General features: G+C 32.8%; 5 protein-coding genes and 3 long non-coding RNA genes across 18 annotated transcripts; 5 read left to right on the forward strand and 3 right to left on the reverse strand.

Moving 5' to 3' along the window:
- Positions 1-1623: 1623 nt before the first annotated feature.
- On the forward strand, positions 1624-6913 carry LOC146887945 (uncharacterized). 10 transcript variants are annotated; one of them, XR_014993549.1, is made up of 6 exons: positions 1624-1843; positions 2610-2636; positions 2734-2842; positions 3115-3186; positions 4308-4440; positions 6507-6913. It is a non-coding gene; the product is annotated as an uncharacterized LOC146887945 (long non-coding RNA). The 10 variants fall into 10 exon arrangements; XR_014993550.1 differs by lacking the exon at positions 6507-6913 and adding an exon at positions 4757-5516; XR_014993555.1 differs by lacking the exon at positions 6507-6913 and having other exon boundaries at positions 2569-2636; positions 2729-2842; positions 4308-4650.
- A 3213-nt stretch (positions 6914-10126) lies between these two features.
- Positions 10127-11020, reverse strand: LOC114175701 (uncharacterized). Its single transcript, XM_028060486.2, has one exon. It carries the CDS (start codon positions 10888-10890, stop codon positions 10516-10518), a length of 375 nt encoding a protein of 124 aa, XP_027916287.1. The 5' UTR covers positions 10891-11020; the 3' UTR covers positions 10127-10515.
- A 1555-nt stretch (positions 11021-12575) lies between these two features.
- On the forward strand, positions 12576-13478 carry LOC114175501 (uncharacterized). The gene has a single exon (XM_028060257.2). The coding sequence runs from the start codon at positions 12576-12578 to the stop codon at positions 13476-13478; it is 903 nt and encodes a 300-aa protein (XP_027916058.2).
- Positions 13479-25083: 11605 nt separating this feature from the next.
- LOC114178856 (AT-hook motif nuclear-localized protein 8-like) lies at positions 25084-30353 on the reverse strand. The gene is made up of 5 exons (XM_028064979.2): positions 29632-30353; positions 29498-29550; positions 27955-28086; positions 25845-26006; positions 25084-25726 (listed from the first exon to the last, which is right to left on the reverse strand). The coding sequence occupies exons 1-5, from the start codon at positions 30095-30097 to the stop codon at positions 25433-25435; spliced, it is 1107 nt and encodes a 368-aa protein (XP_027920780.1). The 5' UTR covers positions 30098-30353; the 3' UTR covers positions 25084-25432.
- Positions 28455-29490, reverse strand: LOC146887946 (uncharacterized). The gene is made up of 2 exons (XR_014994027.1): positions 28967-29490; positions 28455-28860 (listed from the first exon to the last, which is right to left on the reverse strand). It is a non-coding gene; the product is annotated as an uncharacterized LOC146887946 (long non-coding RNA).
- A 7337-nt stretch (positions 30354-37690) lies between the features above and the next one.
- LOC114179101 (AP-2 complex subunit mu-like) lies at positions 37691-43988 on the forward strand. The gene is made up of 13 exons (XM_028065320.2): positions 37691-37969; positions 38149-38326; positions 39596-39686; positions 40403-40497; positions 41549-41638; positions 41713-41761; positions 41838-41976; positions 42174-42290; positions 42437-42527; positions 42617-42759; positions 42959-43073; positions 43473-43517; positions 43602-43988. Exons 1-13 carry the CDS (start codon positions 37887-37889, stop codon positions 43680-43682), a joined length of 1317 nt encoding a protein of 438 aa, XP_027921121.1. The 5' UTR covers positions 37691-37886; the 3' UTR covers positions 43683-43988.
- A 6353-nt stretch (positions 43989-50341) lies between these two features.
- Positions 50342-56134, forward strand: LOC114177498 (uncharacterized). Of its 2 annotated transcripts, none has more exons than XR_014993663.1 (5): positions 50342-50804; positions 51538-51692; positions 51777-51932; positions 52054-52571; positions 52656-56134. It is a non-coding gene; the product is annotated as an uncharacterized LOC114177498 (long non-coding RNA). The 2 variants fall into 2 exon arrangements; XR_003603137.2 differs by having other exon boundaries at positions 52444-52571.
- Positions 56135-66978: 10844 nt separating this feature from the next.
- Positions 66979-67568, forward strand: LOC114179379 (late embryogenesis abundant protein 18-like). Its single transcript, XM_028065707.2, has 2 exons — positions 66979-67155; positions 67243-67568. The coding sequence occupies exons 1-2, from the start codon at positions 67069-67071 to the stop codon at positions 67504-67506; spliced, it is 351 nt and encodes a 116-aa protein (XP_027921508.2). The 5' UTR covers positions 66979-67068; the 3' UTR covers positions 67507-67568.
- Positions 67569-72089: the final 4521 nt, after the last annotated feature.

The following is a 72089-nucleotide window of genomic DNA, read 5'->3' on the forward strand; positions in this document are numbered from 1 at the left end:
TTGTTAAAGTCCATTCCGAACACACTTGGCTTTGATATCATCAAATGTTTGCATTAATTGTTTTACCCCTTAGAACCATTGGCACAAGTGTAATGTAATATAAAATGCAAGAGCACAAAAAAATAATAGCTAGAAAGAAAAGGTGAGTGTTGAACTTTATTATTCGGTTTTAGAGGAAGTTTGGGAGTGAATATGTCAATAGATTTTTTAGCTCTTTTAGGGATTTAGACTTTTTTTTTTTGAGTTTATGAAAACTATTTATGATTTGAAACAAGTTTGGAAAAAGTGATGTCGATCAAAAAGTATTCTATTCTAATTTTTTACGATTTTCTAGATAAATTAATGATTTATTAGAGTTTTAAAGAAAAATGTCAAGGAGAATTATTCTGCTTGACAAATTAAATAATTTGACTTTTATTTATATAAAATACTATAAGCGGTTTAATATTTTATCTTCGTATATTTATTTAAATTTCTTTTATAATAAATATAATTTATTTATATTTCGTGGAATGAAATTTTTTATCATAAGTTTGGTATATTACCACATACTTTACATTTATTTTTATTTTAATAAATTTTCATATATTAACAAATGATTAATAAAGTTTAAAGTGTAAGTATAATTAAAATGTCAAAATTTATAATGATGTGTAACATTAACTTATTTGAAAATATAAACCTAATTAAAAGAATAACAAAAAATTCAAAATTTCAAGTAAATCAAGAACTCAAGTCATCAAATTTGTGCAAACTAATCCAAAACATAAAAAAAGTAATACAATTTATCTATACATAAGCATAAGAGTCCAACTTGCATAAAAACTGAGTTAATTTAAGTTAAAGTAGAATTTGACCGAATTATAAATAAAACTCACTTGAATTTAGATTGTGTTGAATTTGGTTGGGTCATAAGATAACCCAAATCAACTACAACTCTTAGTTGACCGATCATTCTCAACATTTTATCTTCCTTGTTGTGAAGTAATAATATATTTTTTCCTTTTTTAAATATTTTTATATAAATATAATTTTTTTGGTATTTAATTTTACTTTACTAAAAAAATATCGTAGTTCTTCTTATTATCAAATTTTATGTTTTTTTTTTATATAAAATTACATTATTTAATGACCATTTAAAATTTTGATAAACATTACAATTTGATCACTTGTTAAATTTTATCTTTTTCCAACTTTATGGAATTTTTACAATATTAACGTTTAGTGTGTTATTTTTCTATAAATCTCTAAACTTTTTTATTTACTTTAAATATTACTTCTCTAATTTAAACGCTTATATGGACAGTTTTCCATTACCGCTAATTTTCTCCGTTTTGAAATATAACTTTCGCTGTGTTATGTTTGGTCATAATTGTTTGTTAAATATTTTGTATATTTTAATATTCTATTTGATTTTATATGAATAATAATTATTTTTAATCTTTTTTCTTTTTTTAACATTTACACAAATATATATATATATAACTTTTTTATCTTTTAAATATTATTAGAAGTTATTTAACTAGTTTTATATAAAATTCATTTTTAACACCCGTACCATCTTCCTTGACTGACTATAAAAGAATTTCTTTTGTAAGAGTTAAACATTTCTCTTTGAAACTCTTGGGATCCTCATACATTCTATTTCGTCTATTTTTCTCCCTCTCGCCTCATCTTCTCTCACTCTCACAAGCTGCTATCGTTGCAGTCATGTCAAATATGGTTGGAGATCAACCGAGATGGTGATAAAAAAAAAAGTTACGTCAGGGACGAAGGATCCTCTTGATACGCCAACGAGTATAATTGATTGACATATGCTAGTGATGGTTTCACAATTGATGAGGTTCTGCTTTATTTTATTTAATTTATCGTTTGTATATAATTATTGGTTTTCAAGTTTCTTGAAATTGAAGTTAAGTGTTCTGTTTTCAAGATTAGTCTTTGTTAATTACCTGGAATTAAATTCAAAGAAACTCAGGATATATCTTTTCCAGTTATTGTCCTTTTTCAAGATTTTATAAACTCTTCCATTTTTTCTTTACCCTCTCTTCGTTTTATAAACTTCAAATTTTTTTGTTAAAAGGCAAGATCAGCTTCTTGATTTGATCTTGATGGTTCTACTGTTCGGTCTGCACTATTTGCTATCCTTTCCTCTCTCAATTGTACTTTTCTGGTTCCCGATTGCTTGATTTCATAGGATTTTACGATGTTCATACCTAGGTTTATCAACGTAGGAATGTGACATTTTATAAACCGTGCATTCTGTATGATTTTGTAATGTCTTGTCTGCTGAAATACATGTGTCTTAGCATTTATTTTTCTCTGATAAAAGTGATAAAATAGCCCATGCATCGATAGTGTATTCAATCACGAACTACCATATATATAAATTTGATGAATTTTACATTAAAAGGTACATTAATGACTAATTCTAATTGAGAATATAAAGTACACAAGACTTTATACTGATGAATTATAATTGCCAGTTTAAATAAAAGATTTCTTGCATGACCACTAAACTCAATATTATATTAAATGTGATCGCATTTGTTTTGTGAGATGTATTAGGAGTACTCAGAACTGATCTAACCTAACAGTTACTTGAACAGAGGACTTAATCATATGAAATTTGGAAGGTACTTGGACACTCTCCGTTTATTTTGCTTCCATTTCAGCCTTCTTGTTATTATCTGTACATTGTTATACTGTCCTTGTTGTTATTATGCAGTTCAGGTACTGTCAAGTAGTACTAAAATCCTTGAAAACTGGTCCTGCACCAGAAGCAGAACCATGGAAGCAGTTGGTATTATCCCTTGAAGGTAGGATTAGAACGCACCAACAGGTACTCCCTTGTCTTTGACTTTGAGTCTTCATTATTTTAATGATTTTGTTATTTATACTATTAATTAACAATGTGTTGTTGCTGTTGATGCTACTGATGCAGCTCGTAGTTCTGATAACAGAACCTAGCCTTAGTGTTATTGTTAATGCTTAACACATTCTTTTCTATTTAAATTTTAGTAATTTTAAAGTTGATATGATATAAGTTTTTGAATTCTCTATGCTTTAAAATGAGTGTTATGACTGATTGACTTGCTGCACAATGGAAAACAGTTCCAGAGGCTGTTGAAGTTAATGTGTTCTGATGAGGATGGAGATCTAATGATAGATTCTGATGTGAAAAATGTGAGCAAAGTTTTTGTTGTATCAAGCAATGATGTTTGCACATCTTCTTAATCTTGTGATAATAATAATAATAACAATCTTGTCTGAATATGATTATTAGTGATCTTTCAGGCTTTAATCAGTGCAACATCTTCACTTCTTTTCCTAATTTAAATTTTAAATGTTATTTGAATACTATTGTTATATTTATTTCAGCAAACACTCTGTCCCAAAACCATGTCTGACATGTTTTGAGGGAAATTTCTATGTTTGCAACATTAATGAATTTCAATAATCGTCCATGGCTTTGGAAAGTCTGCCCACGAGATATGTTGTGCTTATCTTCTTGGGTGCATGATTGGATTACAATAACGATTATGTCATTCTTGAATGGAAATGAACATTTGATTTCGTATAGATTGAAAATTCGGATTATGCATTTGCAATTTAGTTAATGATTGTTCATCTTGTGTTCACTCTGTAATATTGATTTGGACCATCCAAACTTAATATTATAAATGCATCTAGATGGATTTTGTTATTCGGATTTGAAAATTGAGATGGATTTGCAGTTTGTTTTTTATGTGCAATGTATGTTGGATATTTGTACGAATCCTGTATCTTTGATTTGGACCCTGCAAAATTAATATTTAATGATTGTTTGGAAACATGTCTGGTAGTTTGGCACTGTTGTAAACTTTTGCCTTGATAAAATATGAAAATCCCAACTATTGCATGAAATTTTATTCCTTAATTCGAATGTTTCCACTATTGAAGTATAACTGCAGTGATAGACTTTGTCTACTATGAAACCAAACTGCAATGGAATAGATCTAAATACCCCAATCTGAAATCATGACAGTTGTCCATTTCTTTTGCTTTTTGGTCATTTCACATTTGTTTGATTATCCCGCCTCTGATTCATTTTCTCAAATCACAAATTGGCTACGCTACCCTTTTTTATTCACCTTTTCCATTTTCTCCACTGGTTATCTAGTCTTTCTCCCCTTCCCGGCATATTCTCCTCTTTCAATTTTATTCTCTTCATTTATTCAATCTCGGTGTCTTCTTTCTAGCCACCCTTGTCCTAAGATTTTTCTTCTTTTTTTCCTTTTAATTTTTTATGCGCTCTGTGTTGAAAGGTTGAAAGCATCGTCGGACATGGAAAGGAGAGGGCGATTGAAGATGATTTTGACGATTGAAGGTTGGAAGGTTCAAGCTTTGATCAAAAAATGATTCCTTCATCGAAGGTCTTATTCTTCATCATCATCAAAGGTTTTTCCTTTACATCTTCTTTATCAAATTAGGTTTTCTTGATTTGGTTTTCGTCTTTTCATTTTAAAAGAATTTTTTTTTTCTGTATGTGTGTAATAATGACATCAAATTAATTCTTCTTCTGCTTTGTTCTGAACTATACTCATCTATGCCATTCTTAGTTTTTGGCTTAATTCTTAATTTAGATTCTATGTATTTTTAGTTTTTGGATTGAGTTTCTTCTTCTTTCTTAGTTTTTGGCTTAATTCTTCATTTAGATTCTATGTATTTTTAGTTTTTGGATTGAGTTTCTTCTTCTTCTTCTTTGTTCTGGCAGATACCTATCCTTGACGTTCTTAGTTTTTTATTGGGTTGAGTTTCTTATGGGTTTGTGAACATAAGCATCAAATATATTTGTTGGGTTTTTTTTTTTTGGATTTGTAATGTCACTCTTAATTCAAGTTGGTATAATTTTACTTATTTAATCATCATGTATTTTATGTTTTTTTTCTAAACTTAGGGTTTGCTATATTTTGGTCATAAAAGCTTTGGTTTGTGCTTGGTATGAATTTTGTGGGTGAAAGTTTGAAACTTGTATGCAAGTTGCAAACGAGGTAGCATAGTGCCAAATTATAATTGGAGTTTGTGACATCTTATGCTAGAAAAAAAAATAGGTTATTTTTTATATTTTCCATGTATATTATGGTTTCTAGATTAGTTGTGATTTATGGTATTTTGGTTGTTACATCTTTTCTATTTTTTGCATTGTGTCATTTGGTATTTCTTTCATAAGTTAGGGTTAGTTACCATTGAAGGGTTTAGAGATGAAGAATTGAAATTAATGGGTTAGATGTTCCTTAACATCATTCCTTGAACATTTTGGTTATTTGTGCTTTGTGGTTGTATGTTTAATGAAAGTTTTTCTTTTGTATATAAATTTTGGTTCTTACTTAATGAGTTGTATATTAAAAACCAAAAACAAGTTAGATCATTTTTTATAATGTTTGCTATTTTGTCATTATTTGTTGGGATTCTATTTGAGATTTTGTTAAGTTGTGGCAAGAACCATACATCATTAAACTATTTTTGATTGAGAAATTATTTTATCTATAACAATATATAAAGAAAAGAGATACTATCTTTTGTGTCCATATTTCATATTTTTACTTTTACCCTTAATTATTATTTTAAAAATTAATTATTTTTTAAAAAATTAATTATTTTATAAATAGTTTACCGTTATTCTAACCATCTCTTCTTAATTGTTATTTTAAAAACCTCTTTTGTATGTATATTTTATTTTGCTAACTAACATCTAACAATTATTTTAAAAATTAATTATATATTCTTTATTGATTTTAACTCAAATTTTTATAAAAATTTAAAAATGTGACCGCATGTGTGTTTGCTAATTTGTTTAAGAATCATTTGTTTTTTCATTAAAAAATGTCTTTATTTTTTTTTTCTGATTATCAACTATATGTGTTTTATTATAACTTAATATTCTTGCATTATTTTGCATTTGGATGATTCTAGATTTTTTAAAATAGGTTTATTTTATTTTAAATATATGTCAATCAAATAAATCAAATAGTTACAATGTTGTTGTTACCTTTATTATGACTTTTGTGGTGACATATTAATCAAATTCCTATCATTCAAAGACATAATAATATCCATATTATTAAGTGATATAGCAAGATTGTTATTATTCATATATATATATATATATATATATAATAAAGATTGGTCTTATTTAGGGATATAATCATATTTATATTACTCAAGAATATAATTAGATTTCAATGATTTAGAAATATTTTCGTTACACAATAATGATAATCTACAAAATGTGAAATAATAAGTTTGTGTTCTATACTAAGTTTTAGAGATTGATAACATTTTGTATTTTGGAAACTATTATTATTATTATTATTATTATTATTATTATTATTATGTATTAGATATTGTAATATGTTTACAGGTTGTGTAGGTACAGTGCAGTATGTTGTTCTGTTATTATATTCATAATATTTGGGTAATTTGCTATGTTTATTGATTATTTATGTTTATCATTTTACATGTAGCCAATGGCGGATCTTCAGATCAAGGGATGCCAAAATAAAATGTTAAATATGTTTTTAGTCTATGAATTTTGACGCAAAATTAAAATTCGTCACTATTTGAAATTTTGATACATTCTAGTCTTTAAACTTTAAAAATAAATGGATATAGTCCTTTTACCCAATTACGTTAACTTTTTTTATGTGTCAAACGTGTTTTTCAGTAGATATTCAGACAGTATAAACAACTTAAATGCTAGCATGAAATGCGTCTGTACTTTAAAAGAAATTTAAAGTAATTGGATTAAAAGAACTATATCAATTCATTTCTAACATTTAGAGACCAAACTATATTAAAGTTTCAGCTAAGGACGAATTTTAATTTCATATCAAAACTCAGAAAATAAAAACAAATTTAACACAAGAAATGTATAAAATTTTTAAAAATATCAAATGCATTACAATTTAAAAAATAAAAAAAAATACATATATATATATATATATATATATATATATATATATATATATATATATATATATATATATATATATATATATATATATATATATTACCGCGACATAGAAAAGAAAATGGGGGAGGGGAGGGGAAAGGGCCCTAAACCTATACTAAGATCTGCCCCTTCATATAGCCTACAAGATAGGATAAGATGTTTGTATTTCGAAAACCAATATTACAGGTTGGATATTCTAATGTGTTTATGAATTTTTTAAGTTTTTCGTTTAAATTTGTTTTTTCTAATTATCTTTGAGCAATATAACATTTGTCCTCTACTCTATTTTTTTTTGTTTATTTTTCTTAAATGTTTTTAGATTCTTTGAATTTTTTTGTATAACTTTCAAATTATTAGGTATGTTTAAGCCGAAGGATAAATTTTATCTTTAATTTTAAATAAATGGAGCATAATAAATAAATAAGTAGAGAGCTGCGTATTACTTTTCGTACAATGGAATGTATTATAAGTTACAAAAATGAATCCTTAATTCTATTCTTGCACTAGTGGCTGACTTGAAAAAAAAAAGGTCAAATCAGATAGGCAAATAAGTGGGGCACAAAGAACAAATAAGTGGGGAGGTGCATATTACTTTGCACCATTTTTTAAAATTTATTGATCAACCTTTTTTTTTATGATCCAAAGGGATGCACTTCTTATGTACACAAATTTTATTATAAGTTATAAAAATCAATCTTTATTACTTGCTGGCTTGAGAAAAAAAAGGTCAGACCAGATAGTCAAATAAGTGGGGAGCTGCGTATTACTTTTTGTACAATTTTTTAAAATTTATTACTCAATCTTTTCTTATTATTCAATGGGACCACTGGGATGTACTTTTTATGTAACATGAATTTGATTATAAGATATAAGAATCAATCTTTATAGTTTGCACTAGCTGGTTGGCTTGAAATAAAAAATAGACCAAACTAGATAGGAAAAAGAGTAATTAAATATAGTAATTGGACTTTTAAATAGATTCCCCCTATGAGGTGATTTTTTTATTTCATATTTCTTCTTATTTTATTCTTATTTCTTTTTAATACTGACTCGCTCTTTATTTTTTTCAGTTATTAATTCTAGTTATTTGATTTATATACTTTTTTTTGATAGTAAATAAATGAGATAGAATATTCAAAATGGAATATTTCTATTATTTGATTTAATAAGTGGGTCATAATAGACAAATAAGTGGGAAGCTGAGTATTACTTCTCGTAAAAAATTTTAAAATTTACTAATAAATCTTGTAGGTCAAACTAGATACGCAAATAAGTGTGGTGGCACAAAGAACAAATACTTAATATTACTTTTCGTTTTTTAAAATTTATTAATCAATGTTTTTTTCATCCAATGGGATGTTCCTCTTATGTACTCTGAATTTATTATAAATTAAAAAAATCAATCCTGATTGCTTGCACTAGGTGGTTGGCTTGAAAAAAAAGAATTTTTCGTATTATTTTTCGTACAATTTTTTAGAATTTACTAATCAATATTTTTTTCTATCCAAATGGATGTACGTCTTATGTACCCGATTTTGATTATAAGTTACAAAAACTAACCCTTATTGCTTGTAGTAGATGGCTGACTTTAATAAAAAAATAGGTAAAACTAGTTAGACAAATAAGTGGGACACAAAGAACAAATATGTGAAAAACAAATATGTGGAGAGCGGTTAAAAAATAATCCTTATGGGAGAGCGGTTAAAAAACAATCCTTATGGCTTGCACTAGGTGGCTAGTTTGAATAAAAAAATAGGCCAAACTAGATAGACAAATAAGTGAGGCATAATAAACAAATAAGTGGGAAACTACATATTATTTTTAGTAAAATTTATTAAAATTTGCTAATCAATCTTTTTGTATCATCCAATGGAATGTACGCCTTATGTACCCCGAATTTGATTATAAGTTAAAAAAATCAAATCTGATTGTTTGCACTAGGTGGCTGGCTTGAAAAATAAAATAGGCCAAACTAGACAGACAAATGCACAAAGAACAAATAATTGGGGAACTGCGTATTACTTTTCGTACAATGTTTTAAAATTTCGTACAATGTTTTAAAATTTACTAATCAATCTTTTTTATAATCCAATGGGATGTACCTCTTATGTACCCCGATTTTGATTATAAGTTACAAAAACTAACCCTTATTGCTTGTAGTAGGTGGCTAACTTTAATAAAAAAATAGGTAAAACCAGTTAGGCAAATAAGTGGGGCACAAAGAACAAATATGTGGAGAGCGTTAAAAAAAACAATCCTTATGGCTTGCACTAGGTGGCTAGTTTGAATAAAAAAATAGACCAAACTAGATAGGCAAATAAGTGAGGCATAATAAACAAATAAGTGGGAAGCTACATATTATTTTTAGTAAAATTTATTAAAATTTGCTAATCAATCTTTTTTTATCCTCCAATGGGATGTACGCCTTATGTACCCCGAATTTGATTATAAGTTAAAAAAATCAAATCTGATTGTTTGCACTAGGTGGCTGGCTTGAAAAATAAAATAGGCCAAACCAGATAGACAAATGCACAAAGAACAAATAATTGGAGAACTGCGTATTACTTTTCGTACAATGTTTTAAAATTTACTAATCAATCTTTTTTATAATCCAATGGGATATAGCTCTTGTTTACTCCAAATTCGATTATAAGTTACAAAAATCAATCCTTATTTGCACTAGATTGCTAGCTTGTAAAAAAAAAAGGCCAAATCAGATAAGCAAAAAGGTAGGACACAAAAACAAATAATTGGGTAGGTGTCTACTACTTTTTGTACAATTTTTTTATCATCTAATGGGATGTACGTCTTATGTATTCTAGATTTGATTATAAGTTACAAAAATCAACCCCTATTAATTGCACCTCTATTGATTATAAGAATTAGAATCAATTTATTATTAAATATAATAAATTATAATTGAATTTCAAAAATAATTAATAAAAATTTCAATTTAAAAAAAAATTAGTATAATTTTTATAAAAGATATTAAATTTGGTGTCAATTTTAAAGGGAAATTTTGATTTATTTTAACAAGAATTTGGACTAAATTGAACAAAATAACGAATATAGAAACTAAATTGAACACAAAAAATAACATAACCACATACTGACACGAGGCATTAATATGATTTGACACGTGGCACAATTGTGATTTGACGGCACAATTATGATTTGACATGTGGCCAATTTTTATAAAATTTAAAAATTTAAAAAAATTCAAAAATTTAAAAAATTTAAAAATTTAAAAATTTTTAAAAAATTAAAAAAAAACTAGGAGCTGACACGTGACATGTACTGTTCAAAAATATTATTTATCTAAACACCGTTAATAAAAATGACTAAATTGACTAAAATTTGACGAAAATGAGAATCTAATTGAATACAAAACTGAAATGATGACCAAATTAAATAAAAACAGTAAAAATAGAGATCAAATACATATTTAAGCCTAACTGAAATCACTAAAACATAGTATGCTTTCTACGTTAATGTACAGCTCATAAGTAACAGTGTTAGGATTAAACATCCTGAGCGTAGAAGTCAATAATGTCGTTCAAATTAAGGTTGAAGAAAGAAGAGAAATCATTATACATGAGCCAGAGCATGTGCTCGAACAAAATCGCATCAACATCGACCAAGACCACTCTATTACGTTTATGATGGAGATGATGATTATCCTTGTCCTTTGGATCTTTTCCCATCTTCCTCTTCGACGTGTCCATCAACACCCGAAAGGGGTTCTCCTCTAATATGAAAGGCTCCACAAGGAACACCCTTTTCTCTTTTCCGACCACCACGGTTATAGGGTTTTCAGATTCTTTCTCCTTGCTTAGGTGCTGATATCTCATGGAGCGTCTTCGGATCAACGATAATGGCAACACTAAGCAATTCATAGAATTATTGAATTTTGAAGTGTATGAGTGAGAAAATTCATGTACTTGCTATATATACAAACACGCAAAGTGGTGGTTGATGCTAGAAAGTGTCCTACATAGGATCTCTAATACTCACGGATAACTAACGGGTAACAAATGGTTATCCGCAGATAATAAATTCGAGTATTTTTTATATCCGTATTAATAGATGAGTATGAGTATAATAGTATCTGTATCTTATATCCGTAGATACCATATATATTATATTTTAGTTTAAATTAAAAAAAACATGATTAAAACATTAATACATTAAAATTGAATGAGTTATTTTTTATCAATTAATTTTAAAAAAATTTTACTTTTTTTAAAATATCTCATTAAATATTAAATTTTTTTTTAAATAGTTACAAATATTTGTAAATATTAAAAAAATATGATATCCAATCTCACAAATATAACTATTGAGTACGAAACAAAAAATTATCCAAAGAATAATAAGAAAAAATCACTGCCCGCGCGAAAATTTGATTAGGATAATAGTTTGGTGGTGAATGAGAACGATTTTAGACCGTCAATAAATTAAAATTTATTTATTTATTTATCTGTGGTAAAACTAATGATGAAGATGATGATGTGTGCGCGCGTGGGTTTTTTATTGATGGTAAAACGTAATACGTCACCGTCTTGTCTGGTGGCGCCGAGTGGTTGAGGTGTGACTTTCGGGAGTGGCGCGTGGTGGTATTACTTTGGTGACTTAGTCGATTGGATAGGGTCCAATTGAACACGCAAGTTTGAACGTCTGATGCAGGAGAGAGGATGGTTTTAAACGAAGGGTGTAATAAGGGCAATCCATAAATGACATGAACAACGAAATTCACCTTTCAAATTTTGAAAACTTACAAACACAAAGGATGCATAGAGTTAGATGGATATTAAGACTTGTACCCCTGCTGAGCTGATCTTTACTCGGTCTACGCAACCGAACTTAACGCAACGTATGTCAGCTAGGAGGTTCACTTTTGACCAGTCTGCCACGTCGAGAAACCGAAACGCTCGGGATTCTCGGGTGAGCTGACCACTATATCCTAAATCCTCGGTAACTTACTCCCTCGATGTTCAGGGGTAACTGGACCACGACAAGGGACGACGAGGAGATAAAAGGGGAGGAAGGGCCCCGAGAAAAGACAAGAAATAGGGGGGAGGGAAAAACAAATTCTGTTCTAAGAGAAGATTCGAGGCTACTCGATAAGGTCTTCTCGCTCATCCGAGAACAGATTGGCGCCCACCGTGGGGCCCTGGTAAAACAGATTCCCAGGCCCTATTCCTTACGCATCCATCATGGTGAGAAATCCGAATGCCAGTGAAAATCCCCCAAACCATTCACCACCCAACAATGCATCACCTCCTACCGTAGCAGAGCTTTTACAGCAGATCAATGAATTAAGGCGTGAAAACGAACGAATCCGACAACGAGCAGATGAAGCGCACAATCGGGCCAATGAGGTTCAAGAGGAGCATGCCACAGCCCGTCAAGCGGCTAGGATGTCAGACGCAGAATAGAAGACACCTTACGCGAACAAGATACCGTACAGCGGTCCAACGGAGATCTTTTACGCCGCCTCCAGGTCTGAGAGGATTGGATACGAGGTCGACGTCTATCCGAAATAACGGACGACGAAAGTCATCCTTTCTCCCCTGCCATTATGTCTGAACAGGTCCCACATCAATACATCATGCCCAAGTTACCCCCATACACAGGCACCTCAGATCCAGAAGCACACTTGAAGGCTTTTAGAGCCCAGATTCTTATCTCCGGAGGAAGCGATGCGATAAAATGCAAAGTCTTCGTAGGCACACTAGCCCATGGAGCACTCAAGTGGTTCGGAGGGATCCAAAAGGGTACCATCACATCCTTTCCAGTTTTCACGCGATTATTCATCGAGCGGTTCGCGGCAAACAGAGCAAAACCGCCACGGATCACATACCTTTTTGACATAAGACAAGGATCGAACGAGCCCCTTCGAGAATATATAAACCGCTTTTGTGACGCCAGCACTAGCATCTCTAATTCAGACGAAGAAATTCTGGTAGACGCTTTCCTTAAGGGACTGCGCGCCAACTCCTTCAGTGATTCTCTAGTCAGAAACCTGGCTATCTCGCTAGCTGAAATTAGAGTCAGGGCATCTATCCACATAGAGGCCGATGACGTGATGCGCCACAAGCGACGCCAGGAACGTAGGTCGGAGGGAGATGCAAAGACAAAAGCTCCTCGAAAAAGGTACGACGATGCCGACAAGGCCAGACAACCAGACTGGAGGTATGCACCTTACATCGCCCAAACTTCCATTATCAATCGGACAGGGCGAAGTAGCGGCAACTTTCGTCCCCAGCTACAACTTAAATCTACCAAAATCGATGTTCTAAAAGATGTCGATGTTAATGTACATCTCCGCTTTCCCGAGCCGACCACAAGAACGTTGGGCCGCGATCAAAAGACCTGGTGCGAATTTCACCAAGCCTGGGGCCACGACACAGAACGTTGCTTTACATTGACAGAACAACTATTACGATTAAAAGATAAGGGATACCTCGATAAACACCTTTGAGCCCCTCAAAAAAACAAAGCAGCGCCCCAAACTCAAACTCCTCAAAAAATCCCTGTGTTGGGCGATTTGTTGACGATCGTAGGAGGATTTTCTGGAGGTGGCACCACATCAGCAAGCAGAAAACGATATTGTAGAAGCATAATGACGACGGGTATAATGCTCGCTCGAACCCCGACGCCCGAAATCACGTTCTCTAATGCCGACCGATCAGACATCGTTCCCCACGAAGATGACCCTGTGGTTATATCCATGATCGCAATGGGAAGAAGGGTCCATCGCGTCCTGGAATACCAGGGCAGCTCAGCCGACGTTATGTTCTGGTCAGCCTTCAGTATACCTTTGAATCAACAAAGACCGTTTGATGGTGTGCTGGTAGGTTTTTCTGGCGATCCTGTAGAAGTAAGGGGATACGTTGATCTACGCACCACGTTCGCTGCTGGCGAGGATGAGGATGCTTCAAAAACCATCACCATACGCTTCATAGTCGTCCAATCACCTTTCATCTTACAACGTCTTATTGGGGCGGCCATCACTTAATCGACTCGAAGCTGTCATTTTCACCAGCCATCTCAAAGTCAAGTTCCCGACTACCGAGGGGAAAATCGTCACCCTAAAGGTCGACCAAGCCACCGCCAGGAAATGTTACGAGAATAGTCTCAAGATGCGGCGATCCACCTACACTATCGCCATTTCCTTCGAAGGATTACTTCCCATTACCGAATCGCAAGGATCCTAGAAGGAACGCAGACCCCAACCAATGGGGGGAACCAAGTAAGTTGAAATTAGCAAGGGGCATTTCGTCAAGATCGGAGATGACTTAGACGCTGACACCGAACAGAAACTCCTGGGCATCATCCGAGGCAATTCAGCCTCCTTCGCTTGGCAACCTAGCGACATGGTCGGGATAGACCCGGATTTTATGAGCCACAAGTTAAACGTGAATCTCTCGGCAAAACCTAAGATGCAGCGTAGAAGAAAGATGTCGCCAGAAAAACTTGAAGCCGTCCGAGCAGAAATCGCGAAGCTCCTGTCAGCAGGTCACATACGCGACCGAGGCATGCTTAGCTTTTTAGACGCATACTCTGGCTATACCAAATAGCGATGCACCCAGCAGATGAGGACAAAACGACATTCATGGGTGAGGCCTCCAATTATTGTTATAAGGTAATGCCCTTCGGTTTGAAAAATGTTGGGACCACTTATCAAAGGCTCATGGACAAAATATTGAGCCCATTGATCGAACGCAATGTTCAGGTATATGTAGATGATATGGTCGTCACCTCCACTCAACCAACCGACCATTCCACCGACCTATCTGAGCTCTTTAACACCATCAACAAATACGGTCTGAAGCTCAATCCAAACAAGTGTGTATTTGGTGTGAGAGCATGAAAGTTTCTCGGATTCTTGCTGAACAGAAAGAGGGATTGAGGCAAACCCAGATAAATGCGCAGCTATCATAAACATGAGGAGTCCTCGTAATATTAAGGAGGTCCAAGGGCTCATGAGACGCATGGCTTCTTTGTCACGATTCTTACCCCGAGGAGGAGATCGAGGTCACCCATATTTTCATTGTCTACGAAAAAATATGGGTTTCCAGTGGGACGATAAATGTGAAGAAGCTTTCCAAGAGCTGAAGGCCTACCTAGCCTCCCCGCCGGTTCTGCGCTGACCTATACAGGGAATCCCTTTAAATTTATACTTCACCATAACTGACCTGGCAGTCAGTACGGTGCTTGTTCAGCAACAAGAAAACGAACAAAGGCTGATATACTTCACCAGCAAAACATTTAGAGGGGCAGAGGTACGGTACCAAGGAATTGAAAAATCTGCCTTAGCGATTGTGTTTTCGTCGCAAAGGTTACGTCATTATTTCCAGGCCCACTCTATTATTATCATGACCGACCAGCTGTTAAAACAGATACTACAAAAGCCTGACGTTTCCGGGCGCCTGGTGAAATGGGCAATCGAGCTCTCCTAGTACAACATCAGCTACGAACCTCGAGGTCCCATTAAAGCTCAGATACTCGTCGACTTTGTAGCCGAGCTCACGTCGACGACCGAGCAAATAGATCCCCTGGAATCCATATGTATGTGGACTCTTTCAGTTGACGGTGCGTCTAGCACAAAGGGCAGTGAAGGAGGAGTCATCCTAGAGGACCTAGAAGGTAACATGATAGAACAAGCATTGAAGTTTGCTTTCCGAACTAGTAACAATCAGGCTGAATACGAAACCCTCATCGCCAGAATGCTCTTAGCCAAGGAACTCGGGGTATCACAATTATTAGCAAAGACCGATTCCAGACTCATCACAGGTCAGGTATCTGGGGAGTACCAAGTACGGGACCCTCAATTGGCATGCTACCTGAAGTTCGTACATCATTTAACCTCGTCCTTCTCATCTTTCAAACTCATACACGTTTCTCGAGAGCAAAATAGTCACGCCGACCTTTTGGCGAAACTAGCAAGTAATTCTCGACCTGGACATCATAAGTCGATGATACGGGAAACTCTGATCGCCCCACGAGTAACCTCGAATGAACCCGCTGTTGACACTACAGCTCACATAAATTCTATCGAAACGGCCTCAACCAAAGCATCATCATCCTGGACGACGCCCTACATCACATATTTAGCTGACAGACAACTCCCCTGAGACCCAGAGGAAGCAAGCATCATCAAGAAAACTGCTGCAAGATACACCCTCATAGATGGACGATTATTCAGATTCGTTTTTTCGCGACCTCTGCTTGCTTGCGTTGACAAAAAAGACTATACACGAATCATGTCCGACCTTCACGAGGGTATCTGCGGCAGTCATATCGGAGGTCGTGCATTAAGCACAAAAGTAATCCGAGCATGCTACTTTTGGCCCACACTCCAAAGAGACTGTCTAGAACATACAAAAAAATGCAACCAGTGCCAGATACACTCAGATTGGCACCATGTCGCACTCGAGCAATTACATTCAATCTCATCTCCTTGGTCGTTCCATACTTGGGGAATCGATGTCCTCGGACCATTCCCTATGGCACGACGACAAGTAAAGTTTTTAGTAGTAGCGATTGAGTATTTAACTAAGTGGATAGAAGCCGAAGCGATGGCGCATATCTCGGCGCTTCGGATCAAAAAATTTGTGTGGCAAAATATCATATGTCGTTTTGGAGTACCGCGGCGACTGGTGTCCGACAATGGAACCCAATTCAACAGCACATTACTCCGTGAGGCATGTAGAGAATGGGGAATCCAACAATCCTTCTCCTCTGTGGAACATCCGCAAACCAATGGACAAGCGAAAGCTGCTAACAAAATTATCTTAAGGGTCATCCGAAGGAAAGTATGTTCTTCCAAAAATAATTGGCCGGAATTATTGCCCGGTATACTGTTATCCTATCACACCACACCTCAAACCACAACTCGAAAGTCTCCATTTTGTCTGGTTTATGGAACAGATGCGATGTTGCCCATAAAAATCTCCCAACCTAGCTGGAGAGTACAAGTTTTCAATGCAGCTTCATCGGATAAAGGCCTCCAAATCAATCATGACAAGTTAGAAGAGGTTCGCGATCAAGCACAGATCAGCAGCGAGGCGGCGAAAAGAAAGATTGAAGCCCGATATAAAACGAAGATCAAACCTCGGGCATTTCTACAGGGTGACTTGGTGCTCTTAAAAGCTCACCCACTACAACTCGAGCATAAGCTTTCCCCAAAATGGACAGGACCGTTCATGATCGAGCAAGCCCTCGGAAAGGGCGCTTATCATCTCGAAACTTTGGATGGAGCCTGTATACCGCGCACATGGAACGCTAGGAATTTAAATTTCTTTTTTAGTTAAACTCAGTTCCTAAATTCTATATTCGACAAAATCCCTTAAGCTCGACTCGGGTTCGGATTTAAATTCGTATTCGACAAAATCCCCTAAGCTCGGCTCGGGGTCGGACTTAAATCCGTATTCGACAAAATCCCCTAAGCTCGGCTCGGGGTCGGACTTAAATTCGTATTCGACAAAATCCCCTAAGCTCGGCTCAGGACCGGATCCTCGCTTATATTCAAACTCTCGTTTGGTCCGACTCGACGGATCCACACTCGCATTTTTTTTCGAATTAAGTTAAGCTCAGTTTCAATCCACACTGAGGGTTAGTAAGCTCGACATTAAAATTATCAAGACTGAGGGTTACCAACCTAGCTCAACAATGGAGTTCGATATCAAAATCATCAAAACTGAGGGTTACCAACCTAGCTCAACAATGGAGCTCGACATCAAAATCGTCAAAACTGAGGGTTACCAACCTGGCTCAACAATGGAATTCTCAAAACAGGTATGATAATACTTTAAAAAGTGTATTTTCCTAGCTATGTGGTGAAATATAACAATATTAGGAACGTCGTCAACAAAAGTTTACAAAATATTAGATAGAAAAGCCTGTTCTAAGATTTACTCCTCCACCAAACGACCATCATGGATGATCTTTCTAGCATCAGCCGCCGAGACATCCGCTGTAGGACACAACAGCCGTACCTGCTCCAGTGCAGCTTCAAAACCTACTCCGTAAGTAGAGGCAACTTTGTTCGCCAGTTTTTCCTCCAGGGCAAGCCAAGACTTCTCCTTCTCGGCAAATTCTTCCTTCACTTTCTGCAACTCGGCCACTAGCTGAGTTATCCTCTCCCCCCGCTCTTTCAACTTTGCCTTAAGTCCCTGCAAGCCATCTATTTCGCTAGAAAGTCGAGCCACCTCCTCCTTCGCCGCACTCAGCTGTGCTTTAGTCAGGGCTAATTCCGCAGCACGATCTTTCTCCATGACGCTCGCACGGCTTAACTTGTCACACAGAGCAACCACCGAAACCTCAGTCTTATGGAGGAACCCGTCTATGTCTTCTTGAATTACGTCGACCTCTTGATTCAAAAGACAGTGCAGATCGCCATCAAAGCTATAACATACGCTTTATGTGCTCGGCTATGCGCTCTATGGTTGAATTGAGAATCCCAAAAGCTATAACATACGCTACTCGATCCCTCCTGCAGTGGCGGACCTTTTGAGGACAAAGTATGCTCGGACCGAGCAGAGATTCCAGCAATCTCACCTACTACCACCTCTGGTCGGTCCAGGGGGCGTCGTCTCTTAAGGCTGGGGCCGGATTGAGTAACCTCTTCGTCGGATACCACTGTCACGCCTTCCTGAGTAAGAGGAATCGCCTGAGCAAGAGAAGTTTGAGAAGAACTTCTCAGAGCCTTGAATCGCTTGGCTAGATCCTGTTTCGACATCCCCATTCTGGATTCTGCAAAAAAGCCACAAACCACGTCAAAATAAATTCAAATCGATACAGAGGAATATCTCGCAAACATATACTGATGTAATGCTTCAGACTAGTCGGTTGAAACTCTAACTTCAGAAGCTGCTTGGTGTCAAAAATAGCCTTTAACTGCTCCAACATGAGGCAATACTCCTTTTCTGCCGATGAAAGATCGGATAATTGTCGAGCACTTGTGTTATTGGGATTCTGTGTCCAATAAAGCGGGAAGCCCTCCAATAAATCCGCCTTGTGTGGAAGAGCTCTTATCTTCAGAAAACCACCTTTAAACCCTTTGTATGACGATTGAAATAAAGTCAGCAAACCTCTACCCCCAGCACTACTCAAAGACGACCACATATGCTTATGTGGTTTCTTCATCTCAAAGAAATATAAAAAGACATTAGACGTAGGAACCACGCCAAAATGCGTGCACAACACGTAAAACGCCCGGACAAAAGCCCAACTATTGGGGTGAAGTTGAGTTGGAGCAACATTCAACATTGTTAACAATTCCTTTTCAAAAGAACTCAAGGGCAAACGCAACCCCACCTTCGAAAACAAGGTCGAATAGAAAAAGCAAAAGGGGCTGAAGGGTCAGTAGAAGCATTGGCGCATACGGGCTCATCCAACTCACATCAAGCCACCAAGACGTCCTGCTCGTTACTCTGACATAATTGCTGGCCTCGGCGATACCGAGTTATAAAGTGATCCGAGGTGAAGCACGTACATTCTCGTCGAAGAGCCAGGGGCGCCCATGGATAGAAGTCGTCATAGGAAGTGGTCATCGCTCCAATCAAATCTCGCCAAACACTCGAAGCCAAAGAAATCTTACCCTACCCAATATCGCAGTTAAAGACCAGTGTCAAGAGAGCATTTCCCTCTCATCAACAACGACGAAAAAGAAAACTGCAAAACCACCAAAACAGAAAAAATCGCTAAAACCCATCATCGCTGGAGAAACCTAAAACAGAAATACGAGCACTACGAACCTCCAACGAAACTACCCTTCCCCCAAAGGAAAACCCTAGTCAAAACAGCATTCCCAAAAGCAAAACCTAGTCGAAGCCACACTACCACAATACTCAGTCGAAGTCTCTAACGATTCTCACATCATGATAGAACGAAAGGTGAAAGGGATGAAAGAGCATACTTGATCGAAGTCGCTTCACCAAAGTGGAAGAAGTGAGAGAATGCAACAAAAATGAAACTTGGGGCAGATGAAAAATCACCAACGATGAAAATGGGGAGAGAGCATTTGAAAATTTCTTATACAGAGTCATAAATGTGGACAAGACAAAGCGGCGGTTACAGGCTGCAAAAATACAACCTCCATCAGACATAGGACACGTGGCATCTTGTCAGTCAATCGCAGTCAAAATTTTGAAAACCACGCGCCAGGGAAGTTGTAACAACTCTCTCATCCACAACAGTTGGGATTCAAGGTCTGAGGGTTAATGTACCCCTGGCTGAGCCGGTCTTTACTCGGTCTACGCAACCGAACTTAACGCAACGTATGTCAGCTAGGAGGTTCACTTTTGACCAGTCTGCCACGTCGAGAAACCAAAACGCTCGGGATTTTCGGGTGAGCTGACCACTATATCCTAGATCCTCGGTAACTTACCCCCACGATGTTCAGGGGTAACTGGACCACGACAAGGGATGACGAGGAGATAAAAGGGGAGGAAGGGCCCCGAGAAAAGACAAGAAACAGGGGGGAGGGAAAAATAGATTATGTTCTAAGAGAAGATTCGAGGCTACTCGATAAGGTCTTCTCGCTCATCCGAGAACAAGACTCAACTTAGAGATTGTTCGAGTGTAAACCTGAATTATCAACTCTAAATAAAAATTAATGTTAAGAAATATAACTAGTCTGTAGACGAGTACAAAAAATTAAGAATATTAGAGTTTAAATATTAAGATTGAAGTCCATTTAGAACAGAAAATACTATTCGCAATAACAATACTCCTAAACAATAAAATAGAAGAAAACTGTTTTTAACCTTATAAATAAATCTTTAGATTATCAGTTAAAGACAGATAGACATTCAATGTATCTAACCTTGGATGTTTATAGTCTAATTCTCTTTTTAGATTTAACAGGATTAATATCTTATAAATCAAAATATTAAAATCTAATATTTTAAGATTTCTATTTTTTTTCTGTACCAAATTATTTGTGTTATTAAAGTATTTGACATTACAAATCTTTCCTCACCACAATTTAATAATATAAAATCCACTTTCTGTCTTTTTTAAATAAAAAAAAAATTCAATTGCCTAAGTTCTTTGTTTTGAACTACCTTTTCATTCTCTTAATTCTAGTTTCTTTATCCCTCCCAACTCAACCTTGGTTTCCTCTCATCTATTTGTGAAATAGAGACTACATTTGGGTTTGTGGCAGAGTTTTCTTCAAATTTACTCGATCAATTTATTCCTCCATATAAGTTAAAAATTCAACATTCTTCTTTTTTAGTTTGGAGGCGTTTGTTTCTACTTGAATTCTAATTAGAGTCTCATGCTTCTTTGTAATTTCTTCGTTTTGTCTTATGTAGGTTGTTTTGGGATTTTGGTGCTCAAAATAGTCTTTGGGGTTTTGTTGTTTCAATCTTTGTCTACGTTCGAGGTGAAGAAAGCTATTTCTTATGATGTAAGTAAATTTTTCTTGCATGTTATAATTTGATATATTGAATAGTTTGAATTATTGTGTTTTGATGTGTTGAATTGATGAGTACATGTGAAATTTTAGTGGTTTGTGGTTCTGAATTTTGGATGCTGAGAACAGATGAAAATCTATTATTTTAACTCAAGCGAGAATCCTATCGCTCAAGCGAGAGAAATCTAGCTCAAGCAAAAATAGTTAGAATTTCACTTTGTTCTCTATTTGAATTTTAGCTTAAATGAGAATCTTTAACTTAGCGAGAATCTTTAGGCGAGAGAGCCACTGTTTTGTTTCTATTTAATTTTAACTCAAGCAAGAATCTTTAGCTTAAGCGAGAGTCCTTGTCGCTTAAGGGATAGTCTCTAGCTCAAATGAGAGTCCCTGTCACTCAAGCGAGAATTTCTAACTTAAGCGAGAATGCTTTAGAGATTTAGTTCCTTATTTTTAACCTATGATTGACTGAATTAATTTTAAAAATATGATGTATGAAGCTATGCATGAATGATGTTGACATTTTGAGACTTGACTTGATATGTCATTGTAAAATATGTGATTGTTTGATATTTGGAATTCAATATGGAATTATTGATATGTTAATATGAAAATGTGATTAAGGATGTATATGATTGTTAAAGTATTATTGTGATGATAATGAGTTGTTAATATATATATATATATATATATATATATATATATATATATATGAGCATTGTATGTGTTTAACATAATTTTGTGGGTCATGGGGAGATTTTATGGTGGTGTTATTTTAGTGTATGCTTTGGACTATGGATTCAAGTAAGGTGACATCCTGAAACTCTAATTATCATTCACATTCAAATAGAGTAAAATAGTTCATGTGGTGAGAGTAATAGGAGGTTCTAGTCTAAGGCGGGATAATTACCTTAGATGATCATGGATTAACATTGTATGTGGTAGGGTGAAACCCATTGACAATGGCTCTACAGAGCAGTAGAGGTCACCACAAGTGCAAGTCTCTAGTGATTTCGATTCCAAATGCATATATCCGGATAATTGAGTTTAGTGTCAATTGTATGTGTGCAGTTATGTGACTTATTTGTAGTTGCCCATGTATGACTTATAATTGATATGATTTAAATGGTCTTAGGATAACTCTTTTGTATACTAGTTTACCTTTGCACTTTGTAGTCTATGTTGTATTCTTCTTTTACCATGATCACCATTTTGGTAGGAGTGGGGGAAGATGCAGGTTTAGAGACACCTCTGAAGTATGAGAAATTCGTAGTTAAAGTTGTGAGATTGCGACGAAGGTATGAGTGTTTAGTACATTTGATATAGGGATACCTTTAAAGGGTTGGTGTTTTTGTATAAATGATATATTTTTATAATCTGAATTTTTAAAGAATTATATTAATATATTTTTTATTCTGTTAATCTATCTTTTTAATATTATTATGAAATATCTTATTTTATTAAAATGAGATATTACGAATATCGTACTTATTTTTTTTAAAATAAATATTATTTCTATATTCCTTGTGAGAAAATTACTCTAAAACATAATTAAATTCTTAGTAATTTAGTTTTATTTTCTGTTATTGTTTTAAAAATGTTTTGCGTTCAAATTTGAGTTATCACTTTTAATAAATGTCATCAAAGGTAGTTTGGGAATTGTACTTTTTTAATGGAATTAACAAAATTAAATTAATTTAACTAACTTTCCTGTAATTAATTAGTATAAATTAAGTATTTTTATTTATACATATGTCAGAAGATAATAATAGATAAATAAAAGATGTAACTCCTTTAGGCAATGTTCGTTTGAACAGATAGTAACAAAGCACGGATCTACAAAGATGGATGAAAAAAAATTTCCATGTTCTTATTAAATGATTCAAGCGGAACAACAGAGATGAATTTGCAGGATTCTTGATAAAATCCATCCACTCATATTTGAGTGGATTTGAAGAAATATAAACTCATTTTACTTTTATGTCCTTTTTATATTATATATAATTAATAATATATGCAGTAACTAATAATATATTTGTGAATAATAATATGTATAATAATTTTTATAATTAATTAATAATAATAAAAATATATATAAATATTTATAATAATTAATGATAATTACTATATTGTTAAATTTTAATATTTTTAAGTCATTTAATAATTATTTTATTTTATTTTTATCTTCAAGGATATTTTAGTAATTTTCAAATTTTTATCTATTAAAACTTTTTTTTAATCTATTACATCAATCAAATCACTCACTAACTTTTTTAAAATTCATTTCCAAATTCACTTTTTTTATTCTCTAAATCCACTCAAAAAAACACACATATTCATCTACTCAAATCAACACAAATTCATCTTCACACTCTCTCTTAAATCTATCCTACCAAGTGAACAAAGCCTTAATATTGTTTACTTATAGTAATTCGTTATCATAATAAAATGGTGATTAATTTTATTAATGGTGAAAAAAACTATCCCTATTGTTGTTAATGTCCCTTACTCTTTTTGGTACAATATCTCACTTAAATAATATAAAACATTATAGATTGGATCTTATGAAAAAAAAAATAAAACATTACATCTAACTTAAGTCATGTGCACAAACAAACAGACAAGTAATAATTTTACAAAACTAACTATCATTTTTAATTTTTCTATAGTCTCTTCTATCCATAATTAAGATTGTTAAGAGTATAATTTTCTGTAGTTAAAAATGAAAATAATACTCTTTTTAATTTGTTTAAAACTTTATTTGTTTATCTGTCTATTGATATTTCACTAACACATTTCTTTATTTATTTTTATTATAAATTTTGACTATGAAAATTTTTTTAAACAATTTACATGTGTATTTGTTATGATTGTTAAGTTGGATTTAAGCACGTGTCTAACAAGCCTAAACAAGTCCAACTCACCTCATCATTTAGTAAAGAGAGGTTTTATTCCGGTCAAAATAAGAAAGAGACTATACAATCAAGAAAAAAAAAAGGAGAGAAAAATTATTAGCATGTTTACTCATTCTTCATTTTAATTGTTGGAATTCAATACGTGGTTAAAGAAATTAGTTTTGTAATCTTACTCTATTTTAGATTTATTTTTCTTTATCTTTTTATATTTAATAGTATTATTGTTTTGATGCATTGGATTATTATAACCACTTTAAAAAATAATAGTGTTCTAATTTTTAATTATTATTACTACATTATTGTTGCTCCTTACTTATTCTTAAAGGTTAAAAAAAAATATTTCACTGATATTTTTGTATTGTTGTGTTATTGTTTCCCATCATATAGTCAAGGGAGAAACAGATAAAATAGGAAAGCGTGCATTAGAATCAAGAAAGCTTGGTTGGCATAAATAACTTTAGAAGACATTTATTATCTAAAACAACTTATTTTCCTTTTGCCCAACATTCATTATAAGTGATGAATTTTATATTTAAGATATATTTAATAAAAAACGTTAAATGAAGCAAAAATATGTTACATTTAATGTGTTGAAAACGTCGCATACTTTTTTCATTAAATAAAATTACGATGGTTATTAGAATAGTAATTGGTTACCATTACATAGAATTGTAAGAATTTATGGTATGATTGACTGGTCGCAGTTAAACTCTTAATAAATGAATAAGCAGCTCAGAAAATACCAAATATGCGGTAAACTCAGAATTAAATAAACGATACACCACGAGGCATGAGCACAAATTCTGATTCTGTTTCTATGCTGCTACTGCGGAGTACAGACAGCAAACTTCAAAATGACAGAATTCTGATGGATAATGGACAGCATATCCTTGCCTGTCATAGCTAGAAATGTTACGATTATAATTAAAAGAAAAAAAATCCTAATTATAACTTAATAGCTTAAGCCTTAAGCAGACTGTTCTAAAGTCAGCCTCAAAAATGCAGTTAGCATTTTAGAATTGATCCCTAACCACTACTTTGAACAGGCAACATGCAAAATATGCAGCTTCTGAACTGTTAATCCCACAAGTCACAACTTCACTGATGAGTTTGGCCAGCCCATAGCGGATGATGATACATGGGCATATTATGCACGGGCTGACTAGTATTGTTGTAGAGTCCAGGTCCAGGCCCAGACCCAGGCCCCCTACAAAAAGGAGTGTGGTCATGTTCCTCAGAGGACTCAGTTGAAGGCCCTTGAGAAGTAGGACTAGTTGGAGATATGGGTGCACCAAATGTTAGCATTTGGGGTGTTGGTGCAGAAGAAGGCCCAGATTTGAGGACATTCGAATTCGACTTTTTTCCATCCACAATAAAGCTACCCACTATTACCTATAAATGAAAAAAGCCACATGAATAAAGCATCAAAGTTTTGTAAATAAGGAATCATATATATATACACACACAATAATGAAATCCACATAAACTTTAAACCATTTGAGAGCGATACCTGTACAGTTGATGCTGCAGTTAGCGTTCCAGCAACTCCGCCACCCAAAACACGTCCATCGGATCCTGCAAGGGTTACATTCAAAGTGCATGTTCTGCTACGTTCGCCATTACTTTCAGATTGTTGCATGGCACCTGATAATGATATAATCTCAAATCGGCCCTGCAATGTAAATTGATATGACGTAAAGTTAACTATAAACCAAGACATAGTGGAGCGTAGAACTGTGAAACTAATAAGATCTAGCTCAACCGTACTCCCTCCAGAGCCCTACCAAGGGGGAAAGGGCCAAAAAGGATAGGGAAGCAATGATCAAGCTCCTAATTATATGATCAAAGAGATGAACCAACTCTCCCAAAGCCTTAACCTTTCCGTTCTCACACTTCTAGATAACAGTTAGGTTTACTTGAGTATTCTTCTGGTCCTATAGTTTCAAAAATAAAATCTCGTAGTCTCTATACTCAAAACATCCCTTCTTAATATTTTAATCCCTTTTAGACTTCGTCATAGGGACTAAAACATATTAAAATGATAAATGTAAAAATTAAAAAGGACTAAAATTATGTGAAGGGATAAAAGATTAAAAATAGTATGTGTAACACCAAAACGGGATGATTTTAGATAAAGGGACCAAAAGGAAAAGTTTTTATAAATATAGGAATTAAACGAATAATTAAACGTAATTGCTAAATCTCAATATTCTTCCGGAACTTTTCTTATGGCAAAAACAAGCATCACAACAATTCCTGTAGATGGTCCCTTTGATTTCTTATCAACCAAGGATGCTGTAGTTGATAAAATAAGAGATATAAAATTCTTAATAATTGAGATATCTGAATCCAAAACTTATTACCAGAAAATGATCCTTGTCCAGTGTTTGTATTCCAAATCAATCAAGTTGAACACGAATACGATAAGACAAGGATTCATGTACATCACTCAATGTCAATTTAGAAGCATCATAAACTTAAAACCAAACACACATTTAGTTGTGGGGTGCATATGGCACGGCAAGAAATGGAAATAGAAGTGAATATCCACTGAAAGACAAACTTTAAACGCAACAAATATAAGCACCTCCAATTCTGTTTTAACTTTCCGGAACGGCCAAATTACCTTGATGGTATCCTCATTGCACTATGGCATGCTCGTCATACATAATATGATTCAGTTCCATCCACAACATTGGAAACAGAACTTCCGATCCGAGGCACCTTTTCCCAAATCAAATTAGGCTTTCAAAAATATTTTAAAAAATAGGCAACTATTTCCAAATGTACACTTGTAATTGTATTCATCTAATAAAGCAGGTATCCTTAAAACCTTTATATATACCATTGTACACATATAGTTAGACGATGACGATCTAACACCCTCCTTTCAGTTACGAACCCTTAAATTACCTCAAAGATCAACAGTACTGAAATTAGTCCCAAAAAATTATTTATACATTTGAAGAAATGACAAGACAATAATCATTGCAAAGACTTCTTCAAAATGGATCGGTTATAAGTACAAAAGCACCAATTCCATGCCACATGCATCTATCCAACTATTTTCAAATTAATATAAAGTTTTTACCCGTCCAACCTCACATTTGAAGCAGAATCCTAAATATCTAGACAATAGGCCCTAGAATGCAAATTCAGTTGGCCATACCTGTCAATGACTCAACAATGATTCAAAAATTGGATTTACTTAAAAGGTTACATTTGTCATTCTAAATTCATTGTCTAATAACTCTACTAGACCATAGAAGTAGTTGCTTGAAAAACTGTTAATAATGATGACAGTACATGCTAGAAAATAAATTAAATCAAATACATATGAAATAAATAAACCATTTCCAGCTGCCATCTCAGAAAGTACAGTTTTCCTGTTCCAATAGCAAAACAAAGGAAAACAAAAAGCAAAAAACACAGCACTCCAAATAATTAAGTGATTGTTTTCATTCTCTAGAATATAGTTATGTATGGAAAATTATCATCACATTCATTCAGTTTATGTTCCCATTGCTATGCATGTTAATCAAACACACATTACCAGATCATTTCCAACATAGAATTTTTAATATAATGGACAACTAGATTCCACATGGATATAAAAGTACCTCGTATGTTGCCGTACCACCGGATAGTGCAGGTTGTCTAAGGGTAACATTACAGATTGCACCAATAGCCGAAAGAATACAAACTGTCCGAGGCCCTTGCTGAGAAAAGGACATAATTTTTGCCGTGATATCCTAAAACAGAAGCATGCTAGTGAGAAGGATTTGTGACAATAGTAAACCAAACCAACTCATTTAGAACCTTCAAAATATTCATATAACATTATGCACACCAACTATGACGGTTCCACAATAAAACAGTGGCTCACTGAAGAAATCCAAGTTTGCTTCAGTTCAAAGGTAACAAGAGAAGGTTGACAATAAATACTGGCAAAGCATTCTCTAAAACACACACTCTATTCCAGTATTAGCTGAAATTTATTGAAAATAGACAATTTTGGCGAGTCTTACTTCTCATTTAATAATTCTCTCATCTCGTGATTTTGCAGTTTGTAAGTGTTAGAAAATGTGATACTAACTATCTTTATAAAGAGAAAGGTAAGTTAATGCTATAATTACCCCTTTCCTCTTTTAGTGGGACAATATATACAAATGTAAATGGTGAAAAACAGGAAACTACGATAAATAAATACACCTCATAAATTCTGAAGTTGATTAAACGAGATGGCAAAAAATCATTCACACTCCACATCAACAGACAAGAGAATTGATGAACTCAAATACAACGGCACTGAATGAGCAATTGACATCAAGTTCCCATGCAACAAAGGCAAGCTTTTTTAGCCACAGAAAACTAAAACAAACATATATTTAAAAAAAAATGCCTGGATGAAGGTCTCATTTTACACCCAATTTGAGGATTATGTGTATGCAGTACGAATAGTTCCACAATGTTGTTTCGCCACCAGAAAGGTTAAGAACCTCTAAGATTACCTCAGAGCAATAGCACTGAAATCATTCAACCCAAATACAAATACATTAAAAAGAATAACAACACAATAATCACTGCGAGGCTGTCTCCCAAAATAGATAGGTCACAATCAAAAGCAGTTACCCCACGTCGCAGTTCAAAACTTTTTGTTCTCATTATTAATAGAGCCTCCACCTTTCCATAACGATAAAAACGCGGTTTCTTAGTCCAAAACTTCAAACTTTCAAAAACGAAGGCCTATAACCCTTGCCAAAAAAAGAAATAGTATTACCGGATAATTATGACTTTAATTTCTAATGTATACTCAGCAAAAAAAAAAATTACACACTAAAAAATCAATGCTTAGTTCAATTCTTAAGATAATTATCGTAAAAAAAAAACTAAAACTCTCAGATATATTTATTTGTGATTGGACAACTGTGTAAAAGAGATAGCTTCATTCGTCCATATTCATTCATGCTGGGGTACAAGAAAAGGTCAAGTTGAGTGAAGTGTGAAAACTCTCCCTTTCCCAACCAAGAACACAATGCATCAAAATCAAAGGCTAATCCACAAAAATCACCAACAAACAAATGCAGGAGCCACATAACACAAAAAAGCAAAGGAGTACATTGCATTGCATTTCAGGAAAGTCTAGTTCTTATTTAGCATTACCTCGCCAGACTCCACCAAGATCACGTGGGGAGTGAATCCAACCCCACCAGCTCCTTCACATCAACACAAAAAAGAACCATCACAATCAGTTCCAGTCAAACAAAAAAACCAAACACAAAAACAACAACAACTACCGAGAGCATCCAGCTGTTTCTTCCCAGACCCGGGAGGCCTTCCTCGGTGCTTCTTCGCCGAAGCATCGGCGGAGGCAGTAACGGCCGAATCACCACCTATACCTCCGCCGGAAGCGGCGGCGGAGGAAGGTGGAGGAGGGGAGGTATGGGTAGGAGCGAGGCCGAGGGCAATGTTACCGTCCGGCGAGTACTTCCGGGGACGACCGCGTTTCTTCTTGGCGAGCGAGCATGGCTTCATCGGCGAGGAAGAGCCGTCGTAGGCGGCTGAAGGGGAGACAGGGAAAGGCTCCGACGCTGGCGGAGGCTGTTGTTGCGGCGGCGGCACGACGCCGAAGGGAAATCGCGCGGTGGCGGGCGCCATCATGACGGCACCGGAGGAATTAGGGCCGATGTTGGTGGGGGCATAGGAGGTGGGGCCCCCCATGATGGAGGGCGGCTGTGGTCGGGGCGGTTCGCGAGCGTCCATTACGGCGGATCAAGCAGCGAATGCGCTTGAAGTTGAATGCCCTCTCTCTCTCTCAAGTCTCTGCAGCGATCGATGGATTGAATTGAGTGATTGATGAGACGAGAGAGAGAGAAACGTTTCACTGTGTCTCTGTGTGTGCGAGAGAGTGTTGTGAGTGGGGGATTCAGAGACCGAGGAACAAAAAGCGCACCTGACTATGATACGGAAAGAGTGAGATAATGAAACTAGAATTGAAGGAAAAGGGGGGAAAGTGTGTAGAGAGGTAAAGATAATTTTATGGTGTACGCGTACCATTATTTTTATCTCTGTTACTTTGGTATACGTACATAAATAACTTCACCTTTCCAAACCTGTTTCCTTGATGCATGCCGCAGGAATGAATGATCTCCTTCAATAACTGCTCACTCATATTAAATACCTCTTCTCTTCTCGCTTTATTACAAACTGCTTTTATTTTTTTTATATCGTTTATTCCCTATATTACTCTCATAATTTAATCACATTAAATACCTCACAATCATTTATTTCTCTTAATCTTTTTAGATATTTACATATTTTCTTCCTCTTTCTACCTAAATCTATTCTTAACATCCATCCTTTTATATTTTTTAACTTATTTTTTCATTTTTTTTTTAAATTTATAGTACTTAAAAAAAACACCTCATATGAAACTTAAAATCATATGCAAAATAGGAAAAATGCAAAACTTTTTAATAAAGAATCAAACTCAAAATTTGATATACTAATAAATAATGAAAGCAACATGTTTTAAATAAATATTTTACTAACAAACAAATCATAATTTACAATCTATGTAGAGATTAAATAGAAACAAGAAAAAATAAATAAAATGAATATTTTTATATGAATTATTCTCAACATAAGGTTATGTTTAGTTTTTAAAGGATTAGTCTAGTTTTATTAACACAAGTAGTGTACAAATTCACTATTCTCGTACATTACATGTGTTTTTTTTATTAGTTTCTTCAAGCTAATCACATGAGTTTTCCTTTGTTGGGAAACATCAAAATTGGAGCATCACACTCACTCTTCACCTAAAGAGATCATCATAAAGTATCGTTTTAGTAATAGTGATCTTGGAAGCATTGTCGGATGATAGTGGCTAACGTGCCACTTAGTTATCTTTTACCATTTGTATGTTTCAATCTCATGAGTAAAGTATTAATAGTGACTTATCGTTGAAAAAATACTTGTGATGTAAAAATTGAGAAAAGTTTCACAACAGATAGTCAAATGATCATCTCATATAAACTAGTAAAAATATGTTTGTGTTGTAAATCAAAAGAAACCCTTAAAAAGTATTCAATGTATAATGAAATTTAACTAATTAATTAGAAACTCGACATCATATCGTACTAAGATGATGGAATATAAAAGTTTGTATTATTTATCTTTTCCTTATTCCTTGAAATATCACTTTTTTGTTTGTTAAAAATACTTGTATGAATAAATTATTTTTTGTTGCAATTTTCATCGTTTATTTAAAACCTTAAATACGACTTTTTATTTATATTCAAAATCTCCAAGTGTACCTTACGTAGTTTGTAAGAAAAAATTAAATAAAATCTTTAAAATTACATTAAATTCACTTGTTCTATTTTTTTTTTTCTGTTTTACGAAAAGAAGAAAAAAATATGCTAAAAGCTCTAAGAGCAAACATAAATTCTAATAAAATTATGTGTTATTACACCATTTTTTTCGGGTGAAAGGTGAATAGTATATACAAAGTATTTGTGTTGCTTTCTCAAGTACTTATTTTCAATTAGTATTTTAGCTGTACAAGTTTTATTGTGATAATTCTGTCTACATATTTATGTCATGTTAAAGAACAAATTGAATTTTGATACCCGTGATATATGTGCGAAAATAATATATTTACTAATAAATAAGTTTGAGTGAAAAACAAGTATTGCACCCAATGGCAACACCACTCAAAACAAATAACAAAATGACATTATTTATCATCTAAAAGAGATAAAACCCATAAAACATAAAGTCCACTAACAAGTCACTAATATTTCAATACCAAAAAGGAAAGATCCACATTATTGTTTACACAGATATAGTTGTATTTAGAACCGGGAAATGTTTGGCACAAGATTCATGATCTCTTTCAAAATCAAACCTATGAAGTAACATTTCAACTCAAAATATTGTGATCCATAACTTTCAGTAAAACAATATATATAATGTTTGCTTTGGAAGACACCTAATTTGTGTGTGCACCCCAAAAAAATTATATAAAACATCAAATTTTATCAATAATTTAATTAAGCATTAAGTAAGGATGACAATCCGCAGGTTTACAAGAAAAAGTGTGGGGTGGACTAAATATCTTGGTTTGCTTAGACCCACTACGAATAACCCGCAGCTCGCGTGAGCCAACGATGAATTGACCTGCATTTGGTCTGCATACATACATTAACTTAAATTCTTAAAATTTAGTAGCACCAACACAACACGTCATGTTTCTTCTAAGCAACTTGTTCATTTGTGTTTCTTCTCTAGTTCATCCAAAAAATTGTAAAATCAGCATATAGTAAAGTCAGAACAAGATCGATAGATGTCGATGATGATCTATTTGTAAAACTTTGGAATATTAAAGCCTTATACCTTACACTTTGCATAGAAAATAATCTTAAACAACGTTGCAGCGTGCAATAATTTGATTACAAGAGGGGTGAGCGTGAGTACCAATACGTGTGTCATGTGTGGCAAGTGTGAAGAGTCAATGGGTCACCTATTCTTTAATTGTCATTTTTGCTCAGAGTATATGGAATTTGTGTAATTATTGGGTTGGTATTACTACGATACATCACATTTTAGAAAAAAATAATTTCCATCAATTTTGTATACATGAGTTAAGTAAAAAGGGTAATTATATTTGGAAATGGGTTGCTATTGTATGGATCATCTAGATGCACAAGAATGGAATCATTTTCAGGAGTAAAGTGAAGGATGGTGAGGAAATGTTTAACTTAGCCCAAGCGACTTGCATGTGGATAACTAATAAAGTTTCTAATGAGAGATTCACATACTCATACTGGTGCTTGTGTCCAGATTTGTGCATTAAATCAATAGTGAATTAGGAGTTTTTTTTTGTTAGTTAGGGGATGCTTTTATAGTTGTCTAAGGTCCAATCTTGTCCACACACATCACATGGTGCTTGTTTGTTAGGTGCTTTGAGATATACTTTGTTTGTGATATCTTTTTGAAGTTACACTCTTACTCAACTATTTATTTATGTTCATCTAATGTGTGATATAGACTCAAACTATATAGACTAGAGATTTCTTTTTCAAAACACAAAGTGTGAGCTTATGGATCTGATGGACATGCATACAAAACAAAAGAGAAATCTTGTCACAAAGTTGGCTAAGACAGTGATTTTTCCTTGAGCTTGTGGAATCCTTAACATTCTTTTGTATCTTTGTCTTCATAAATCTGTTATATTTTGCTTGTAGAATAGTTATGTTAAACTATTATATTCTCTTTTTAATAGGTTATATGTGTTGTTTTCTCTTTTAATCTTATGCGATCTTGTTCTTTGCTTTTTTTATATGTAAAAGGGTTGGAACACCTCAAGTGCTTTTTTATTTATATATTTTTTATTACTGATAAAGAAAAGTAGTGGAGTTAGAAATCTAAAGAGAAGATAAAGAAAAGATTTAAAAAATGTTTTAGAGATGGTAGTTCTTATACAATGAAATTAATTAATAGAAAATTTTGTTTATAGTTTGAATTTTTCAATAATAGAAATAATTAGGCGTTGTCTTTTTAAAAATCTATTATTCTTAACTATTATATATGGTTAATAATTTATAACATTAATTATAATATTAATTTAACTAATGTTAAATTGTTAGTACATTTTACTTTCAGATTTTGTAGCACATTCTCCGATATTAATAATGGTGTTGATATAATCAAATTAATTGATTTAATCTATTAACCTTACTTCAATTAAAATTATTCTTACTTTTAATAATATGTTTAATACTAATTTAAATATAAATAATTATAATACGTAGACTCTATAGTTTATTTTGTTTAATTATTAATGAAGTAATATCTATAATTATACATAAAGAAATTTTTACTTTTGTGTTCACATTTTATAATATAAATTTTGTCCTTACAATATAATTATTTATTAATTTTTTAAAAATTAACAATTTTTTTTAAAACTATCTATCTTTTCTTATTCTTTTTTCATATTCATCAAAGTTATTTTCTCATTTTTTTTTCTTCATCTCACATTATTTTTAATAAATATAATTTTATTTTGTATATTAACTAATAATATTAAAATATCATCCCTATTAATATAATATCATGATATAAAAAAATACATATGCACATACATACTAACATTTTGTATTTATCATAATAATAACAAAAAAAGTTTATATCTAAGTATAATTATTAAATAATAAAACAATATAAAAATTTACAAGATTAAAAAATTAAAAAATTATAAATTTTTTATGTGAAAAAAAAGTGATGACAAGTTAATATTAATATTACCTAATTAACCACCACATTACTTAATTATCCGAAAAACTAACAATAGACTCAATTAAAAATATTAAACGTTTTAAAATTCAATAGAAAAAAAAGATTTTAATAAAAACTAAATTAAAATTTCTAATTTTATCATGAACTCTAAAACTTAATTAAATCTTCTTTTTTAATATAATAAACATAAATTTAGTGTAATTTTTATAAATATCATAGACAATAATTTTTTTAATAGGATTATTAAATATGTTAAATATTTTAAAATTACTATTGACAATAATGTCATCGTTACACTTTTTTTATATTCTTACATAATTAAAAATAATAAAACCAACTTAACGGTACATATATTAAATATTAAATATGTTCTATATATTTTATTATCAACCATTCTTTACTTATAAAATGACAAATACGTAACATTATGTATTATAAAAAATAATATTTATTCATAAAATAATATAAAAGTACTCTTTATAATATAATACAAATTTTAAATAAACTATATATAATTATTTTATGTATAAATATTTGATTTACTTTTGTAACACTAAATTAGTTATAGTTAATAGTAAAAATAAAATTTTGGAATATATAAAGTAACAAAATTTTTTATATAAAGCAATTTGGTGCATTTACGTAATTTAATTTGTTTTAATATTTTTTGGCTTAAAAATGATTTGATTCTAGTTTTTGTTCGATTTTTTCAATTTAGTCATACTTTTTTTTCTCAATTTGGTTATAATAATCGTCAATTTTAATCCATTTGGTTCTTTTCGCTAACATTGCTAAAATAGTTAACGGATTAAAAACAGTAATTGTAACGTGTCATTTTTCTTTTATTTTTTTTTAAATTAATTTTTTATTTATTTAAAAAGAAGTCTATGTGTCAAACTCATATCATGCCATGTGTCATTTTGTGATTTTATGATTTTTTTAATTTTTTTTAGATTTAAAATTTTTTATGTTAAAAAAATATACGTATCAAACTAATATCACGTCATGGGTCAGTTTTTTATATTCAATTTAGTCCTAATATTCGTTATTTTTTTTCAATTTGGTCCTAATTTTTTTTTTTTAAATTTAACATTTTTGTTCTTCTCCAAATTAAGACAAAATTTAATTTGTATATAAATGTTATATGGATATTCTTATTAAAATGCATATTTTTATTAAATATTTTTAATTTAGAGTTATAGTTGGTTTAAAATTAAAATTAAAAATTTTAAAGTAGACAATAATACCATTCATTTAAAATTTTAAGAGGCTAAAAATACTTAAATTAATGGTATTATTCTCTACTTCCAAATTTGTAAGAGAAAATTAAAATTTTAAATTAATAGTATTATTATCTACTTTAAAAACTTTCGTTTTAATTTTAAACCAATTCTAACTCTAAATTAAAAATATTTAATAAAAATATACATTTTAATAAGAATATCCATATAACATTTATATACAAATTAAATTTACTTTCAATTTGGAGAAGAACAAAAATATTAAATTAAAAAAAAAAAGATTATGACCAAAATGAAAAAAAAGGAATATTAAGATTAAATTGAATATAAAAAATTAATCTTGACTCCTGACATGATATTGGCGTGATTTAAATAAAAAAAATAAATTTAAAAAAAAATTAAAAAATCATAAAATGACATGTGACATGATATAAAGCTGACATGTGGACATTTTTGTTAAATAAAAAAATAATTTTAAAAAAATAAAAAAAAATCACAAAATGATACGTGACAGCTATAGTTTACAATCGGTTAACTATTTTAACGATATTAGCGAAAATGATCAAATTGAATAAAATTGATGAATATTATGATTAAATTGAAAAAATAAAAAATAAAACTAAATTGAAAAAATAGAATGAAAATTAGGACCAAATCATTATTTAAGCCATGTTTTTTATTTAATTGAATTCTTTTATTTTTTAAATAAATATGATGTAGTCCCATTTGTTAACTACGTTAAATTGCAGAAGAATATACATTACACATACTTAAACAATTACCGCTTAGGGTACGGGTAATAGATCCCCGTACCCTACCCGCTGGATAAATATTTGTCCCGTACCCATATCCATATCCGTCGGGTATCCGTTATGCGGGTACCCGTCTATTTTTTTCATATCCGCGGGTATCCACGGGTATCCGCGGGTATTTACAAAAATATTAAAAAAAATAAATATTTAACCATAATTAGTGTTTAGATCAACAAGTCCCCTCTCTCTGATTGATTCTTGAAAAACAAACAAATAAAAAATCACTACCAATTTATATTGTAGTTTATTTTTGAATAAAATATTAAAAAAATTACTAACTTCATCAATGTCCACCTCTTGCAACATTGTATAAAGTTTCATGTTGTCCAATTTTAATCTAGAAGAGCCTTAAAACATAAGAAGTTCAGTAAAAATTTCTAACAATCACTTAATTAAAATATCTAAGTAAAAATGTTAATTTTATTACCTTCCATGTTGGTCCATAACCAGTCTTAGAGACACATCAATACCTCCACAATATATGAAAGTAATTTACTCATTTGTGGGGTAAGAATCTGACCACCCTTATTGGATGAAGACTCATAATGTTGTTTACTAATATATATATATATATATATATATATATATATATATATAAAAGGTAAAGTTTAGCGGGTACGGATATCCACGGGTACGGATACTATGATACCTGTACCCGCCCCGTTAACATGCGGGTATCAAAAATACCCATACCTGCGGATAACAGGTATCCATTTTTAATATCCATTTCCTACCCGTTACGGATTTTATTCGCGAATACCCGCAGGTACGAATTTTTTTGACATCCCTAATCAAGTATGAATTCAATCATCAACATATTGAAAAGCAAATTGTTAATTGAGTCTTATATATAACCTAAAACACTAAAACTAGTATACAGAAGACTTAAAATATATTTAACTTAAATTTTGAGTGTTACTTTTTCATTTATTTTTTTTTCAATTTTCTTATGTATTTCTGTTTTTGTACGTGTGTGCGCTTTTTTCCCAATTTTCAATTCACATTAAGCAATTCTGAATTGTCAAATTCACCCTCTGTCTTCTCCTTGTCTGAACCGGTCCAATTCACCAAATCGGCGACCTCGCCTTCCGTTGGTATCTACTCTCTCTCCCTTTCTCTCTCTCGAAACAACAGATCCGCGGCGTAAAACCACTGTTTCGATAGTCTCCATCGATCTTCAGATAAAGTGGACCGGAGATGCCGGTTGCCGCTTCTGCCATATACTTCCTCAACCTCCGCGGCGACGTTCTCATCAACCGCCTCTATCGCGACGATGTCGGGTACTCTTGCTTCCAGTTTTCCCTCTCTTTCACGTTTTCACCGATTCGTACATAGAATCTTTCTTCAACTGTTACGCGCCTTTCGATCGTAGCTTGTTGAATTGTATGCATCGGTTATACCATGGTTTCGTATTTGAAACAGTTGACTTAGCTAGGGTTGATTGGTGATCTTATTGCAGGGGAAATATGGTGGATGCTTTTAGGACTCATATTATGCAAACAAAGGAGCTTGGTACTTGCCCTGTGAGGCAGATTGGTGGATGCTCTTTCTTTTACATGAGGATCAGCAATGTCTACATTGTCATTGTTGTCAGCAATAATGCCAATGTGGCTTGCGCTTTCAAGTTTGTTGTTGAGGTACACCGCCACCTCTGCCTGTAATTCACCAATATCTGAGATGATGGCTTTGTTGGGGTGCTGCTTGTGCAGGACTCTCTCTTATTTAGCTTTTAATTATTGATGTTTTGATTGTTGTTAACGTTTTTTAAATGATTGTTTGGTGTTAGCTTCTACACTGAGTGAACAAGATGGGAGGAACCTTCTAAATCCTAATAGTTAGCACAAGTTATGATGTATGGATGATTGAAAAGAGGGCTGTAAGCTTCCATGACTTTTGTGAGGAGCATGGATAAATGATGACCTAAGTCAGAATTCACTTGGGATTTGTATAAGTACTAAGGGTCATACAGATCAGTTAGGGTTTGACAGCGTTTATTTCTAGGCTTAAGCATCTACATAGAGGGATTTTTTGTGACACCAATGATTTTATTTCTCGAATCACTATATTCTCCGTCTTGTAATTTTCACATATACCTGGTGCTTGTGGCCTTTTAGTTTTATATTGTGGGCGGCAACAGATTAGTTGTTAGATTCTGGATATGCTGGTTGTATGCATTAATTATGATAATTTGAGTGGCCTTCTATTCAGGGCGGTTGACTAATTGAAATTCCTTCTCTTTACAATTGACCTTCGTCGTAGTCTATATTGCAAAATATATTTAATATAACACTTACATTTATTTTAACAATGCTTTTATGACATCCCATCCTATTGTCACATCATGAAAATTTTCGAGAAGTAAGAAATGGTGAGCACTAATTACAGATGTTAAGGTGAAATGACACGGACATCGGAATAGTATATAACACTGGTGCAGATATTCTAGAAAAACTTCTGATATAAATTTCAGTTTCACTTATTGGATATAATTTCTGGCAGGAAGAGAGAGTCAGTGCTGAGCTATAAAGTAATTTTATGTGTTTGTTAATTTGTAGCTGTTGATCTTTGGATTGATTTCAGGAATGCTGAGTTTATTCGCCAATTGACCTATTATTAAGTCTAGGAGATATTATCTTATGATCATTAGTCAGAGTAGTAACAAAACCCTTTCAAATGCCATTAAGAGAGTGATTTAAGATTTCAATCTGCCAACAAATTAATCACTCAATCCCTATCTCTCTTCTACGGGGTCCTGATCAATTGACAACACCGGAGAAGCCAAATTTTCTTTAACACCTTATAGATCTTTTTGAGTGGTTTCTCTAAAAGGTTTACACCCTGTTGTCATTAAAAAAATAACATTTTTGCTTTGTGGTGATTGATAATTGTACTTTTTTACTTTACAGGCTGTTGCATTGTTCCGATCTTATTTTGGTGGAGCTTTTGACGAGGATGCAATTCGCAATAATTTTGTACTCATTTATGAGCTCCTAGATGGTATGTAAATCAGCGCCTGGGTTTTAGTTTGCTCTATTTTTTAAAATTTCTGAAATTATAAGAGTATATTGTAGCAAAGTTACATCTGCGTAAGTTTCTTTAAGTGAGGAGTAATACATGTCAATTTTGGTACTTATTCGGAAGAGGTAGATGCTTTTGTATTATTGTGCATCTTAGTTATTCGAATATATTTTAATGATATTCTTTTCATTGAAATACAAATTAAATTATGCAGAGAACTGCAATAAGCATACTTTTAGCTGGGATTGGTTACAAAGAAGTCACATTTATGTATGGTGGCAATTGGCAAAAATGCAAGTAAACAAAGGAAATGATACAAAGGGTTTCTTTATCTCGATGCCTTTGGCAAACTCAAAGTTCATTTTATTGGTCTCAAGTTCCAATATCTTGATCAAAATGATTACCATGAGTTCAATGAAATTAGTGGGCATATAAACAATAAACTAGGTTTTTCTTTTGAATTGTAGTGAACATGGTCTTGATTGTGCTTGTACATGTGCAACGGTAACTACGCTCTTGCTTGATAACTATTAGATGTGTTGCATTGTGGGTCTATTCTATATTATTGAAATGATAAACAAATATATTTGGCCAAGTTTGTTCAGTGTTGTTGAATGCCAGAGTAAATTCTGTGATATAGAAAAAGATATTTGTCAATAAATAGGTGAATGGTTATTAACTACTGGTTTTTGCAGAAATTATGGACTTTGGTTACCCACAAAATCTTTCACCAGAGATCTTAAAGCTTTATATCACACAGGAAGGAGTGCGTTCCCCATTTTCATCCAAGGTTAGCCAGCTAACACTGTTGTTGCTAGTAGCTACTATGAAGTAAGGCCACAGATATGAATATGATAGGAGAAAACATGGATATATTGACATAGCAGCAAAAAATACAGAGAATAATACCATATAAATCAATGTTATAAACAGAGAATAATACCATATAGATCAATGTTATCAAGATCGTGGGTAAGATCGCAAACTCGTACGATCCTGTGAGTTTTGAACCCCAAAATGAGCTGACGCGGAGGCTGGATTGGAAGCCAGCCGGATCGGAATGATCTTCCGAGTTTGCTTGCCGGAACTTTCCGATCCCTTACGATCCTCGAGTTTGACAACATTGATTAGATATACAAATGTATGGAAATACCAAAACATCAACTGATACGCAAACTAGCTATTTGTTCCATATCAGCAATATATTCCCTTTTTCGAAACTTCTCTACTTCTCTTGTCACTACCTTGATGCTATAGTTGAAAAAGATGGAAATGCACCACCTGTGTTCTTCCAACCGTGAAAGAGAACCGCCTCTGGCCAAATTCCCATCTATCGGTTGGCTGCTTAAGTTGATGATCAAATTGTCAACCTTTGTTGGGAATTTACTAGATTATGAGTCTCAACGTTGATCTGTTCTGTGTTGATACTTAATGCTAAGCTGTCTCTGGCATGTCACCTCAAGTGGAATGTTTATTCTGTCATGATGTTCTTGTTTTTCTAAAAGCATATTACTGAACTTAATATTTTTGCAGACTTCAAAATATTTTGTAGTTGCTTCATATTTTTTTCTTCACTGTTCCTGATTGATGAGGCTTGTGTTATACCAATGGACTGTGGTCAGGTGTAATTATTATAATAACAAAAAAATTATGATGCAAAATTTTAACTTCTGTCCATAAAGCTGGTATCAATTCAGATTACTCTTCTTTTACTGTTTTGTTTAATGTTTATCTATCTGTATATCTGTATATTTTTACTTCTAACCCAACATGTTTACCTGGTTGGTTTTGTGTTACATTAACTCCTTTGCTTGCTATATTCTTTGTACATCAAATAAAAGCCCTCAGACAGACCTGTTCCAAATGCAACTTTACAAGTTACTGGTGCTGTTGGGTGGCGGAGAGAAGGTCTTGTGTACAAAAAGAACGAGGTACCATGGCATCTCTTGTTTACATACAATTATTGCCATACAGCTTGTGCTTTTGTAACATTGGCCTGTTGCAGGTCTTCCTGGATATTGTTGAAAGTGTAAATCTTCTTATGTCTTCAAAAGGTAGGCTGTGAATTTCATTTTTCTCCATATTGGTATTTGCTAGATTGCCTGCCTTCTGACTAGTTTGTGAATTTAGGTAGTGTTCTGCGATGTGATGTCACTGGGAAGATTCTTATGAAATGCTTTCTTTCTGGAATGCCTGATTTAAAGTTGGGTTTGAATGACAAGATTGGTCTTGAGAAAGAAGCACAACTTAAATCCCGTCCTGCTAAAAGGTAGCCTTCAGTTGCCAATGTTTTTTTATGCTTTAAATATCGCCAATTCAAACACGTTTCTTTAGGTTCTCCTGATGTTAGCATTGAATATTAAATGGGGCGCCTGTTTTCTTGTTTTCACTTTATAGTACCTATTCTGTATGCTGTATTTAGAAAGTGTATTTTAACACCCTCTCAAAAACAAATCTATGTTGCAGTGGTAAAAGTATCGAGCTTGATGATGTAACTTTCCATCAATGTGTGAATCTGACAAGGTTCAACTCAGAGAAGACCGTTAGTTTTGTACCACCTGATGGTGAATTTGAACTAATGAAGTAGGTTTTTTCTTTCAATCCTATCTATTGCTATCAAATTTCTTAACAGCAATTTGCTCTTTATTGTTTGTAATTCCGTCTGTCATTCAAACTTATCCTGTTTAACCATTAACGTAATATCAGCTAATACAATTATATTTATGCAGGTATCGTATAACTGAGGGAGTTAATCTTCCTTTTAAAGTATTGCCTACCATCAAGGAACTTGGTCGATCACGGATAGAAGTGAACGTTAAGGTTTGTAAATTTTCATGTTGGATATCCATTTTCTTGATGATATGCCATCCTCCACTTGTTCATTTATTTTTTCAGTACATGTTTTTCAGGTAAAGAGTGTGTTTGGTGCAAAAATGTTTGCACTTGGGGTTGTAGTAAAGATTCCTGTGCCAAAACAAACAGCAAAAACAAATTTCACAGTTACATCTGGCCGAGCAAAATACAATGCCTCTATTGACTCTTTGGTTTGGAAGTAAGTGTCTTCATTTTGCTTATTATTTGAACAGTAATTCCAATTATATTTAAAGTTATTGGTCGGTATCATTCATTATTCTTCCCCTCTGCACCCCACTCTTTTTCCATTTATACTCTAGTTTTTAGTGTTTTTCATTTTCATCATTATAGACTTGCCATTCTAATATCATTATTGCTTGCTCTTTCTTTATTTATAGGATTAGAAAGTTCCCTGGGCAAACTGAGTCAACCTTAAGTGCAGAGGTTGAACTTATTTCCACAACAACAGAAAAGAAATCTTGGACTAGACCACCAATTCAGATGGAGTTTCAGGTTTGTTGTTCAATCACTAGTGGTTGTTTCAATAATTTCTTTAATTTAAATGTTGCTTTTGAATTTAATTTTGCCAACTTTGTCATCTTGTGATTTTGGTTTATCCTTGTCATAATATTTCTGATTCTAAACAAAATAAAGGGTCCGCTTTTGTCTGTCTCTTGGAAGAAATTATGGCAATTAGACGCTGGAATAACAATCACGTTCCTTCGCCAGATGTTGTCCAATTGCGTTGATTTAAAATAACCATTTATTTGTTTTAAATTTCCTTTTACCCCTCCCACTTTTGGCCATGCTTGATCCTCTGCTGTTGGCTTAAATTTTCGAGAAATTATCATATTCACTTCAGTAGCCGTCTTTCCAAGCATTCACTTGTACGTACTTTTTCTCTTGAGACAGGTTCCCATGTTCACAGCATCTGGTTTACGTGTCCGTTTCCTCAAGGTATCCATCCCGACCTACCCTACTCTTTTCTCGTGCATCCTCTCACAACTAGGTGGTTCTATCTTCTTTATTTACTCCCTGCAGGTGTGGGAGAAGAGCGGGTACAATACCGTTGAGTGGGTTCGTTATATTACAAAAGCAGGATCCTACGAGATTAGGTGCTAGACACAATTGGCGTTGCTGGTTGGAGATTAAAGCAAAATCCGAAATAAGGCGCAGTTTAGGCAAGTTTTCCAAGTTTCTTATCAAGTATTATGATGTATGAAAGTTTCAGGCGTTACTCAACGTGCTGTCAGTATGATTCTTTGTGTGAAAATCAGTTTTAATATTTTTGTTCCAAAAGGCCAGCTTGTTATTGAAACCTGAAATTGATTGTTTTCTCTCGTACGCTTTGTATTTTGTTATATTTTTTATAATATTGATTTATTGTAATGATAATTTTATTGAGTGGTGTTTAATTACATTATTTCATCTTGGAGTTGATTTTAGGATTTTATGTGCTTAATATTGCAAGGAAATGACCAATGAAATGGCAAACTAATCGTTTCTTTGTCCAGGTAGAAGTTCTCTTAAGTTTCATCATACGAATAAGGGGTTAGATTAGAGTTCAGCATGACAATAACCTAATTTTCGCAGAAGAAGCGGAATAAACAAAAAGAGGACAAAAATAAGGTTTCCTAAAATCCTGTTCACTAACTTTTTTGAAAAATATCTAGATATAGTCTTTCCTCAATCTGAATACTTTCTCGCTCCGATTCCGCACTGTTATTCTTAACTTTAAGCAGCTGGGAGAATTACATTTCATGAGTAACTTTAAAATTATTTTCAGTTCAGTTAAAACAAAATGGTAGAGACTAGATTGTTGGAAACAAGTGAGATTACGGCGAGTATGAATAAAATTATATGGGATTTATCTGTTTTCTTCTCCAATCGAGATATCTCCTCCTTCACCCAAAAGAGAATGATTAAATAATAAAGATAAATAAATGGGGAGTATGAAAATTTAATTTCTATATTTATTATTTTATCTTAATTTGGTTTTATTTTTTTTTTAAATTGAAACAATTTTAATTCTATTTGTTTACGTATCAAATTTAACTTTTATATAAATGTTATTTGATATTTTTAATAAAATTAAGTTTATTTAAACTTATTCTTTACATTGAAATTTATTTAAATTTTGGTTCAAATATTTATATATCAATAATTTTTAGACAAATGTTAAAGTTGGTTTAAACATGACATTTTTATAAATTGAAATGTAAAATTTTAAAAAAATTTAAAATGTTTTAAACATGACATTTTTATAAATTGAAATGTAAAATTTTAAAAAAAATTAAAATGTTATAAATTATTAAATATATTTATTTTTAAATAGTTTTATAACAATTTTAAAATAATTAAAAATTTTATAAATTGTTAAATAAAATTATAAATAAAATTTTCTATTTTAAATTATTATAAAATTGTTTTAAATTTTTACATTTGAATTTATAAAGCTATTATTTTAAACCAATCCTAACATTTGTCAATAAATTATTGATATATAAATATTTAAAATAAAATTTAAATAAAGTTCAATACAAAATATAAATTTAAGTAAACTTAATTTGGTTAAATATATCATTGTAACACTTATATCAAAGTTAACTTTGATTTCAATTTGGAAAGGAAGAAATTGCTTCGATTTAAAAAAATTGGAATTAAATTGAGACTTCATAACAAATATAATGATTAAATTGAGATTTTCAACCATAACACATGACACTTACATTGTCACGTCATATTGTCACTGCCATGTGATGAAATCTAAATTTGACATGTGACATTTTTTTTTAAAAAATAAAATAAAAATCACAAACTGAAACGTGACACATTAATTAACATAGTTACTATATTATTAACGGAAGGGACGTAACAAATTTATAAAAGTAAGGACCAAATTGAGACAAATAAAAAAAAAGGGACTGATTTGAGATTTCTCTATAAAAAATGGAGATTAGTTGAATGATTTATACCTTCACCGTAAAAACCAAGCAATAATAACATGGTATTTTGAATTCCATATGCAATTTTTAAATCATTTAATTATATATAGAAAGAGTAGTATGAAAAAGAGTGGATTTTTAATTTTATCTTATCTATAAAGAACCTAGTTTCATTTTAGTCTCCAATACTTTTTTTTTTTTTCAAACCAGAAAGCTTGTGACAATTTTTATACAAATCAAAAGAGAACATAATAATGAAAATAAATTATTCATATCATGCATAATGGCCGAAAACTTCCAAACCCCAAACTCTAAACCAAAGCCCCAAATATTAAGTTCATACCCTTTACTCTTTAAACCTTAACTATTGAGTCTTAAATCATAAACCTTAAAAGTCCAACATCTTAAACTTTAAACTCTAAACCCAAAATCCAAAATCCAAACCAACACCTAAACCCAAAATTCTAATCCAAAATTTTAAAATCCTAAATCCTGAGAGTTAAATTCGCATCCTAAACCCTAAACTATAAATCTTAAGTCGTATGTCTTTAACTTTTAATTCTAAACTCTAAACCCTAACTTATAAATTTGTCGCATGTCATAAACCTTAAGACATAGGTCATTGACCCTTATCTCTAAATCCTAAAGTTTTAGATTAAGTAAAAATAATAATATTAAAAATGTATATAAATTTATTAATTTAAAAATTTTGGATTGAAAATAATATTTGATGTAAATTTGATTCATATTTTATTAGCATTAAATATCATTGATCAATTTTTCCAAAAATTCAAAAATAATACTAGAACCAAATATTTATCTGTAATGATGATAGATTTCTATTAATGCTGTCACTTTATATTGAAGTCATGCAAATTTGAACATACCATATGATCTTGACAAAGATCCATATAGGTAAGGTTCACATTTCCTTAGATTCAATTTTTATGCATGTCAAAAATATTAGTTGTTCATGTATCTATATATTTTTCCTCCATCAACATAAGTCTACTTTTCTAATGATTTTTTGTCCACCCAAGAAATTGTTTGTCTAAACTGTAACATTAGATAAGATTTTGCTTAAAGTTTGAACTAACTTATCTCCTTTACGAGAACAAAAAAAGTTAATGAAGTTAATAAATACATTTATTAGGTAACGTTCAATGTAAAATATTTATAAAAATTAGAATGTTACTCTTATTCATGGCTTGTTTCTTCGAATCAGCTTCTTAATTTTGGTTTTCAACTTTGATTGTGGAATGGGTTAGATTAATAGTAAATCATTTGTATCTGATTCAACTCCTTTTACTTTTGTTTGTTATTATACATAAGTTTTGTTAAGGTGTTTCATATTAGTTAAAAACTAAATCAATCAAACCAAAGTCTCTTTTATCTCACTAGTTTTGTTAAGGTGCTTCATATTATTTAAAAACTAAATCAATTAAACCAAAGTCTCTTTTATCTCACTCTCAATCATTGCTAGTATTAATAAGAAGATATGTCTATTATTGTGTGGTTGTTGTAAAGAAAATGAGATGATATTTTCTTATTAGAAAGATGTAGTCTATTCGAATAATTGGTTTGAAATATTTGAAACCTCCATTGATTTGTTAAGAGGCAAAAGAACATTTTACATGATAAAAACATGATAGATGTCTTACCCCATCAAACATATATAAGAAAGATTAGCTACATAACAATTATGTAATCCACACTTTCTTGAAGAGTTTTCATTCATCTAGGAAAATCATTATATGATTTGTTTCCATATCTGAATTTAATATAAGTATTTCTTTTTTCTATTTTGCAGTATCCATAACTTTTATTCTATAGTCAATCATTTTATAAAAAGAAGGATTTGTTTTTAACCAATTTAAAACAAACATAGGCATTTGACTTGATTGAGCATAAATTATAAGTTTTGACAAAAAAAAAAAATTAACAAACCGAAGTGTTAACATACAAATATGACAAACTTTTTATTTTTTTACACATTTGTGCTAACATTCTCACCCCTTATATTATTGTCATTACTTTTAGGGAAAAGAGAAATCCAAAAATAATTGTAATGAACTAGAATTCAGAATCCTGACTCTCTCATGACCTTGGTCAAAATTTGAACATAGTAATCAATATGAGTCTTGGTAACAACCTCAACCCAGATTTATCTATTTTAACAAGACAATGCTTAAAATTTTATTATTATATATATTATACTATATTATATAAAATATGCATAATGTTATATATTACATATTATATTATAGTAAAAATCTATATATTATATATTTTATATTTTTTGTTTTCGTTCACATCACATCTTAATTTTTTCTTTATCGGTTAATTGGTTAATTCTTATGTTATCAGATTTGTTATTATGAAAAATGAAAAATAATAATAAGAAAGTTTGGAGGTGCAGAAAAAAAAAATGCGGGATGAAGAAAGAAGTATCCTTCTCTCTTAGTTTCTTAATTCTTGATTTTATTTATCCATTTTATATATTAAAATTAAGAATTTATATTTAATCACAAAGGAAATTTATTTTTCTTTTATATATATATATATATATATATATATTCACTTACTCTTTTTATAATTATTTTTCTGAATTCAAATAAAATTTATTTTTTAATTTTATTTTTTTAATTATTAAGTTTTTAAATTCAAAAAATTATTTATAATAAAAAAATTATAAAATTTATTTAATTTTATAATTATTATTTTTTATTAAAATTATTTAATGATTTATTAATATTTTTATTTTAATAATTAAAATTCATTTTATAATTTAATAAAATTATGTTTTTTATAACACATATTAACTTGTCACAAATAGAAATTCTAACTGGTTAATTACATTGAATTAATCGGTAATCAGAATTAATTGATTGATAATCAAAATTAAATTTAGAATTAATTGATTGATAATGATAATTAAATTATAAAAAAGAGAATCAACGTTGGATCACACAAGAGTTAGTCACCCTCCTTACCAAAGTAGCTCTCTTCTCTTCTCTGCTGACTCCTTAAGAAAGAAAAAACCTGTTGGGAATTGAAAGTCTCAAGTCTCTCTTCGGTTATTTGAAACAACTACCTAACTGATTAGAAAGTGAGTGCGAGTTACACTCACAGAAAGCCTACCGTCTGTGAAACTTGTCCTTTAACTATGGAGAGACAGCTTGTGATGACTTCAATGTGAGGTTTCTGCATATGATGTAGAGATATTTTTTGTTTCAGAGATTCCACAACTTGCCATTGTATGTGGATAGTTTTTCGATAATCATCTAGAAGCAACTATTTTTCTTAATATCATTTTATGATAACATGCTGTTAAATTGTGCGGGGTTTATGCTAAATTCTTTTTATTTTGTAAATATTATAAGTGACTTTTGATAATACTTTTTTTTAACATTCTTTGTGTGTGTTAGTTTCAAGTTATTGACAACGTCTGTCCGCATAGACCGTTTGATCTACTGAGTTTACTGATATCAGAAGAGATGTGCTTGGGTGCAGGGGACTTCATTGTTGTAGGTAGAGGTGTAACAGACAAGTCCGATCACTAATATAGGATATCACAGTTTTATCCATTTCGCTAATGTAGAAGTAATACAGTTTTCTCAACTGTAAAGACAAAAAGGAATATAAATATATATATAGACAGACAATAAAGCTTATATCTCATCTCTATCAACGTTTATATGCTTAAAATTCTCATGGTTACATGTCTATCTATACTACATTTATAGGAAGAATTCTGACCCTCTCATATATGTATTCTTGACCAAATTATAAATGATTGTTAGTACCAAATATACTTGTTGCAAACTATTTTGTGATAGTTTTCAAATATTTTCTGCTTTACAACAAACATTGCAGTGCATTGAAAATCGTATAAATACTCTCAACGCCACATTTCACTTCCACGGTTTCACTCACTTCACTCTCCATTCCGATCAACGATCTTCACACACTCGCACCTTCACTATCGATGCACTTCGAAACTTGTGCCGGTGGTGCACCACACCGTTGGGTACACCTTCACCAGCAACACAGAAACAGATAATGGACGAGTGTGAGAGCGATGACGCGTGGAGGAGGAGAGGAAAAGTGGATGGAGACACTTCCTACTTGAAAATGTGGAGGAAGGCACTGTGCATGACGATTTGGAGAAGAAGACCAGTGAGTTCAACAAGCTTCTACAAATCTCTACCGAAGAGCGGACCACGTTCGACGACGAACGATAGCGCGGTATAACCGAATTACCTCAATCTCTTTCAATTCTTTCTTTCAGTCTTTTACATTTTCCACTCAATAATCAAGAAAGTTAACTAAAAATCAAGAAAATCAAGCAAGATAATTAAAAATCAAGAAAATCAAGAAAGCTAATTAAAAATCAAGAAAATCAAGGTTTCTAATATTTTACATATTGCAATTAAATTTTGGCTGCATTTTTTTATGTGTCTGCGTTGGTAATCTTTGAATGCGGCCGCGTTCTTTTATTTTAATAAAGAACGGCAAATAGAATAAAAAGGAAATCAATGCTTCCGTAGCATTGGGGTTGCATGGTTTGTGAATTGCCTGGATTTTATTTGAAGATTGCAATATAACGTGCTGTGAAGATTCTTTCGCTGGATTTTCTTAACTAAGAAATGGAGTGGTTTAATTTAGTTTTATTAACTAACAAATGTTATTATTGATTTCCTGTATTCTAGTTATCAAAATTTGAAGTTATCCCTGAGATTGAGGTTACGTGGTATGTTAATATAATATTCTGTGAATATGCAATTGTGTTTATTTTATTTCCTAAGAATTTGATAGTATACTTGAGAGATGTTATCGGAAGTGTTGATTTCTTATGTATTATTTTTTTTTGTCGTTTGTTTGTTAATTATGTGATAGAATTGGGTTCGGGAACCGGAGTGCGGAGTGGGGTTATTCCTGTGCAAGAGTCAGCAACTCGGGGAAATGGTGTGTTTGGCCCTGATTTTTGGTCCTGGACTCCTCCCGTGGAGAGTGACGTTCCTTCAGATGAGGACAGTGTCCAACTTTGCCCGATGCAATTGTGGAGAAGGAGCGGACTCCGCAATTTCTCTCTATTCCATTTGCGAGTTTACTTTCTCAAAGACAACAGAGTGACACTCTTCCACCATTTCAGTCACTTTTAGAGGTTGAGAAAGTGAAATCTGCATCTAACCACAGTCGAAGCAATTATGATTCTGAACCTATGCTCTGTATTTCTAACAGTTTTGGCTTTACACAAGTTACACAATTAGAAGGTTGAGTTTTACAAGCTCTTGAGGTAGATTATTGTATAATTTTGTTAGTACTCTTAAATTTTTATTGTGCACAGTGGATATTATTTACTTCTATTTTACTTTGTCTATCTAAACTATCTTAGATAGAATTGGTTATGAAGAGGTTATACTGGGTAGAGTGTTAGTTGAGACTGTGGTTTCATTCAGTGTTAAATGGAAAACTAGAATTCATTTTGGAAGTCTGAATTTTTCACTTTTATTTTTCTTTGTCTATCTATAAACTATCTTAGTCAGAATTGGTTATGAAGAGGTTATATTGGGAAGATGGTTAGTTGAGACTGTGGTTTCATTCAGTGTTAAATGGAAAACTAGAATTCATTTTAGAAGTCTGAATTTGTCCAGAAGAAAGTGTAGCAATTATGCAGCTTTTTCAATCTATTATCTTCGTGTTTTTTTTTTTTCAAAAGTTGTTGTCGCTGTCTAACTGTTGAATAGACAAAGTTCCTGATATTTTTTCTGTGAAACTCATTACCTGATCCCTCATATCATGTTGCCCAAAACATTATTTTTCAGTTAGTTGTTTTCAGTTTACTGTTTGTGTTTTCAAACTTAATGCTTTCTACTGAATTTCTGAGTGCAGTTTTTTTGGGGTTTGGATCTTTTGTGCAACAAAGTGAATTTCATTAGGCTTTTTCAAGCAAAAATCTGCTACTTTCCTTCCAACTTGCATTTTACCCTTGCTGCTACACCTAAAAACACCCAATAAAAAATATGCAGGTCTGCAAAGTGGCAAGCAGCATGTGGTCTAAACTAGGCTGCCTAAACCGATCGACAATGCCTAAACTTGGAAGAAGTAAGGTTTTTGGTTCTGGAGTAGATCTTGGTATCATGCACGCATTGCAGATCGACCTTTGTGATACATGTGTTTTTAGGTAATATAATTATTGAGAACTAGCACTGAGCAGCAGTAATTGTGGTTTTTATTTCTTAGTAACCATCATTATTGGTTCTTCCAGGTTAGTTACTCTTTATGTCACCTTGCAAAATCACACCTGAACAAGTTTCGGAAGGAAGTTGCGCCACATGAAGTTCTGAAAAGGTTCCAATCAGGAGAATCGCTAATGGAGCTTGTAAGTTCCAATATAGTCAAACAACTTTCGCTAATGGAGCTTGTAAGTCACCTTGCAATGTTCTTTTTCTCTAATTTCAAGCATCACAATCTATAATTTTCTGCATCCAAATAAGATCTGATCAGTGATTAGGAATGATATGATATATCCTTTGCTTTTACAGAATGAGGTACAAAACCGTAAAATCACTGCAAGTAGCGTAAAGCAGTAGCACATTAAGGACAAGCGAATCTGTTTGTTTCACCTACGAAGCATATTTATTTGGAAACAAGATTTCATATCGATTCATTTTAAATTCCCTCAAACCAAATAATCTTGTCTAACAATTCCTTATACAACTGCACCTTAGTTTGCGTATTGGCACAATCAAGGTCCCAAAATATTTAGGTGCTTTGTTCACGTAAGTAAAAGTGGCATGTTTGTTTTTAATGCGGTCTATCAATATATCTAAAAGTTTATATAACTTCATTAATGTGCAAGTCTACTTTCATTTTCTTTCCGATTGACTACAGAGTTCAGATGCGTGTATAATTGAGTATGTTTGTTGTGTTAGCTGCTGAAAAATCTAGTAGATAGCAGAAAGAAGGTAAAGTCGTGGATAAAGGATGAAAAAGCTGATCCTATAAGAGTTCAGCAACGAGATATTCAGCAGCAAGCACTTAAGCTTACCGCTAGCAGAAGGTGTTGCTTTTTCTCTTTTCTTGCATCTTTTAAAATTAAATGTTGTTATTCCTTTTGTGTTGAATTGAATAGTGTGTTATGCAGTATGTATGGATGCCTGTGATTTTCTAATTAAAGAGGTAGAGGCAGGAGGCAGGACCAGAACTAGGAGCCAGAGCCAGGAGCCAAAGCTAAGAGCTAAAACTAGTAGCTAGTAGCTAACAACTAATACTAGTAATTAGAGATAGTAGCTAAAGCAAGACCTAGCTACTAGAGCTAGAGTTAGTTGCTAGAGCTACTAGAGCTAGAACTAGTAGTTAGAACAAGAGCTAGAGCTAGTTGCTAGAGTTAGAGCTAAAGCTACTAGAGTTAGAGCTAGAACTAATAGTTAGAACTGGGAGCTAGAGCCCTAGGATTGCGAGCTAGAGCCCTAGGATTGGGAGCTAGAGCGTTAGAACTGGGAGCTAGAGCTGGTAGTTGGAGTTGGTAACTAGAGCTAGTAACTAGTAGCTAAAGCTGGTAACTAGTAGTTAGAGCTGGTAACTAGAGATGGTAACTTGTAGCTAGAACTGGTAACTAGAGCTGGTAACTAGTGGCTAGAACTGGTAATTAGTAGCTAGAACTGGTAACTAGAGCTGGTAACTAGAGTTGGTAACTAGTAGCTAGAGTTGGTAACTAGTAGTTGGTAGCCAGGAGTTGGGAGTTAGGAGCTGGGAGTTGAAAGTTGGGAGTTGGGAGCTGGAAGTTGGGAGCTGGGAGCTGGGAGTTGGGGGGTGGTAGTTGGGATCTGGGAGCCGGGTGCTAGGAGTCGAGAGTCGTGAGACGATATATAACTATAGCTATAACTCAGTTTGGAGCTACGAGTTTCGAGCTTCAAGCTTCGAGCTACGAGTTTCGAGCTTCAAGCTTCGAGCTACGAGTTACGAGCTTAGAGCTTAGAGCTACGAGCTTAGAGCTACGAGCTTAGAGCTACGAGCTTAAAGCTACGGACTACGGGCTACGGGCTACTAGCTACGGGCTACTAGCTACGGGCTACTAGCTACGGGCTTCAGGCTATGGGCTACGGGCTCAGGGCTACAAGCTCAGGGCTTCGGGCTACGGACTTAGAGCTACAGACTTAGAGCTACAGGCTTAGAGCTTCGAGCGATGGGCTTCGAGCTACGGGCTTCAAGAACGAGCTATGGGCTACGAGCTTAGAGCTACGAGCTTAGGGCTACGAGCTTAGGACTACTAGCTACGAGTTACGAGCTTGGAGCTACGAGCTGCGAGCTGCGAGCTACGAGCTTTGGGCTACGGGCTTCGAAGCACGGGCTTCGGGAAATTGCGTTCGGGCTACGAGCTTCGAGCTACAACCTTCGAGCTACGAGCTTAGAACTATAGGCTTAAAGCTACGAGCTTAGCACTACGGGCTTAGAGCTACGAGCTTAGAACTACGGGCTTAGAGCTACGGGATTAGAGCTATAAGCTTAGAGCTACGGGCTTAGAGCTACGGGATTAGAGCTATAAGCTTAGAGCTACGGACTTAGAGCTATAAGCTTCGAGTGACGGGCTTCAAGCTACGGGCTTCGAGCTACAAGTTACGAGCTACAGTCTTCGAACTACGGGCTTCGAGAACAAGCTAAAGGCTACGAGCTTAAAGCTACAAGCTTAGAGCTACGAGCTTAGGACTACGAGCTTAGGGCTACGAGCTTAGGGCTACATGCTTAGGGTTATGAGGTTAGGGCTACGAACTTAAGGCTACGAGGTTAGGGCTACGAGCTACTGGCTACAAGTTTAAAGCTACGAGCTACTGGCTACAAGTTTAAAGCTACGAGCTTAGGGGTACAAGCTATGGGCTTATAGCTACGACCTTAGAGCTACGGGCTTAGAGATCCGGGCTTAGAGTTTCAAGCATAGAGCTTCAAGCTACGGGCTTTGAGCTACGGTCTTTGAGCTACGAGCTACGAGCTACGAGCTACGAGGTACGGGCTTAGAGGTACGAGCTTAGAGGTACGGGTTTTGAGCTACGGTCTTCGAGCTACGAGCTTTGAGCTACGGGCTTCGAACTACGGGCTTTCAGTTACGGGCTTCGAGCTACGGACTTCGAGCTATAGGCTTCGAGCTACGGTCTTCGAGATACGGGCTTCGAGCTACGAATTTCAAAATAGGCTTCGAGCTACGGGCTTCGAGCTATAGGCTTCGAGCTACGAGCTTCGAGATACGGGCTTTGAGCTACGGGCTTCGAGCTACGGGCTTCGAGCTACGGGCTTTGAGCTACGGGCTTTGAGCTACGGGCTTCGATTTACAAGCTACGAACTATGAGCTACGAGCTACGAGCTTAGGGCTTCGAGCTTAGGGTTATGAACTTAGAGTTACGAGCTTAGGGCTTTGAGCTTAGGGTTATGAACTTAGGGCTACGAGTTTAGAGCTACAGGTTTAGAGCTTCGAGCTTAGAGCTTCGAGCTACGGGTTTCGAGCTTCGAGCTACGGACTTCGGGTTTCGAGAACGAGCTACGGGCTTAGAGCTATGGGCTACAACTTAGAGCTACAGGCTTTGAGCTACGGGCTTCGAGCTATGGGCTTCGAGCTACGAGCTTCAAGATTCAAGAAACGAGCTATGAGCTTCGAGCTACAGGCTTAAAGCTATGAGTTACGAGCTTAGAGCATTGAGCTTAGATTTTTGAGCTACGAGATTTGAGCTACAAGCTTCGAGCTTCGAGCTACGGGCTTTGAGCTTCGAGCTATAAGCTTAAAGCTACGGGATTAGAGCTACGGGCTTAGAGCTACGAGCTTAGAGCTATGAGTTTAGGGCTACGAACCTAGGACTACGAGCTACGGGCATCGAGCTACAAGCTTCTAAAACGAGCCTCAATCTACGAGCTACGAGCTTGGGGTTACAAGCTTGGGGCTACGAGCTTTAGGGTTTCGAGCTACGGGCTTCGAGCTACGAGCCTCGAGCTACGAGCCACGAGCTTAGAGCTTAGTGCTACGAGCTTATAGCTACAAGCTTAGAGCTACAACCTTAGAGCTTAGAGCTTAGAGCTACGACTTTAGACCTACGACCTTAAAACTATTATCTTAGAGCTACGACTTTAGACCTACGACCTTAGAACTATTATCTTAGAACTACGACCTTAGAGCTACGAGCTACGAGCTTAAAGCTACGGGATTAGAGCTACGGGCTTAGAGCTACGAGCTTAGAGTTACGAGCTTAGGGCTATGAACCTAGGACTACGAGCTACGGGCATCGAGCCTCAATCTACGAGCTATAAGCTTGAGGTTACGAGCTTGGGGCTACGAGTTTTAGGGTTTCGAGCTACGGGCTTCGAGCTATGGTCTTGAGCCACGAGCTTAGAGCTCAGTGCTACGAGCTTATAGCTACGAGCTTATAGCTATAAGCTTATAGCTACAACTAGGGATGGCAACGGGGCGGGGCGGGTACGGGTATCATGATCCCATCCCCATCCCCATAATAAAAATTCATCCCCATCCCCATCCTCAAACCCAACGGGTATACAACTTTTGACCCATCCCCATCCCCACCGGGTAACGGGTATTTTCTTATACCCATACCCATACCCATTTTTTTATTGTTCCATATATCAATTAAATATTTTTTATAAAAAAAATTTAAAAATCACACCAACGGAATCATGATACTATCAAAATATTCAATATTAAAATAACATACTCTTTTTGATTTTCATGATGTCAAATATTAAGAAAAATATTATAATAGTATAAATCTCAAATTAAAGTATCAAATAACAACTAAATAAAATTCAAATAATTATATAAAAGCTAAAAAATTACACATTACTAAAATTTTATAATAACCAAAATATTTATTAATTTTACAAATGATCGGTTTCATTTGCATTCGATCCACCTACACATAGAAAAAAAAATGAAAAATTAGATATGATATAATAATTGAAATTGAAAATTTTAATTACTAGAATATAATGTACCTTCTTCATCAGATTCATTATCATAAAGGAGTAAAGATAATTAAATGTGTGACCCAAATTTGAGAATATCCATTTGAACATAACATAACGAAAAAAAAAATGTATAATTAAGATTATGATAAAAGGAAAAGTACCTTGAAGATCTGCTTAAACCTTAAAGAACAAGCCAAACAATTAAAAGAGAGTAAAAAAGTGTATAACCAAAGTAACAAAAAGAAGAGCTACAAAATAAGAGTCAAACATTTTCATGAAAATAAATAAATAAATAAAGATAATCAAATGTGTAACCTAAAAATTATTTCATAGAATGAAATTGAGGAACACCTATTTGAACATAACCATGTACAGAGAGTAAAAATTATGTAATAAGAAGAAGAAAAATTACCTTCAAAATTAAATCTTGAAAAACAAACCAGACAATTGAGAGAGTAAACAAAGTGTATAACAAAAAACAAAGAGAATGAGAAATATGTTATATATATATATATTATATTATATTATATTATATATTATATACATATATTATATGTGTGGATATCTTATGTTTATATATATATATAATTATTTATATATATTATATTATTATTACTATGTATATATATTATATGTGTGGATATCTTATGTTTATATATATATATATATATATATATATATATATATATATATATATATATATATATATATATATATATATATATTTATAGATATATATTTATAGATATATATTTATTTTAAGTATATATTATATTATATTATATAATAATATAAATATAATAATATATATTATATTATTATGTATATATATATTATATGTATATGCGTAGATATTTTATGCTTTTATATATATATATATATATATATATATATATATATATATTTCTTTTAAATTTTTATAAATTTGTAATTTTATAAATTTGTTTATAAAAGATCTCACTAGTTAAATGATTAATTTGTTTTATACGTATATATTATATATATTATATTATATTATTATGTATATATATTATATGTATATTATATTATATTATATTATATTATATTATATTATATTATATTATATTATATTATATTACATGTATATGTGTAAATATATATATATATATATATATATATATATATATATATATATAAAAGTATATTTTATTTATATGTATATATACTATATTATATTATATTATATTATATTATATTTTATGTGTAAATATATTATTTATTTATATATATTTTTTAGATTATTTAATAAATTATAAATAGTTTAGTAATTTAAGCGGGGACGGGTATTTGGGCGGGTATATATATATCCCCATCCCCATCCCCATCCCCAGTTGAAAATTTCGGGTATTACCCATACCCATACCCATACCCAGTCAAAGCGGGGATTCCCCGTCAAAACGGGGACGGGTTCGGGTGATACCCACGGGCACGGGTTTATTTGCCATCTCTAGCTACAACCTTAGAGCTCAGAGCTTAGAGCTACGACTTTAGACCTACGACCTTAGAACTATTATCTTAGAGCTACGACTTTAGACCTATGACCTTAAAACTATTATCTTAGAGCTACGACCTTTGAGCTACGAGCTTAGAGCATAGAGCTTAGGGCTACCAACTTAGAGCTATGAGGAACAGGCTTAGAGCTACGGGTTAGAGCTTCAAGCTTTGAGCTTCGAAGTACGGGTTTTGAGTTTTGAGGTACGGGCTTTAAGCTACGGGCTTGGAGATATGAGTTTGAGCTACGGGCTTCGAACTATGGGCTTCGAGAACGAGCTACGGCTTCGTGAACGAGATATGGGCTTCGAGTTATGAGCTTCGAGCTACGAGCTTCGAGTTACGAGCTTCGAGTTACGAGCTTCGAGTTATGAGCTTCGAGCTACGGGCTTCGAGTTACGGTCTTCGAGCTACGGTTTTCAAGCTACGGGCTACGAGCTACAGGCTGCGAGCTACGAGCTACGAATTGCGAGCTACGAGCTACAAGCTACGAGCTACAGGCGACGTGTAAGACTCGTGAAATTTAATTAATTAAATAAATAAATAATTAATAAATACGGGGGAAAATAATTTATGACATTAAATTATGATTGGGATGACGTGGAAAAGTACTAGCTCAAGTGGTTGAGAGTACTTTGATTGTGTGAGAGGTAGAGATGTCAAAATGGGTTTCAACCCGTGAGCCAACCCGGCTCACCACGGGTTCGAGCCGGGTTGGGTTGAGAAAAATTAAACTTTTTCAAAAGTGGGTTGAACTCAACCCGGCTCACTTAACCCACGGGTTAAACGAGTTCGAGCCGGGTTGAAGGTGGGTTGGCCCACTTAATCCACCAACATTTTTTTACAATTTTTTTTTTATTTTTTTTAAATTTTCTTTTAATTTTTTTTAATTATTTACTACTCCAATTATATTTGTTCACAATTTCATATTTTTAAATGCTAGAATGTTGCTTAATTATATTTGAATTATTTGAATGTTTAATTAATTTGATTGTCAAGTTATATATATGTTGATACTTTAATCTTTAACTATAATCTTTATAGTAAATTACTCAAGTAATCGTCTTATAAACAATTTTTTCTAAATTAGCATGAAAAAAATGTATAGTTTTTTTTATTTATATTTTGTTGAATAGCATGACAGAAAATTTGTAATATTAGTCATGCTTTCTTAGACTAATGGATACTTTCTTGGAAATAATTCTTCATATATTGGTGGTGAGCGTGATCAAAATATTGGTTCTTAATTTTACTATGATTGTCATCTCATGGGTTACTTAAAAATTTATTTAAATATTTGAATAATAAAAAAAATAAATAAATAATTTTTTTAGGTGGGTTGGTGAGCCAACCCACTTAACCCACCAACCCGTGGTGGGTTGAGCCGGGTTACAAAATTTCTGGCTCACCAGAAAGTGAGCCGGGTTGGGTTCACTCATTTTGAACCCGGCTCGTGGTGAGCCAACCCGTGTGAGCCGGGTTGGCTCACTTTGACATGTCTAGTGAGAGGACTTTGATTGTGTGAGAGGACTTGAGTTCAAGTCTTATGTATGCCAATTTTTGTGTTATGGTTCATTATTATTTTAAATATATGATAATCATGCTGTGAAATAATATGATAATTAGATGATGATTATTAGCATGAAACATGAATTGGCATGATGGTTTGATATTGATTTGGCAATTGCATGGTTGTGGGTTCAAGTCATGGAGAACTCACATTAAACTTTATTTTTGGTATTTTTTTGGCTTTGACTTGAATATGAAAAGTTGAGGGAAATCCTAGTTGAATGGCAGAATAGGGGTGGCTGTAAAATAGCTCATAATGGGACAATGAATGGCAATTAACCACCATTAAGTGGCATTTTTTCGTTTTGGGATTAATAACCTAGCTTTTAGGCATTCTTTAAAAAGCAAAATTTGGTTAATAGTTAAGGTTTGACAAAGCTGAAGTTATACCAGAAAACTAAGCACGAATTCTGAGTGTGGTGAGGCTTGGGTGAGGTTCTGGGGGCTGAATTGAGAGGGAGCCAAAGAGGAGGGCCATAGTTGCTCATTGGAAATTCTCAAGTGTCAAAGTTTTAAAGCGAAAGGACCTAGGTTAGGGGAGCTGGACTCCGTTGTTTTATCTATTCATTAATAATATTTGATGTATGATAAATTGGGTGCTTGTATGCTGTTGTTTTTCGTGAAATTCTGCCATTTTTGGAAATTTTCCAGAAATCGCCTGGCGGGTGATGAATCACCGTCAGGCGACACATCTGTCTTAATTGGTTTTGGGGTTCTGGGAAAGGAACCGCCTGGCGGCACATTCCCGGTCGCCAGGCGACGCATAGACAAATCACTTAATTTTCTGGGTTTGGATGAGGCGCCAGGCGGTGACGAGTGACTTGCCGGGCGAGGCAAGCCAGATTGGTTCGTTTTCGGTGTTTTATAGGTTCTGTGATGATTTTAATCGGAGGGAAAGCTAAACTCGTGCGTTATAGGGGGAAAGGGAAGTCAAACGGCAATTGATTCCATAATATTTGTGAGGTGATCGAATGAAACAGTGGAAATATATTCTAGGGCTGAAAATAAATCGGGATTGGTTGTCATAAAGGAAAGATTGGATAAATTACGGTAAAAGAGTACTGAAGGTGAGAGGATCGTGCGTTCTTAGGATGAAAATCGTTTCGGATGAGAATTGGATGGAAACCATGAGTGTGTGAGGTGGAGGAATGTCAAGACTACGAGGGTAACGCTAGGTAAGTGAGTGAAACCTGAATCATGATTTTGGGAAGCGTTAGTAGTTCAGGAATGTGGATTGAATTGATAATGTTGGTAGGCTTAGTTATGTAGATATTAGAATTGAAGTACAAAATGTTACAGTAGAGGTATGGATTCATGGGTGTACTGTATTATTTGGGTGAGGCGTTGAGTTCATGAACTGTGGTCATCGGGCAACTAATTGTATGGCTCATATTGTAGGTGGTTAAGGAGTAAAGTAAAAATAGTAGGAACAGAGGGAGAAAAGATACCCAGGTTCCACAATTCAATGACATAAAAGATTTGAGAATGGTAGCATGTTCTGATTGGGTTGGATATTCGACAAAGGATGAGTATGATGGTTATGTTCTAGTGGATTTAGAGAGTTAAGGGTGATCAAGTAAGTGAAAATTATATTGAGTGAGTAGTGCTAATACAATTTGTGCATGATAAATTTTGGAGTATAGACTGCGATTGGTATGCTTCACAACTCTTAGACGGAATCTAACTGAGGAATGGGGACTAGAACCTATCAGGCAAGTTAAAAACCAGTACAGGGCCAGCCCGGCCCGGCCCATTTAATACGGGCCAAAAACGGGCCGGGCCAAAACGGGCCGGCCTGGCCCGTTTTGACACCCCTAGATATAATAGATTAGAGATCAGATATGAGAGATGATCTCATATATCATCTTTCATCTCTCATAAATCATCTATTATGTCTCATCTCTTATGTTTTATCTCTCATCTCTTATCTTATCTTAACTCTCATATACAATTGATAACAATTTATTACGTGTTATGTGCTTTGAGTCATCAAATCTGTGATATGTGAAATAATGAGATATTCCATTGTCAATTATTTCCACATATGTTGGCCATATTTAAATCAATTTATAATTGTTGCATAATTTTTATAGTGTAATCTCATATAATTGACAACAATTTATTATGACAACTACTCTCTAATTGACAAAGAACTCTAGATGTTTCAAAGGCGCTATATTATTTTGGTCATCAAATACAAGATATGTAAGATAATATAAGATATTCATATGATAAATTATTTCCAAGCATGTGGTCTATTTGTCAATCAATTTATAATTGTTGAATAATTTTTGATACTATAATCCAATTTAATTGACAACAATTTATTATGCAACTATTATGTGATGGATAGAGAACTCTATATATGTTTTACAAGCAAGTGCTATGTGTTTTGGGTCATCAAATATGTGATATGTGAGATAATATGAGATATTCACATGGTCAATTATTTCATAGATGTGGTACATTTGTAAATAAAAATTTTAATTGTTGTATAATTGTTTATAATCTAATCCTATATAATTGAAAATAATTTATTGTGGCAAGTACTCTGTGATGGACATAGAACTTTAAAAGTATCATAAATGCTCTGTGTTTTTGGTCATCAAATTTGTGTTTTGTTAGATAATATCAGATATTCACATGGTCAATTATTAAGAATAGTTGTGGTCCATATGTTAATCAATTTATAATTGTTGCATAATTTTGTATACTGTAAACCCAACAAATTGGCAACAAGACAACAATTTATTATGACAACTACTCTTTGTGATGGACAAAGGACTTTATAAGTTTCACATGTGCTCTATGCTTTGGAGTCATCAAATATGTGATATGTGAGATAATATGAGATATTCATATGGTAAATTATTTTCATAGATGTGGTTCATTTGTCAATCAAATTCTAATTGTTGCATAATTCTTGATATTGTAATATCATATAACTGACAACTGACAACTACTCTATGATGGATGAAAAACTCTATATAAGTTTCACAGCTGCTCTATGCTTTGAGTTATTAAAAATGTGATATGTGAGATAATATGAGATATTCACACGGTTAATAATTTCCATATACATGGTCCATTTGTTAGTCAATTTATAATTGTTTAATATTTTTTGGTTAAAATACCTTTTTGATCTTGATTTTCGTCAAGTTTTGTCAAATTAGTCCTAATTTTGTTTTTGTGCTCAAATAGGTCCTAATTTTCGTCAATTTTGTTCAATTAGATCCTTTTTTGTTAACACCGTTTAAATCATTAATAGTCATGAACAATGACTGCCACGTGCCATTTCATGGTTTTTTTAATTTTTTAATTTTTTTTAATTTTTAATTTTTTTTAAATGTCCACGTGTCAATCCAACAACATGTCACGTGTCAAAGACAATGTTTTATATTCAATTTGGTCCCTATATTTGTGATTTTTGTTCAATTTAGTCCAAATTTTTGTTAACATGAACCAATTTTATCCCTCTCCAAATTGAAACCAAATTTAATTTTTATATTAAAATTCACATTTTTATATAATATATTAAAATTCACATCATTATAAATTTTATATAAAAAATAAATTTGGTCTCATCTTCGACAAAGACAAAATTGGTCAATTTTAACCAAAATTAGGACTAAATTGAACAAAATTAACAAATATAAGGACCAAATTGAACATAAAACATTGACTCTGACATGTGACACGCTATTGAATTGACACGTGGACATTTAAAAAAATTAAAAAATTAAAAGAAAAATATAAAAAAAACCACGAAGTGACACGTGGCAGTCACAGTTCATGACCTTTAATGATTTAAACGATGTTAGCAAAAAAATATCTAATTGAACAAAATTGATGAAATTAGGACCTATTTGAACACAAAAATAAAATTAGGACTAATTTGATAAAACTTGACGAAAATTGGGACCCAAAAAGTATTTTAACCATAATTTTTTATACTGTAATCCCATATAATTAACAACAATGTATTATGACAACTACTTTGTGATGGATAGAGAACTCTATATAAGGTGCTCTGTGTTTTGGGTCATAAAATCTGTGATATGTGAGATAATATGAGATATTCACATAGTAATTTTTTTTTCATAGATGTAACTCATTTGTCAATCAATTTATAATTTTTGCATAAATTTTGATACTGTAATCCCATATAATGGGCAATAATTTATTATGACAACTAACCTGTGATGGATAAAGAACTCTATAAGTACCACAAGTGATGGATATGTGAGATAATATGAGATATTCACATGGTCAATTATTTCCATAAAGGTGGTCCATTTTGAGATCAATTGATAATTGTTGCATAATTTTTTATACTGTAATTTCAACAAATTGGCAACAATTTATTATGGCAACTACTCTGTTATGGAACAAGGAGAATATAAGTTTCATAGGTGCTATGTGCTTCGAGTCATCAAATTTGCGATATGTGAGATAATTTGAGATATTCACATAGTCAATTATTTTCATAGATGTGGTCCATTTGTCAATCATGGAAACTACTCTATGATGGATAGAGAACTCTATACAAGTTTCACAAGAACTATGTTTTGGGTCATCAAATATGCTATCTTCTACAATATACTATACCATCAAAGTTTAGAAGGTGATGAGTCATTATTTTCCTTTATTCCATTGTATTTCTGTGTGATGGTTGTTTAGTGCTTAATTGTCTATTGTTAGTGCATGTTCATCTATTAGGCTTTATTGGGTCATTATTTCGAATTTTTATTAATTTCACATTAATTAGTCTCATTTTCTTTTCTTATTATCTTTAGGTATTTTTGTGAAGCAGTTTTGGAGCTTGGACACTAATCTTAAGATGAAGAGAGAGAGAGAGAGAGAGTTGTCACATCATTCCCACATCATTGTCACATCCTTGCCATGTCATTTAGCTTGTCCACATCATTGTACCAACATTTTAGGCCTAGAGTGACATTTTTGTAATTCTAAAACATGTCGTGACATTTTTGCAAATAGAGTGAACCAGAGTGATGTGACCACATATTTTAGGTTTTCATTTTCATTTTGGACAACTTTCTTCTTCCTCATTCAGATTTTTCACATTTTTAGAGAGCACCCACGTGGGGTTTTCATGTTTTCTTAATTTTGTGACCATTGGAGCACCACCCAACTTAAGGCTTTCATTCTCTTCAATCTGAATTTCGTTTGCCCTCTCTTCCCTTGCTCTTATAATGCATTTTCGTTTCTGTTTGTGTTTTAAGTCCATTTCTATGGCTAATTAAACCTTGCAATTGATTTTCTAAGGAGGATGTAATGAAATCTTGAGATTCTATGCATGTTTTTCGCTGTTTATGTTGCTCTCCATCATTTTAATTGGTGGTTTATTGTTGAATATGAATTTTGGGCATGTTTAATGTTAGGGTTCTTGTTCTTGCATTGAAACAGATTTGAATCATGCTTAATGTTTTTGGTTTTGGGGTTTCTGGATGTTCTCACAGATGCTTAATCAATGGGTGTGATTAAATGATGTGATGAAATCATGTTAATCTTCACTTAATGATTTAATTGCGATTTCTGAGTTTCTGGATAGCGTGCTTAAGTTGGTAATCTATGCTAGGTGAAATCATATTTGAATCAAAGAATCAATGCGTTTTTATAAATTGTGTTATTAAATTCGAAGTTGTTTTGCTTTGTTTTGTTAATCTGCCAACCCCCTTTATGTTAAATCTGGAACCTCTGAATGAAAATATTGGTCATTAAGATACGACCTTAGATTAACTCCTAAATACAATATTTACATGATTTATTTGGTCGATTATGACCTCGATCATATACCATCAAAGTTGAGAGAGTGAGGATTCACTACTACATATTTTAGTTTTAATAACATTTAAAAAATGTTGCCAAAATCTAAAAAAATGTTGCTATTTGCAAAGATAACATTTATACACATGTTGTATATAGTGCATGTTGCTAAAAGGTTTTAGTAACATTTTTATATATTATTAGTATTATTTTTAAAATGTTACTAATTAGCATTTTTACTAACACTAGAAAAATGTTACGAATTTAAATTTTTTGTAACATTTAAAAAATGTTACCTATAAATATTCTAATATTTAAAAAATGTTACCTATATATTTCCTAACATTTAAATAAATGTTACTAATTGTATTGTTTTGTAACAATAAAAAAATGTTACAAATTGCATTTTTTGTAATATTTTAAAATTGTTACTAATTTATCTATCTAAAAATAAGAAATACTAAACACCAAATTGATCTGAATCTCTACGAGAATTTCACCATCTAACTTCATTTGGGAGAATAAACCCTTTCTCAATCTCAGAATTTAGAGTTTGAGGTTTTTTGGCAAGGAGAAAAAAAAAGAAAAATGTTGTAAAAGAGACAAGAGGGAAGAGGAAAAACCATGGAAAACGAGTAATTGAAGAAGGAAAAAAGAAAAAAAAATGTTAACTTAGGTTTTACTTCTATAACGTTTTTCTAAAAAAAAAACTCACAATGTAACATTTATAAAAAGAATGTTACAATAGTAAAGAGAAAGTTGTAACATTTTACTTCTATAACATTTTTGTAAAAAAAATAAAAATCACAATGTGACATTTATAAAAAGAATGTTACAATAATAAAGAGAAAGTTGTAACATTTTAAGAAAGTGTAACTAAAAAAATGTTACTAAAGGCGGGAAATGATGTAATGATTTAAAATGACATTAACATATTTTCATGACGGCGATAATGAAAGTTAGTCTTTAACCTTTTTTTCGCATTAATTCTACCTAATATTTATGTTTGTTTTAGCCCATAATTTAAAAATTAATTATATTATAATTTTTAACATTTACATAATTATTATTTAATCTCGTTCAACTGTAATGATATTTATTATTATTAAAAGTACTCACAATGATCATATGTATATAGTTTTTCTTCCATTTTAAATTTTACTTTTACATTAGTACTTTTAAATAAAATATTTTTATGATTACTTCTAGAATTTATTTATTTTTAGTTCTTGTAAATATGATATATATATATATATATATATATATATTTTATTTTACTTCCTATGATATATTTTAAAATGACACTTTTTTATCATAGCAATAAATAATTTAACAATTTGGTTATGGTGATCTAATAAAAAAATTAAGATAGTTTAAAGCGGAAAGAGATTCCTATATGATGAAAAAGTAATGATAAATAAATATTTAGCAAAAGGTATATTCCATTGGTTAAAGGCAGGGTTAAGTCGGTATACGTAAACGATAAGGCCATACATATATATATATATATATATATATATATATATATATATATATATATATATATATATATATATATATATCATGGTTTTGTGTGAACGTGGCAGCATGTGGATAGAATAGGTCTGCATGTTGAACAAGTAGCACTCTTCTCTTCCCAATAAATAAATCCTTTGCCACCTCCATTTTTTCAGCTCAAATCCATCACCATTTAGAAAGATAAGAAATTGTGAGAGACAGGAACAGCGATGCAATCCACAAAGGAGAAGGTGAAAAACATGGCCAGTGCTGCCAAGGAACAAGTCGACGTCTATAAAGCCAAAATAGACGAGAAGGTTTGCTTTTCAGCTTTTCCATCTCTATAACTTTGTTGTTAATTCCATGAGAAACGAAACCTAATGTAATCGAGGTGAGTAATGCAGGCGGAAATGGCAACTGCAAGAACAGAAGAGGAGAGAGTGATAGCCCATGAGCATGCAAAGGCAAACGAAGCTAAAGCAAAGATGGAACTGCATGAAGCTAAAGCTAGACATGCTGCAGAAAAGCTTGGCACCAAGCAATCACATCCTTTAGTAGGAACACATAATCAGACTCAGTATGAGTACCAGCATGAGTCTTTTGGGGTCGTTCCCACTTATCCATCTCATCCACTAGAAAGAAATCTACCCAGAAACAAACATATATAGATCTTTCAGTAGTTGTCCTCTCGCAGATATATGAAATAAGAAAGCTTTAATTTTACTCAAAATCCTTTCCATGTATATTATTTAGTTATATGTTTCAACGATCTTCAAAGTTTCACATCCTTATACAGGTGACATATAATAATATTAATAATATAATAATATTAATAATACCATTATCATTTATAATTGGTTCTCTTTATCTTAGCTTCTTTATATAGAATAAACTCTATATGAGTCACTTTCTCCTGAGCAGAGCATTTAAACTTGAGTTTTCTTTATCTTAGCTTCTTTATATCGAATAAACTCTACATGAGTCACTTTCTCTTGAGTTTGGTTTGTTTTTTCAGAGTTCTTAAAAAATTTATTTATAACTAATTATTTTTTAATTAAATTTAGTTATATTGATTTCTTTAATTAATACTATTTATTATTATTATTATTATATTTAACATATTAAATATATATAATATATATTATATTTAATTAACAATATATACATTTTTGTTCGGTTGATTTTTTTTTACTCTTAACTCATCTTAAAACTTTTTTTTAAACTAAAATTATAAAATATATATTTTCTTTAAATTAAATCATATATTAAAGAGAATCATCTAAAATATGTTTTTTTTAAATTAAATTATATATTTTATTTTTTAAATAATATTATTTATTATTAATAACATATTAAATATAATATATAATAAGTTTAATAATATATAGATTTTTCTTTTCATGTTTTTTTTCTCTTAGCTCATCCCTAAAACTATTTTTTTTAAATTAAATTATATATCTATTTTACCTCTTTATCTTATTCAATTATATATTAAAGAGAAAGTCATTTAAATTAAATTATAAAATATATTTCTTTTAAATTAAATTATATATTAAAGAGAAATTCATATAAAATATATTTTCTCTAACTTAAATTATATATTTGATTATTTTTAATTAATATTATTTGTTTTTATTATATTTAGCATATTAAATATTAAATATAATATACAATATATAAATAATATATAATACATAATATATTTAACAATTTATAAATATAGATTTTTTGTGGATTGTTTTGGTCTTTGACACTTAAAACTATTTTTCTTAAACTAAACTATAAAATATATATTTTTAAATTAAATTATATATCTATTTTCCTTCTTTATTTTATTAAATTATATATTTTCCTTCTTTATCTTATTAAATTATATGTTAAAGAGAAAGCCTTATATAATATGTTTCCTTTAAACTAAAATAATATATTAAAGAAAAAGTCATATAAAATATTTTTTTTAAAATTAAATTATATATTTAATTCTTTTAATTAATACTTTGTATTGTTATTAGATTTGACATATGGTAATAACTCAGAAAATCGAGACAAGTGCTTAACTATTACACTGTTCATGTAAAATTAATAATTATTCATGTAAAATTAATAATTATGTGTCAACCAATATTAATTATAATTATATTATTTGTAACGTCCCATTTAATTATTAAACGAAATTAAAAGAAACTTCACGCAATGATAGTATAATAGCGTAGTCTTGGGGTCTTTAACACAACCCCTACAACCTGACACACCACGATGCCAACAGAAACCAGGTACAAGTCTAACAAAGAGTGTAGAGTAGAAATACATAAAACGATACATGGGCCATAACCCTAAAGAAAATATGAAGAAAACTCCAGCCCAGATGGCTAAGCAGCGGAATCACCATTCCCTTGTTGACCACGAGAACCTCGCCCATCTGCTCTCATCAATCAAATTGATGATCATCCCAAGAAAGAACAGCCACATACAATACAACCATACAACAAAACGGGTAAGCTAGAGCCAATAACATATTCTTCATACAGTCAATTATATTTTCACCATTCAATATTCATACCACAACCAAGCATGTTACGACCTTCCAACCAATACACTACGACATGACTCGACTCATCCAGATATGTATAACTTAGTCGGATTCAATGAATGCTTGCACTTGTGGTGGATACCTCTGCTCAACCCGAGCTGCTCACCCCCGAGCTATGTGTTACAAGTGTTACGATGAATCAAATTTCCCTCACCACAAGGTTAGCCCTTAATGAATTTCAGGCCTCCTGCTAGTCTCACCACAGGAGTCAGTCTGCTCTAAGTGAGACTAACTAGCTCCTTAGAGTGTCAGGATGCAACCTTAACTTGAATCCTTACCTAGTTATACAGATGGGGCACCACCATGAACTCCCACTACCAGGGGCCATGGAATTACGTCCCAACCACTGATGCGCGACCCTGAAAGCCTCACCTAGAGACCCCCAAGGAATTATGCACTGACACATACAAAACATAACCACGCAGTCCAAACGATATTCACCATGCACGTATACGTTAATTGTACCAACCTTTAAAACCAACGCCTTTCATGTTGCAGGCCCAACCCATTTCAATTCATCATAACCATTCATGCTCATAGGATCTCAACTCATCTCGTGTTCATGCCACTTTAACAATAAACAACTCACTTAGTTCACATGCCAACTTTCCTACTAGACCCATCATCCAAAATTCATGATTCATGCCAAGCATGCATAATACTCCATTATATACATGTTTCTCATCATACAATTCACACCCAAACCAATACCAATCATCCAAGAATCAACAAGCACCCAAACAGCGTACTGCCTCGCCCAACCCTTCGCCCAGACTGAAGGGTCTCGCTCAGGCGAGACGTGCTCGCTCAGGCGAGCCCCCCTTCGCCTAAGCGAGGGCTCGAGGAAGCACCCAGGGAACATCACGGGATCTCGCTTAGGCGAGACCCCTCTCGCCTGGGCGAGGTGTTCACTTGCTCAAAAATTCGAGCGGGTCGCTTGGGCGACCTTTCGCGCATTGAGGTTTGGGCGAGCCTTCGTCAGGCTCGCTTAGGCGAGCCTAACTCGCCTGGGCGAGATTAACAGCTCTCGCCCCTGATTCACCTGCAACAAAGGCGTTTCCCGATCCAACCAAACATACCAAGCACTACACACACCAAACCAGTGATTTATCCATGCAGACCATTCACAAGCTCAAGAACAGGCATAAAAACACAACTTAGACTCGGACTCTAACTTCCCGTACCTGGAGGAAGGGTTAACGGAAAGCCTTGGCGGCACGATAGCTAGCACTGCTGTCTTGGGAACGGCTAAAAAGCTGGAAAACAGCGGAGAAACAGAACCAAGGGGAGTTAATACGAAGTCCTAACTGGAACAATGCCAAGGAAAAGAATCATACAAGCTAGAAGGGGAACTTACGCGGAGTAGGAACTGGGTTTGAGCTAGCTCAAAGAGGACCTTAGGGCAAACCCTAGCAGAGCGTTCTGTGAGGGGGAAAGGAGAGTGACGGCTGTTGGATCTTCTGCAAGAGTGCAAAGTGAGGGTTAGGGCATCCTGAAAGGGTTTTATCAATTGGGCCAACCCTAGGCCCAAACACAAGAGGGCAGCCCTTAACTTTAGGGTAGAAATGGCCAACCAACTTTGATGGGCCTTACATTATTTATTATAATTATATGATAAGTGGTAAATATAGACAAAAAGAATTTAGATGTGTTAAATTATTTCTTTCTCTTATCTCTTATCTCATATCAATAACCTCTTATATTTTATATTTTATATCTCATCTCTCCCTTTATGTCTCATCTCTCATCTCTAGTTTCTTTTTACTTGTATCATGTCTTTTATATTTTGTTTCTAGTTTCTTGTCTCTTCTCTTTCATCTCGCATCTTTTATATATATATATATATATATATATATATATATATATATATATATATATATATATATATATATATATTATCTTATCTTGTATCTCTTTTTTTTTCAATTATCTTTTAGTTTTTATTAATTTTCTTTATTTTTTTAATTCTTTTTTTAGCGTTTTTTCTTGATATTTTTTCACTTATTTTCAGTTTTCTTCTTTTTTTATATTTCTTATTTTTTAATTTTTAATTGTATTTTTAATGTTTTTCCTTTATTTTTTTGTACTTTTTTTCACCTTTTAAATTTTTTATTTCCTTATTTGTTGTTTTTTTTTCTTATATGTTATTTGTTATCTCTTCTACCTTTTTTCTTATCTCTTATCTCTTATCTCTTATCTCGTATCTCTTATCTCTTATCTCTTATCTTTTGTCTCTCATCTCTTATCTCCCAACCCTCTTCTCTTATCTCTCATCTCTTACCTCTTATATTTTATATTTTATTTTTTGTCTCTTTTTCTTATCTCTTATCTCATGTCTATCAACTCTTGTATTTTATATTTTATATCTCATCTCTTATATCTCATCTTTACTCTTCTGTCTCATGTCTTATCTCTAGATTCTTTTGTCCTGTATCATGTCTCTTATATTTTGTTTCTAGTTTCTTGTCTCTTGTCTTTTATCTCGCATCTTATATATATATATATATATATATATATATATATATATATATATATATATATATATATATATTATCTTATCTTGTATCTCTTATTTTTTTCCATTATCTTTGAGTTTCTATTAATTTTCTTTCTTGGTTTTCTTTATATTTTTACCGTATTTTCTTGATATTTTTCCATTTA

The sequence above is a fragment of the Vigna unguiculata genome, chromosome 3 (assembly GCF_037176805.1).
Source record: "Vigna unguiculata cultivar grain cowpea cultivar isolate G323 ecotype 2 chromosome 3, ASM3717680v1, whole genome shotgun sequence".
Taxonomy (NCBI): Eukaryota; Viridiplantae; Streptophyta; class Magnoliopsida; order Fabales; family Fabaceae; genus Vigna; species Vigna unguiculata.

Coding starts and splice junctions, on each gene's coding strand:
- LOC114175701 (XM_028060486.2), bottom strand. CDS start 10,890: ATGAATTGCTTAGTGTTGCCATTATCGTTGATCCGAAGACGCTCCATG.
- LOC114175501 (XM_028060257.2), top strand. CDS start 12,576: ATGTCTGAACAGGTCCCACATCAATACATCATGCCCAAGTTACCCCCA.
- LOC114178856 (XM_028064979.2), bottom strand. CDS start 30,097: ATGGACGCTCGCGAACCGCCCCGACCACAGCCGCCCTCCATCATGGGG. Junction 28,087..29,497: donor TCTTGGTGGAGTCTGGCGAG/GTAATGCTAAAT, acceptor CTTCTGTTTTAG/GATATCACGGCAAAAATTAT. Junction 25,727..25,844: donor CTGCAGCATCAACTGTACAG/GTATCGCTCTCA, acceptor TTTCATTTATAG/GTAATAGTGGGTAGCTTTAT.
- LOC114179101 (XM_028065320.2), top strand. CDS start 37,887: ATGCCGGTTGCCGCTTCTGCCATATACTTCCTCAACCTCCGCGGCGAC. Junction 41,639..41,712: donor TTGTGTACAAAAAGAACGAG/GTACCATGGCAT, acceptor GGCCTGTTGCAG/GTCTTCCTGGATATTGTTGA. Junction 41,762..41,837: donor TCTTCTTATGTCTTCAAAAG/GTAGGCTGTGAA, acceptor TTGTGAATTTAG/GTAGTGTTCTGCGATGTGAT.
- LOC114179379 (XM_028065707.2), top strand. CDS start 67,069: ATGCAATCCACAAAGGAGAAGGTGAAAAACATGGCCAGTGCTGCCAAG. Junction 67,156..67,242: donor AAGCCAAAATAGACGAGAAG/GTTTGCTTTTCA, acceptor TGAGTAATGCAG/GCGGAAATGGCAACTGCAAG.